This window comes from Platichthys flesus, chromosome 13, assembly GCF_949316205.1.
Source record: "Platichthys flesus chromosome 13, fPlaFle2.1, whole genome shotgun sequence".
NCBI lineage: Eukaryota > Metazoa > Chordata > Actinopteri > Pleuronectiformes > Pleuronectidae > Platichthys > Platichthys flesus.
In genome coordinates, this window is record NC_084957.1 from 14,318,328 (window position 1) to 14,374,381 (window position 56,054).

Below are 56,054 nucleotides of genomic sequence, written 5' to 3' on the forward strand. Positions count from 1 at the left end.
TGTGGTCGTGTCCGCTCACGAATGTTGCCCTGTTAAAAAAAAGGGGGGGGGGGGGAGGAAAAAAGGAAAGACTCTGCAATGGGCATCAAAGCCAGACATGAGCTGGCACACATCTGGTACCAGGATCAGGCCCTAGCTGTGTCTATGCAGCCACTGTGAGGAGGAGGGGGGTGATGAACAACTGCTATGCATTAGCACATAGGCGCACATCCATGCAAGGATGCCACATGAGTGAGACATATGGATACACTTTGTCAGATATCTTTCTTCCTTCTGTCCCTCATGGTTTTCACTCACTGAGATTGATTTGAGATTTAAGGGCTCGTCGGTATTTGTCAAACCACCGCGTGGATTGCTCCCATTTAAAATTATGAGGCCGATTCTTTTTCATCTCTGTGGCCTCCCTGGGTTTTTTTTGTTTTTGTTTACGGCATCACCACACTTGTATGTTGGTGTTCTTTGGGCCGCACACCGAGCCCCCGGCTGCATTCCCTCTGTGGTGACGGGGAGGGATCGTGTGTTTTGCCGGGAGTTATGTTTTTTTATTGTTTGTGATGTATTGAGCTACATGATCCCAAACTGTTTTGTTGCAACATTGTGCCTCGTGCTAACAAACTCTGTTTCACACTTTCCTCCATTCCATGTATCTGGAATTTGGTGTGTACTTTTCAAGGCTTGTAGTCTGGGTCAAAGGTCGTGATCAGGCTGTACGACATGAAATGAGAAGCCTATCAGGAGCACACGTTGGAGTCATTTCACAAAGTATAATTAACAGGTAAAACATTGTTTCTACAGGGGAATACAAAAAAGACCCAGGCACATAATTACAGAGGATTTCTTTAAGTTTGACATTATAGTCAATGCCGGGAATGATAAAATATAACCCTACAGTGCCATCATGTGGCCAACTTGAGAAATACTTTTTTAGATAAATTGCAATTATATATTTGCAACAGTGTCCAGATGTAAAGTTTAAGTTAGACAACACTAACCTAAACCGTGGATGGTTTTGTAAACAGGCCAACAGACCCAATTTCAGTCTGAAGTGACCTTTGTTCAAATGTTTTGTTGGAAAGACAGGTTTTGATCATTTATACTTTTATTTTCCCTGCTACTGCTGCAGAATACCTGTTTTGATATAAGTGAATAATCAAAGGATGTATACATTTAACTAGCAATGGCACTAAACAATACTTTGTCAGTGTTTATTTGCTGTGGCACCAGTTTGGACAGGAAGGAGATATTTATATCTGTAGAGTAAACAAAGTGATTCAGGTCCGATGCTACATTCGATTTAAATATCATTGTAATTGTAATGAAGTGGGCTGTTGGTATGGAGGACCATACATGACATAAGTAAAAATAAATAAATAAATAAATGTATAAATAAATACAGAAATAAATAAATAAATGAATAAATAAAAATGGAAATAAATAAATAAATACAGAAATAAATAAATAAATATGTTAATACCAAAAGAAATGTCAGCCCTACTACTTCTGCCTTTCAATGCTGGTGTCCAGTAGCTGTTTGCAGCGTTGAGCCAGTTCACACTTAAAATGAACTAGTTCAAGTTCAGAGGGTTAGTTAAGGTTATTTTTTATTGGGATGATTTAGCTGTCAGTAGTCCTGACTGTGAGCGACACGTCTCGTGTTGTACTGAGCACAATGAGCGAGCCGAGAGGAGGAGGAGGAAACAGAAACTCCAGCTCGGTACAAACCACCTGCCGCCTCTGCTCTGAACATGAAGCCGCTGATCTATGAGTAGATGTGACCAGAGAAGCTCTGTGTTTTCACTGTTTCCACTGTTCCACAGAGTCACTAACTGGCTGTTACACGGTGAAGAGCTCAAGTCTCAGTCACTGCCCGTGTCTCTGAGCGAGTGTGTGACGGAGCGCAGGGGCTGTGTGTGTGTAGCTCAGTTGACCAATCCTGCTCGAGACTGAGGTTAGGCCCGCCTTTCTCATTAGCATAAGGACACTGAAATGTGGAAATAAATAAATGTGGAAATAAATAAAAGTTGCAATAAAAGTGGAAATAAATAAATAAATGTGGAAATAAGTTTAAGACATTGATTTATTTAATTCTGCATTTATTTCCATATTTATTTATTTATTTCCACATTTATTCCAACTTTTATTTTTCGATTTCAGTGTCCTTATGCTAATGAGAAAGGCGGGCCTAACCTCAGTCTCGAGCAGGATTGGTCAACTGAGCTACACACACACAGCCCCTGCGCTCCGCCACACACTCGCTCAGAGACACTTGATCTCTTCACCGTGAAACAGCCAGTTAGTGACTCTGTGGAACAGTGGAAACAGTGAAAACACAGAGCTTCTCTGGTCACATCTGCTCAGAGATCAGCGGCTTCATGTTCAGAGCAGAGGCGGCAGGTGGTTTGTACCGAGCTGGAGTTTCTGTTTCCTCCTCCTCCTCTCGGCTCGCTCCTTGTGCTCATTACAACACGAGACGTGACGCTCACAGTCAGGACTACTGACAGCTAAATCATCCCAATAAAAAATAACCTTAACTGACCCTCTGAACTTGAACTAGTTCATTTTAAGTGTGAACTGGCTCAACGTCCCAAACAGCTACTGGACACCAGCATTGAAAGGCAGAAGTAGTAGGGCTGGATCATTACACTCCTGTGACCAATCCTGCATGAGACTGCGGTTAGGCCCGCCTTTCTCATTAGCATAAGGACACTGCAAATGCAAAGGAAATGTATCAGGGAAAAAATAAATGTTAAAATATATTTAAGACATTTCTTTTGACATTTCTTTTGGTATTAACATATTTATTTATTTATTTCTGTATTTATTTATTTATTTCCATTTTTATTTATTCATTTATTTATTTATTTCTGTATTTATTTATACATTTATTTATTTATTTATTTTTCTTATGTCATGTATGGTCCTCCATATGTTTTTCTTGCATTGGCCCCTGGCATCTTTGTACCACGCTCCATCCTGCCACTAGATGGCAACAGTAACTGGTTTCCCCTCAAGTCAAGAAATGTATTTGCTGCAGTTGATGTTTTAATCACAGTTTGTGAAAATCTGCCAGATCACAGGGAGGTCAAGGCCGAAGAGAGTAATAACTGTCCAGATGGTGACACCTGAGTTGTGGCTCTTTCTTGGCAGAGCTGAGTCATTGTAAAGCATGTAAACTGCAGCCTAATGTCATCGATCTGATGAGTGGGACGACAGGAAGTAAACACAGCAGCAGAATTTACTGTACTACCTTATTCTGCTGGCACACACTCAGCACTGCTGCCCGGTAGAGATGCAGATTATTCTTTTTTTTTTATGGTGGTAACCAGAGAAAGTTTTGTAGAGGCCTCTTTGAAAAGTTGCTGTGTCTTTGCTGAATGTGATCCTGTGTTTCAGTATCGTAAAACAGATCAAATGCAAGAATTAATTAAAGGAGAAACATTTAAAAAAATCTGAGAGTGCTTTTTACAGACAATACAGACAACAGCAATGGAATAAGAAGTAAAAAGTAAATGAATTGAAGCTTATTAACCCTGTTAATTGTCAAAGTCTGTTTAAATTTTGTTTAAAATATAAAATAAATTAAATTAGCCACTTTCTTCATTTTGTCCTTCTTTTCATTTCCCTTTAAATGTCATTTCAGATGCTCTCTACAATTGTAGTTTGTACATTTTGTTAGTGGCCCTTTTCTTATGTCTTGGTTTGTAAAATTTATATAAATACCTCTGCTCTACATCGAAAGTAATTTGTCACGGGTTTAACAGCCGAATGGGGTTTTCCTTGAAGTTAATATTCAGTGAACTGTGACAGTATCGAGCAGTGAGGCACTGAGATATATTATTACCATAGAGTGAATAACAGATAAAACTTGTACACTTCATTTCAAATTATGTACTGAGATAAGAGTCCCTTCTTATGGAGTAAATGCTTTGAGAGTACCGTGAACCTCTGAGGAGGTAGATCCAGGTGTTCTCTGTCACGTCTATGTTAATTCCCTTTAAAGTAGAAACTGCAAACTGAAGTTGCTTTTAAGTTTGAACACAACAACTCTTGCATGTAAACGAGAACATCACACAGGAACTCCCCAGTGTATCTCTCAGGTGTGCAACAAACCCATTCACTCTGCTTTTTCATTTAGGCCTCACTGAATCAATTAGGTTTTGTTGAGGGTCTGTTTACTGACTCGTCTCCCTCCTCAGAGCTGCTCATACAAATGGGGATTTTGTGCGAAGCCATGAAAAGAAAGCTGAGACGAGTGGCGGACTAGAATGAAAACTTTATAAAAAGTTTAATGAAGGGCTGTTGTCGTCAATAAACAGAAAACAAGGAGAAAATCATATTTCCCAATTTTTTTTCCTATAATTGCTAACTTGCCAAAGGTCATAATCAGTTAATTAGTCCGTTACTTGATTCCTTCATACACAATTTATTGAGATACTTGAAATTAAATCATAACTTTGTGCATTTTATTTCCTGTGATTAAAACTTCCCAACTTATCCAAGCTGAAAGAAATGATTTGGAGGTTTAAATGTATCCGTCAAAAGAAGTTACCACAAACTTTATTATTCTGGGAACTGCAATTAAATGGAATGAAGTGAACCGAATATACAATGCAAATAACTCTCATATGAAACAATATATATATGTATATTTATATACAACTGAATGCGAGTTTCAAAGGATAACGTTGAGCTGTCCACAAATAGATAAAGTTAATGTAAGGTTTTTTTCATGGCACAGTGTTCATATTTAAAAAAGATGCCTATAAGTTTTAACCTAGCAATGGATGTTTTTTAACTGATAAACACAATCTAGGGCTAAAATGGTTTATATCATTTTGATACTTATTTGTGGTCGGAGCTTTTCAACAGATACTATTTACTAATCTTTCTCTGTTTTATATAATTTTATATCATTAACTTTTTTGGGGGGTTTGGACAATTAATTTTTGGATTATTTTCTCAGAATTTTATTTAATTTCAAACACTAAATGTTTTCATTGAGTTATTAAAAAGAATAATCACCACAGGGGAATATACAGCCCTGGATTACAGCCCAGATACAATCAGTCATGTATTAATTTCTCGTCTCAAACAAATGCGTCACTCGTGAAAATATTATTTGTGATAAATGTTGTTGCCAGGATTATCTCCAGTCCTATATCTTCTTGGAGGTTTTTCAAAACGAACCTCGAGGAAAGCATCAGAGCGACACACTTCCTCCTCGCAGCTATTACCATCACAACAATGCTGATTGATTACATATCTGATTCCAAATCAGCAGAAATAAAATATGACAGCAGATGGTGAGCCGACAGGGTGGGGACTTGGGGGAGGGCAGTGGGAGAGGAACTGGAGATCAAATTAAAATGAAAGTCCTTCAGCGTTTTGATTGACAGGGTTTGATTTTCACGGCGTCCCATGAGGACAGAACGTGGACCTGACAGGAGGTAAAGAGATGGAACGTAACCGGGAGTAAACAAACACTGCAGGTCAACTAGAACTTTCCCCCCATAGTAATGTAGATATCGAATATACCTTAAACATAAACTTTGGAAGAGGATGCTGCTAATTCATTTGATTTACAGGGAATAGGAGTTAAATATTTTGCACTTCATGAATGAACATGTTCGGGAAAAAGGGGAGGAGGAGGCTCTGAATGATGCCGGCCTTTAAACAGATGGTGTCCAGACTGAGACAGATGAGGAGTTAAACCCATAAGAAACAGTGTAGAAAGAGAATGAGGAGAGAGAATAAGTGAGGTGAAGCAAAATGTAAAGAATCTGAATGTCCTATTGCGTTATAGGCATTAGTGATTCTGCTGAGTTCTGTTCATTGTGGATCAAATTAAAATATTCTAATCAAATGGTCTTTATTGTAAGGCCTGGCCAGGTGTTTCAAAACAAAACCCAGATAACTCTCAAATCAGAGTAAAGGTTCTGACAGATGTGAATGGATCGGGCGTATCACCAGGCTGCAGTCAAAGATGGAACCTCTCCAAAATAGAGGTCCATCTCGAAATAATCAGAATCAGAATCAGAATCAGAATCCGAAGTATTTTATTGCCAAGTAAGTTTACGCCTACAAGGAATTTGCTCTGGTTATTGGTGCTTACAATGAACATAGAAACATAAAACACAATAAATACAACATACATAGGAAAAGCAATAAAAAATAGAAAACCAGTATATATTTACTCACTGTATACTTCTTATTTACTCACTTTTTTCCAATATTTATACAAGGTAGCATTTATTTTGACATAAACATTTCTGAGTAAAAATATATGAAAGATAAAAGATATAAAAAGTGAAGTAAAAAGTAAAATGCAAAATGCAAAACAGTATACAGAATCAAAATTAAATATAGAGGAATAAATAGGAAAGAGGAATAGTTGTCCATTATCCCTACGAAGGGTCCCAGTGGGGCTGGTGAGAGGCAGAATATACCCAGGACATGTCACCATCATTATAGCAGGGTCGATATATGTAGAAAAACAGGCATTCACTCTCACGTTCACTCCTACTTTCAATTTAAAGTCTCCTATTAACCAAACCCCATGTCTTTCTCGATAATAAATGTGTGGATTGGAAGGAAAAGTACAGTAGTAGCAGTAGCATGTAAATGATAATATTGTGGCATCTCAAGGGGTCATGCCGTAGAGGGTGGTTCCACATTGCCGTACAGGATCGGCTGCCACATCACAAAATGGCCACCGATGAACACACTACATCTCCCAGAATGCCTCACCAGCCACCCAGGTGTAGGTGCTTGAGCCACGTTGTTGAAGCAGGACAGGAGAGCTGCAGAGAAGAGAGGAGAGGGGCAGAGGGACTTTGAACGGACAGCTTCGTGCAGGGAAGTACCAAAGCAACATCTTCAGATATATGATATATAAACAGCCAGGTTGTCGTGTCGATGATTTGCTTCTTACATGTGAACTATTAGATGCTGTGATCTGTGATCTGTGTTAAGCGGATCACAAAAAACACTAATCAAAGAGTCTTCTTTCATGGTCTGCTCCGTTCTTGTTTTCAATTGAGATTAGTCTTAATCGTCAACTGAGACTGAGACCGTTTTCTCAGCAGTCCTCCCCTCAGTACTTTTGTTAATAGGGATGTGACTCTTTTTCATAATTGCTTTACCCAAATATCAAATCCACACCACATTTGATGGTGATATAGACAGTAAATATGAGGTGTAATCCAATCTGAATTGAATTACTTTAGATGACGTTTGAGGGGATTTACATTCCTGACATGTTCAAATCAAAAAACAGCTACAATACGTCCAGACACATCAGAGAAATGTAAAGCATGTATTCCCTGCACTCAAATCAATCACATCATCACTTCAACAATAATACTGAGAAGTCATTTGCATCCCATGATGCCTCTTTCCTCTCGTGACGAGCATCGTGGCAGCTCATTTCCCATTCGACATGCAAGAACGGGTCACATGAACGATTGGAGAGATGGATAACGAAGTCGGCCATATGTCGAGGACCATCGCGGTAATCACACATGATCCCATAGCCGAGAGTTCGGGGCCGTTTCTGTCAAAGTCTGAGGCAATGTTTACTCACCACCAGCGCAGAGGTGGAGGCCCCTCTGGTGATTTACACAGTGATGGTGTTAGCGATGATCAGTGCTGACATTTCCCTGAATGAGATGAGGAGGTTGAGAGTACCAGAGTCAGAGTGGTACACCTTCCACAACTGAACATAACCGAGAGATAACCGCACAAACTTATGCAGAATTTAAAGCTTTGTGTTATTATATATTTGAACTGCCTTTCATGAGAAGGGATAGAACAATGTTTATTAAAGTTAGTGACCTTTGTTTTCTTGCTGGCATCTCAATTTATTTCTCACACAGACTCCTGCTTCCTGACCAATCTGCAAAGGTTACAAGTGGCAGAGTGGGTATATTGGTGACATTTTACAGCTTATGAACAAACTATGAATATTGCACTGTGGTTTACATAGACCCGGCAATATACAGGCCCATTTTCATTTGAATCTCTGTCTTATTACCAGCCCCAGCTCCAATTGCACAAACATTAAACACAAGCAACAACACAAAACAGAAATAAATGAATACAACAAGATTCATAAAACCATCACATAGTAAAGATTTAAAATCTCCAAGGGGAACACAAGACTGTAGTTTGAGGGAAGCTTGTAAATCCTATTTAGAATGTGCAGAGTAACTGAATCCAGTTCTGCCACTATTGGTTGAGTTAAGTAGTTCCTGGATCTTGTTCTGTATCTACTGTTTTTTTAGTGACCTATAGTGTCCCATGAAACGAAGGCTGAGCTGCTTCTGCTTTCTTTCTGTTGTCTACGTTTTAATGGAAAGACGACAGCAGATGTTGTAATCTGCTGCTCCACGCGGAGGCTTTTAATTTCCTGAGGTGATGAGACGTTGTACTGTGTTTTCTTCCTGTTTAGACGCAGGTGCTCAATTAACCTTACACAGCGAGATCTTGGAGAAATGTGGCGTCGTCGTCGGTTTCATGAGGCTGCAAATAAGTTTGTGGGATGAAGAATAAAACGAACGTAATCATGGAGGGCTCCTGGGAGTAGAACGTGAAGGAAGAGAGATAAACACCCTCTCGTTATCCCGCTGTGCGCGTAGACGCTTCGCTGCAGGTTTATGAAGAAACAGGCAATGCGTGTGTTGCGCTGTGTTGCACACATCCAGAGCTGAGGTTTGATGGAGGAAACGGACCAAACCACACGGCGCGCTGTCTTCAAATGAACTGGGAAATGCGCCGGACATGGAGCCGGACTGAACCTGAACCCACGTCCCGTTTCTAACTCGAATCAAAACAAAGAGCTGACGGCTGATGAGGAGACAACTGTACCTGTTTATCATGAGGAATCAGCTGGATCTGATCTCTGAATGTGAAAGGTAAGTTAGATCTCGCAGGCAAGTATTAATTCGACTCAGTATTGGCACTGCTGCGTAATTTAAAGGTTACTTGTTCAGTTTTTTGAGCTGATGGTAAATTAAGATTGTTTTAAACTTAGAAAATATAATTTTTTCTGTGTTTTAAATGCGATACAATTTCCAACGATATAGACCTGAGCGTCCTTGTCGTTTCTGAGTCCACCTGCTAAACTGATCTTTGCGCACCAAGATCGATAGTTTGAGTTGGTAATGTGAATTGCAATCATTTTCACGGATTTATTCATTTCATAGAGAAGATCGTTTTTTTACTTTGGTGCCCGTTTATTTTTCTTATTTCAATTTTAAATGAAGTAGATCATGCATTTTTAAATATTAATTGTTTAAATAATGATTTCTTAATATTTGCCTTCTTTTTTTTCGGGGGGGGGGGGGGGGGGGGGGGCTGTGACATTATTGTTTCAGCACCTCAGACAGCGCCGTAGGCAGCCATTCTGCCACACGGGGGCAGCACCAGTCCCTTATGTTTCAGTATATTTGGTAAAAATAAATTTTCTTCTCGAATTGCCAAGCATAGAATTTGAATCAAAGACAAAAATGTGACGGATAAGATAAGGAAATCCTCAATTAGTCCAACAATGGGGAAATTTACAGTACAGCAGCAACAGTCAAAATAGGCATCAGCAAGTAATAAGTAATATGCAACACTTAATTGTCAGGGATATATAAAAAACATAGAAAATATGAATTGAAAGAAACCTATATATATATACGAGAAAAAATCAAAATGTGTGCAGAAAAACCACGCCATTCATTCGATAACCTATTCGCTGGATACGTCCACTTTACATCTGATAAAATTAAGTTTAAATATTTCCTGATTATCTGCAGATCGTTGTATCTCGAGTTGAAAGGCTGATAAAGATGCTGTGTATCTGCAGGACATTTGTACAGTGTGGACAGTGATGCTCCGTCCGGACCGTGCGCACCCCGGGCTGCCCTATGGACACGCGGACGCGCAGCAGCACCTTGTCCTGGAGGACGTTCACCGTGGCTCCGCGCACGTGCCCGGGCTCAGCAGGGAGGAGAAGAGGCGGAGGAGGCGCGCAACCGCCAAATATCGATCCGCGCACGCCTCCAGGGAGCGCGTCCGCGTGGTGGCCTTCAACGTGGCCTTCGCGGAGCTGAGGAAGCTGCTGCCCACGTTCCCCCCTAACAAGAGGCTGAGCAAGATCGAGACCCTGAGACTGGCGCTCTGCTACATCTCTTATCTCAACCACGTGCTGGGTGTGTGATCGACTGGAGGCGGGACCGAGGAAGGATGTGACCGGCCCTGCAGCTGAGTGTGTCTGGAAGCAACCGGATACTGATGCAAGATGCTGTGAGGGGTTGTACAGTTATATATGTCAACACCACAGGCACCGTGCAGCCCTGTGCACCATGGGATTGGTGTGGGTTAATCCCATTGACTTTTCTCCATGGTTAAAGGGAGAGCTCAACCAAAAATGAACATTGAATCATGATCTACTCACCACTATATGCTGATATAGGAGTGGGGGAAGTGTTTGAGTTCACAAAACACTTCTGGACACTTCATTTTTCTGTTTATAGGTATAAAGAATCAATCAACAGTTACTTCAATTATATTGGATTTGGCTGCAATGCTGTTTACCCATGAAACTCCATAAGTGTTTTTGGACTCCAACACTTCACTCATCCCTCCATCGACATAGTGGTGAGTAGATAATAAGTGAATTTTAATTTTTCTTTTTTGGGTGAACAATGCCTTTAACGTCTTCAGGACTGTCAAGAATGAAAATCAACTCTGAGAGCTGCTGTGATATTCCAGCTCCATGCCTTCTCTAATATATTCTGGCCTCTCTGTTGTGGTTTTGATTCCTGTTCTCAACCGGCTGTAGACATATCTATTTCAAGTATCTTAATTAAAAGACAACAATATATTCAACTTGTCTGTGTTTCCACTATATTGATAAATGTACGTTTGAAATGTTGAAAATAAACTGTGAAAGCTGAAGATGTTTCTGAACCACGTGTCTTTCCTGTTAAATCCAAGTTTTATCACAATACATCTGAAGCCAGAAGCTTTAACATAGGCAATGTTTGAATTTATTTTATTTTATAAAATGATAGGTTTTATGTGACTGACCTTAATTTATCATTTAATTTACTCAAATTTGATCACATGACATTAATTATGCATAACTGTAAAAATAAAAAAACCGAAATGAATCATGCTCAGTGCTCTCAGTGTTTTGACACACAGTCCTGTCTTTTATATCGTGTGAGATCAGCCGGTGAATGTGAACCACTGCGTGTTTTCTTAGCTTTTTCTCTCCATTAGTCAGAAGCTGTCTATGCTCCTTCTCTACTCCTCTCTCATCCTTTTATTTCGAGTCTCTTCAGCGTAATGTGGCCCAGGGGGCACTGGGTATTGTTCGTATCCACTCCAGCAGTAAGACTGACAGTCCTTTGTCCGCACACTGTGCACTGCACAGCACACACTGGACTACATACTGTATGATGGGGACTAGAAACCTAACATCATATTTTTTTAGACAAATGGGGCAGATGATTATTTAAGTATCTTGTATTTCTTTATTCAAGACTATGCACAGGACAGTCTCTGGAGATTAAACTTTTTTCTTCACGTGTAGGTTAAGTTTACCTTCAGGTGTGAACAGGTTAGGAGCTGTGGTTTGAGGTCATTCTGAAAACTATGTCCATCTTGTACATTCATTCTTCAATTTAACACTGCCTTCTGATGTTTCATAAACAAAAATGTAACAGCTAAAACGTAAAAAAAAAAAATTGTGACCTGTTAGCACCATTGTGCAAACGTTTACTTCCACTTTCTCATACCATTATAATACTGGTAAATGATATGGTCATATCGTGTGGGTTTATATGATTAAACCCAATTAATTCAGGAGTATTGACATTTCAAGCACAGCATCAGCTGAAATTAGGAATGTCTTCAAACTTTATTTGAACACGCCTGATAGGAACACATGATCACCACCTCCCAAAGCTTATGGGGCCTTTTGGGGCCCCTGGGGATGTCGGGGTCAGGCAGCTGCTAGCTTTGGCTCATTAGTAACGAACTGCTCAAGGCCTAATGTGATTTTATTTCACGATACTGGAATATTGCTCGATTTAATAAGCAGATTCCCCAAATTGTAAACACACCAGTGGTTTGTGACTCAAGTGGTATTTCAGTTAAATAAATTTCGTTTCAAAATTTTGAAAAAAAAAGATCTGCCCCGTTCACCCGTTGAAACGTAGCGTAAGTCTTCATGTTCATAGGCAAAAATAATCAAATATTTGAACTTTATATGTTTGGATATAAGATAACTTATGTCCCTTCTCAGTATCACTGGTTTCCTGATCAAACTCTCTATGAAGGACATATTGGACCAGGATTGGTTTTCAAACCTGTGGTGTCACACAATCAATAAATCAATTTGTCCCGATTGAGAAACTGTCTTGTCATTCCCTTCCAAATCACGACCCCTTGTGGCCCGCCGTGGTAAAACTCCTCATTTCCGTGCACTTGGAGTCCATCGCACCTCCATGCTGCTGCCTTCCTCCTCTCTCTGCTCCCGCAGCTTATCACAATGGCCAGGCTCGTGTGAGGGAGCTGCCTCTCGGAGCAGAACAACACAGACGCGCCGCGGCACCACCACCACCACCATCATCACCATCAGCAGAAGCATTTTTACGCACAGCGCGACGGAGACGCACTCGCACCGAGACGCATGGGAGGGAATATGACACACATTTGATAAAGAGGTAGGTTTAAACGATTTGATGCTGTAATCATTATCCTCATGAAAAGCCTGAGATACAACCTCACAGGAGATTTACTGATGAAGTTCAATGCTGTCGTGGAAAAAAAGGGGGTTTCATTCTGACCAGACGCAGATGCAGCCTTTAGCCTTGGTCCTCCTAACCCATATATGTGTGGAGATTAACCTTATTGTTCTGCTTTTGTGTTACGTGCTCTTATGTGTAAATAAATGGACGTAAGCAGCCTCAATGGAAGCAACGTTCCAGGTGATAGTCGCTTATGTAGCTCGCTGCGGTTAATGGGGTTCAGGATGAAACTGAAATGAGATCCATTGTAACCGAAACTGCAGCCGTGAAATAGAGAAGTCACATCACATCCTCTAGCTGGAAACAGACTCGGGAGGAGTCCTGTTGGGATAAAGGGCGTTTCGGTATCCAGGCTGCAGCTGCAGGCTGATGCTGCCAAGCGTCACCACATCTGTGTGGCGGGCGCACATCTGGATGGTGAGGTGTTGGCGACACCGGAGCCGCCTCGCGCGTCTCCTCTCTGACACTGTCGCCTCCCCCGAGTGTCCCTCCGAGGCATGATGCTGCAGTGAGACCGTGCAGCACCTCCAGCCATGTATAATTGAGCAGCGCTGATGGGTCCTGTGTGTGCAGATGAGAGGCTGATGAGATGAGAGGACACAGTGCAGGAACCTGGGAACCCCTGAAATGCATGAGTCACCACCCTGGAAGCTATTCCTGCCATGGATGATCAAAAGAAGCTGTTGTTGGCCGTGCCTTTTGTCACTGTTCTCTTTATGCTTCCTAGCTGGCAGGGCAGAGTTTGAGGAGTTAAAGGTGAAATGGAGCCGTACCTTTTCATCTCCCTTCAGACTCCAGGGGAGCATTAACAGGATCCTGCATGAGAAGCCTGGGATGCTCCACAGTAGTGGTAGTAGTAGTGTAGAGTATAGTGAGTGTATTTACGGACAATAAAGCACAGCTCTTAAAGCAAGAATGTACTGAAGCGTTTCCTCCTCTAGCCTCCATCACCTCACTGCCTCTCCCTCTGCTGTACTTTTACTTACTTCCACATGAGCAGATCAGAGGGGACTTAGTTTGCATTCCAGAGAACTGTGTCAGGTCTTAACTTTCTCCTCTTGACTTTGTGGGTGTGTGTGTGTGTGTGTGTGTGTGTGGGAGTGAGGGAGTGCCAGAGACTGTATCCAGTCACTCAAAGGTCACAGGTTTGCTCCCTGCACATACCGAACAACATTCTTGTGCCGGGAGTCAAATGTCAGATTGTCACCGCAAACAATGAGAGGAAAACACACGAGAAGCTAGTTCCTACATAAATCCATGATACTGTTACTAACAGGGGAAAACATTGGGTTTGTTTCAGAGAGGCCGCCCACTGGATTGTGTTGTGTTTGTGTAGCTACACCCAAGCAGTTGTTACATTTTTAAATACTGAATTTAACTGCAAAAGAGCTGTTGGCAAAGGCCGAGTCACCAACACTTGTAATGGATTATCTATGTCGTGTTCTACACCGGGGGCCGAGGCTACTGCCGGTTATTTCCCAACCAGACAAGGGTCATGTGATGGGAGCCTGACAAATAAGCCAAGGCTGCGTCGTGACCTACAAGACAACCTGCAAGCAATTGTTTCCAAGGCATTGTTTCCAAACATCTGCATTTCAGCCTCTCCAAACTAAAACACAGCCCCGGATCTTTCAAAATAAAACGGGGCCACCAGCGTTTCCAAACATCTCCTTTTTAGCGGCTCTGAAAAACCAGAGTAGTGTGGACGTCAGGCGTATTCACAGCATTTGACGCAATAATGCAAACAAAATCATATTATGGATGTAGCCTGGGATAGAGATGTATCCAGATGTATTCATCCCTTCCTGCTTCTGATATCAGGACTTTGGACATCGGCCATCACCAGTGCATTAAAATAATATCAACTTCTATAACATATTCTAAGAGTATGATGCTAACTCTTTATGAAAGAGATGGTTGCCAATAATGTTGTTTGTCCTAGCTCAAGTTAAACCCTTTGAAAAGAAATACATACAGAGAATGGAGCTTTTTAATTTGCTTTATTATGTCGTTTGACAGTCATAACTGTGATAACATTTTAGCTAGCTCTGGCTAACGCTACCCTACAGGAAATCACTTCTTCACTGCTCTAAAAACAGCACATGCCAGTGACAGTGCAGCACAATCACTGTTTTGGAGCAGCAAAGAAGAAGAAATGATTTCCGGGAAAAAGGAAATTGCAGTTTCATCCGGGTGAGAGACAAGCTATCAGATCAGTACATAGATTTGCATACTCGCAGATGCACGACCCAGTAATTTTCAATGGAATCCAAAAATGTGTACGTGCATTTGTTGTTTAATTTGTTGCTTTCAAAGAATGTGTTTTATGTCAGAATCAAACAAAAACTATATTGTTTTTGTGTAATTCCGACGTAAATACGTAAATATATATATATAAAATAATTACTCAATAAGTATATTAGCAGATGAACATAACATTAATTGGCAACATTTCTAGAAACTGGTTAAACGTTTTATTGCAATTTTTGGACATTGATTGATTCTCGATTGGGTTCCGTAGACTATGATGGCCAATTTGTTCTGTCAGCCTGAAAATAGTCATTAGCTGCTGTCACAATATATTATTTAGTTTTACTTATTGTACATTAGATGGTCAATTTGTAGCCAGACTTCTTTGGAATTGTGAAACCACTCTAACACGGCAGACGGACAGCTGCTGCATCTGGCAGATCTTGGCACGACGGCGCCAGCGCAGGGCGCTCATGAAGGAGGGAGGGGATGGCATGATGAGTGATGGGTGTAAGGGAGGGTACAGATGCCATGGCAACCACACGACCAGTATGATCTGTGCCATGCCGTTAGGGTGCGAACACCACATCGCACTCTGATGGAATATCTTGTTCTCTGCCCGGTTTGGCAGCCAAATGTTTCTGCAGCCAGTGGCATTGCACTAACCTCCCACATTCTCAGTTTTCTTATCAATGTATGAGCAGGACCAGCAGGGATAAAAGAGCCTGACCCATCAGATGCTGCAGCTTCTCCCACAGAGACTCAAATATTTGAAGCATTCGTGCATTCTATTCATGCTCTTTGAAGTAAAATTGAAAAAAAGTGAATCCATAAAACATGAATCCAATCTCTGAATCGGACCGTGTGTACTTACAGTAGCTCCCACTGCGCAGCAACCTCCCTCCGCTAAACACATTAATGAGTGTTTGTTTTACATTAGTGTCACTTTCTGCCCTCGTGCGTCTCTCCTCTGTGCAGCCAACCGGAAAGGCCCACAGAGATGTGGCTACGCTTCACCAGAGAAGATTTCCTCTGCGCCACAGACTCCCTCACAGAGGACCACTGAATGTACTGGACAGGCCGACCCACTGTGAACAGGGGCAGCCTCACATCTCTGACGCGCGTTATTATTCCCGCATGCTTTATTCATAGATATCCCCTTCGTTTGTAACTGATAGTTGTTCTTACCCCGTGGCAGCGATTTTCCACATGGCCTGGTTCACTATACCTCTTCATGCTCGTCCTGTGGATGAGTGGTTTCTCGGGGGGCAGCGGGGGGGGGGGGGCATCTTGTCCCACATAGTGCTGCCACGCGTTCAGAGATCAGCACTTGTGGGGTTAACAGCTTTTATTCAAATCATCGGGGTTATTCATTTAACCACACGGGTGCTGGGTGTGATGGGAAGCCATTGTTTGCTCTTTGTTGCCCTCTCCCCCTCTCGCACACACACACACACACATAAGTGTATTACACAAATTTACTCTCAGCAGGGGTGATTGATTATCGCTGTGAGATGGGGCCTCCTGCCTCCTCTGTTGCCACGGCAACATCGGACGCTGCAGATGTGGGTTAGAGAGGAGAGACGTGGGTGTCCTCTGTCCAAACTCTGGTTTTTGTTTGAAATTTTTATGCGATGACACCAGCTTTGATGCTGTGCGTGCAACGCTCTTGCATGTTCAAGTGCATTATTTATTGACGTCCTGCGTATCCACAGCTCGGGCCTTTTTCAACATGATGTCTGTCTGCTTTTAGTAGCAGCTGCATCAGTGGAGAATGATGTCATACTTACTCTGAGAGGAAGTGTGCTCTCTGTTACACAGCAGCATTTTACACCTGGACGCTACAAGTCACATAACACACAAATTGTAGCATTTGTGTGACATAATTAATGCTGTAGGCAGGGGTAGAGTTGTTATACAATTTATATGCATTATACGACAGGGCTTTTTGGAAAATCTGTGGTTTATCATTGGCACCAGCCACATTTTGAATGACGGGAAATAAAAGGAAAAGAAAAACATTCATACCATCTTAATGGAAATCGGCTCCATTGCAGAATCGTCTTTTCACCATGATTTCCCTGTGTGAATCCAAATCCTAATATCCTGAATGAGCTATTTCAGTGTTAATACGTGCACCATTAGCTGCCGAGATAACAAATAGCGCCTGAACCACAAGGGGAGAATAGCCCACAGTGTGCGAAATGAGACATGGGCCGAGGGGAGGGGCGGGGTGACTGGCAGGTGGACGGGGAGTAGATGGAGGTCTAAATGAATGGTCATGCACGATGGAGCACTGGACGTCCTCATTCATCACACAGCATACATTAAGGCCCAGGAAGTGAGTCTGACCTCATAATAACAGGCCGGAGAGGAAGGAGGTCGTTCACATTGTCTAGATATGATAAACCTCAGAATTCATTTGAAAAACACAGTTTGTTGAATTTATTTATGCTATGAACCGGTGAATAGCTACACTGAGGACTCTGAAATCAATATCTATTCCTTTTGTTTCATAAAATCAATTTTACTTCATTGTATTTTGTTTATTTGTGAATTGATAGGTTTTAGCACTGGCCTCCGTTTGCTTTGTACCTTCCTTCTTTAAGAATTGTATTTCTTCTACTCATTATTTTCAGTTTATTTAGCCAAAGCGTCTCCTGCGAAGCATTGCTACTTTTACAAGAGAAAACGGTGCCAAAACAGCCGCATTAAAAAAACAGACATGAATTATTTGAAGGTTGACAGAGTTTTACTCACATTCTGGAATGAAAGCAATGTTTCCAAATAAAGTGAGTGTTGTGTAGGATGAATAGTTTTGCCAAGTGCAAAACTGACAGGGAGGAAATTGAGGATTATCCACTCCTAATCCTTTTCATACAGTTTTTTTGGACCCAACTGGAGCTGTTGGAGAGATCACACCGAACATGTAGACAAGCATAAACCGGCCTGGTGTAAAGTTAATGATTGATCATCTTACCTGGCATCCATACAGAGCAACATTTAGTTCTAATGAAAATGGCTGATGATTGTAATATTTTGATAACTGGTTATTCTGCCTCGCCACAGAATGATGAGAATCTCCTCACCTGGTACTGGCTGGTGCTCGCCAGTGTGTCTAATGCATTATTTGTTAGACGTGCAGGAGCAGGCTTTGTAGCACACCTCTCTCACTCTCTCTCTCTCTCTCTCTCTCTCTCATACCCTCTATCTCCCTATCTCTCAGGTCAATGCGGCTCCTAAAGCGCCTCTCTGGGGTAGCTGTCAGTCGTCGCGGATTCCAGAGGCTCGTCTCTATAGCAACCCATTCCTCCTCCTGAGCGTTGCTGCCAACTCACCCTTTCTGCTGCCACACGGCGAGTCTCTCCTCACCTCGCCCCCCCCCCCCCCCCCCTGCCGGCCAATCACCCACCGCCTCTGAGACGGCGCTGGAATGGACACCGAGTCGACCCACTCGGGCTACTCCTACTCCAGCCGCTCCGGGAGATCAAACCGACATGGGTATGTGTTCTGTCTGTCTGCCTTTCACCATCCGGGTGAAAGACACTCTCTACCTATCTATCCCTCCCCCTTTTCTGTTGCTGAACCTCTCAGTATTTTCACTGGAATGCCTGTGGTGCAGTATTTTTTTGTGTTTGCCTTCATTTTGGTGCAAGCCACATGTTGGCTCAGGCCAACACAAATGAGATGGGAGACTAAAGAGAGAGAGGAAGCGGGAGAAAGGGAGAGATTGAGACAGACAGAGCTCATGGATTAGGGTCGTCACAGATGAGTGGCTCTAACCTATTTCAGTGATCTACTTTGCAAATAAGAGAATCATTTGATTCCAGTGCTGTTCATCCCTCGCTCCTGTGACTCTAGGCTGAAATAGCCTTTGCTCTCCCTTATCTCCAGCTTTTCTAGTAGGACTGCAACTAATAATCTACATTTGCAATCCGGCCACTATTTTGTTTTTGTTTTTATGTGTTTTGGTCATGCAACTGGGGGAAATGAAAATCTGTTCAGTTCTGAGCAGGGGGCGGATTCTTACACAAAACACATATTTGAAATCCATGTCATCTTTAGCTTGAGTAGAAGGAAGATTTTCTAACGTTTGACACACAAAACAAGTAATCCAGAAATGATTATTATTTATAGACCGTAAAGATACTCAGTAGAGTGCATACCCCCAAGTCCCCTTGCAAAGACATATTTGAATTTACGAGGTCAGGATTTTTATTTGGATCTAATTAAGATCCCTTAATTATTCTCAGAGAAATAGAGAATTGTTGAAAAATGCCCTGTTACGTAAAGAATCCACATTTGCTCCAGAATTTAATCAGTTGTTGCTTGTGTTCCACCATTCCACGAAATAGTAGAGTAGTTTTTGGTGTACATTTTCGAGCGAAGGCAACAACGACAAAAAAATGACATTCATCATTTCTGATCTTATGCTTATGGGTTTATAGGCCTATTATTGTTGTACCGAACCTTGTGTTCAGTGTGGGTCTATGTGCTTGTTTTGCAGGGATCGAAGCCGTGAGCGTCACAAGGCCAGCAGCAGTAAAGACAGCAGCCGCTCGGAGAGATCCGTCGTCATCAACCCCCCCGACACACCGTCCCAGGAGTCTCCTGTTCACAACGGAGAGCCGCTGCCTGGAGAGCCCACGCCTGATGCAGATCAAGGAGACGACGCCCAGGTATTGATGCAGCAGTTGGTGAAAGTGAGGCAGACTAGAGGCTGTGTGTGGCATACTTAGTCTCTGCAGTAATCACATTCCTTTAGAGTAAATCAGAAGGCCCCGTAATCCAGCTATGAAGTCAGCGCTGTGACCTTATGAACTCATCCTCACACAGCTGGCTACCCACTGCCACACGGCCTGACACATATTAACAACGGTGACAAGGGATCATATAGGTCAGAGGATTAGTATCCCTCTTGTATGCCTGGGTTTATACTGACGATGCGGGGTTATAGTGCATGCGTGTGTGTGTGTGTGTGTCTGTGTGTCTGTGTGTGTGTGTGTGTGTGTGTGTGTGTGTGTGTGTGTGTGTGTGTGTGTGTGTGTGTGTGTGTGTGTGTGTGTGTGTGTGTGTGTGTGTGTGTGTGTGTGTGTGTGTGTGTGTGTGTGTGTTTGATACTGCGTATAAATGTCAAGCCTGATAGCGTTGAAGCAAAGCAAATTTGTAGCAGTCATCCCATAAGGCTGACTCTGCTGAGCTCTGCAAGCAAAGTAGACGCAGGGAAATGAAACCCTGCGATAATGCAGCTCAAAGATAGAGTGGATATTTAACTTAAGTCAACTCAGCAGGGATTGAAGATGGAGTCGGATATTGTTTACCTCTCGTTTGATGACAAGAGGTAGACGACAAAATCGATAGCACTGTCCTCACTCCTATGCTTTAAGCTAACTGTTCTCAGCTTCACATTCAACAGACCGATGTTAAAACTTCTCGTGTTACGTCTTACCGAGAAAAGCAACTGTGCTGTTTGGTCAAAATGTCAGCTCTCTCTTTTCAGTGCAGGGGATCGGGTAAGTTGCAATGAAAGTTAAAGGAGGAGGCAACAGAGAAACCTAGAGGAAGAAAATATGAGTGATAGATATTTTTCTTTTGAGAGGACTCTGCCTGAGGCTGCGTTCACCGGGCCTCTCTGACCTACTTCAAATCTATAGTAAAAAAGAGAGCCGTTTATCTTTGTGTGTGTACTGTTATTTTGTCTGCAAGGGAAAGAGAGAGGAAGTGCGTGCATGTGGAGTTACTGAGTACGAGCTACCTGCAAAAGGTGCGCATCCCCAAACTAATAATATGATTAGACTCTGGACATGTCTTCAGCGACACCTTCGGGGGGGGTCTGACCTAATTTGCCGTTCTCTTGCTCGGCATCCCCCGCTGTCTGGGCCGCCACATTCCACGCTGTCATGTGACTGTCAGTTCGCTGTTTCGCGTCCATTGTCGGCGGTGTAAGATGATCCGCAGGTATGTTGCCCTGCAGAAGAATGTTTTCCAAATCATGAGCAGCACTATCACCGACGTCTCCTCCATGCAGCCAAGTGTGAGGGTTGGATGGCAGAGCTAAGGAAATACTCACAGGCTCCATTGCAGAGAGACTGTCTCCCTGAGTGAGATTAGCCGTAGCATCCAGCCAAGCGCCACTTTGAGGAAAGCTGATATGAATAATCCTCCATGTTTACAGTCATGACTATGACATAAGGATACCCTCTTGGGCCACAGCTTCTGCTCGTGTCTGTGTCACAGAGCAGGTGCCAAATCTGTTAGTGAGACTGTGCATGCTGCTTTATGACGCTGTGACTTTGTGCCAGACGAGGCAGCAGCTACCATGTCCACACAGTGTTTGCTTCAGCAGCACCAAAGCACCAGCTGAAAAACCACACAGCCCATCGTCTCCCATTGGCCTTTTCTTCCGCTCCTTCCTTCTGCTACCACACCAACAGCCTGTAATCTGATATACAAACGCCTGTCGAACATTCCAAACAGTCCTCTTGAAGATATATTATGTAACAATTCTTCATTAAAATGTCTTAAATCCACTAGAGCCACGTTATATATTATGGATATTTGACATTATCCAAAATGTTTCCAGCAATGTTCAAACGCAGAGTTTCATTTTGATCGCTTTTAAATTGCGTCATATCTTCTTTGCTCATCTCTGCCAAAACTTCCTGGACAAATGACATATGACCAGTTAGCCAGTCGGCGTTCTTTTCCTTCTATTCTTTGTGTGGGTTACTCGCATTCATGCCATTTGATATGTGACATAGATAACACTTTCATACATTAACTCATCAGTGACCATTATTTGCATCGCACATCAGCCCGATTTTCATTGGCGCCGGTGGTGGAGACAGCAACTCCCATGATCCCATGCTGCTTCAATACATCATCAGACTAGGTCTTTTGTTACTGTTTTGATTGAGAGACCCCTCGTGGCAGAAGTTACATTTCATTTAAATTCAATCAATTATTCCCTTATATCTATGAAAAGGCCCAATCCAAAATCTATTGGGATCTTTCTTTGCATATGTCCCATTCTTTAATCAAGATGCAAGGAAATCTATTTAGCTTTTTTCATTTTTGCGCGGCCCTGCTGTGAAACAAACAACCTTCTTGGCTGAGGAAATAATGACCACAACAAAAGAAAAGGAAGATATTAAAGAAAACCTTTTGAACAGTTTTGTAACACATTCTTTTAGCTCAAACAAACAAACACACACACACACACACACTCTATGACACTAATACACTCATTAACACCAGTGCAAACCAACATGTTAAATGTCATCCTAACCTCCAACCAGGCCGTCGGGGCTTATAGCCATGGTGTTGTGCTTCTGGCTGACTGTGAGCTCTGCAGATGTGTGGGTCTGTGGAAGCGGTGCTAATCAGTATGTTGTTGCATTGTTGTGCCTTGTGACGGTGGAACAGGCCCCAGCATAATCCACATTCACCCTCTGCCAGATGAATAGACCGAGCTGCCAAGCAAGTAGGCAGCAATCATGTCGCTCCCTCTCCCCCTCTCCCCCTCGCTTCCCTGTTTCGTTCTCTCTCGGTTCTTTGCACTTTCTCCTCATTTTTCTGTGGAGATCAGGTCTGATTAGTGTAGCGTTAATCCTGGGGTTTAATCAACTGAGATTTAATGGCTGGTTTTTAACAGAGTATTAGCTCAGTCAGTGATGACTGACTGTGAAACCTTGTTTGTATAAACCCAGTTGCAGAGAGATAGTGTGGGCGGCTGAAATGCTCTGATTGAGCATCCAAATGGAGGCTGATGTGGAGTATGAAGGATTCGGCTGCATGTGTTAAAGTGAACCGACAGAATTATAGTTTGCATTAATTGAAGTCTCAGATTTAGAAGTCAAACTGGACCACCAAACTAGTGGTTTGAGGTGTTTTATTAAAGATCTGTTACTTTATTATCCATTCATCCATCCCTTATCTATGCCGCTTATCATTTGAGGGTCACAGGGGTTGGACCCAATCCCAGCTGATATTGAGGCAGAGATAGAGAGACAAAGGAACTCATTCACATTTAGAGCGTAGAGTTCTAACCTGCATGTTGTTGGACTGTGGGAGGAAGTCGGAGTACCTTAAGAAAGCCAACAAAGCTGCATCATTGTTCAGTTTCAATTATGAGCTGCTTGATCAGATCAGCGTTTATGATTTGTGAAATTCTGTTGGAGTGCAACTTAATTGAGTTTGTCTGTGTTAAAAGAACAGCTCAGCATTATGGGAAATTCCTCTTCGAGTCACTGGTGAGATTTAAATGAGAAGATGCCAAAGTCATGTCTGTGTGACAAATAGTTGGGGCCAGCAGCTTGTTGTCTTGCAGGACAGGGTGAAACTGCTTGGTGCCTCTAAGACTCACTGTTTAACACATTGTGTCTCTTTTCTTCAAAAACCAAAGTGTAAAATGTCTATTTGTGTTTTTATGTGTGGTTTTGTGTGGGAGTTTCTCTCGGCTGCGAGGCTGCAGACTCTCGGAGCCGGTTGTCTGGCAACAAAATTGACCAGAGTTGTTTGTATCCTCCTGTTGAACAGACAGATACAGGGTGAGACAATCTACTCTGCAACTAGAGCTCAAAACATCCAATTGATCCTTAAAAACACTTGATGAACGCAGTAGAGGGAACACACGACAGGTTTAATCGCCACAGACTCAGCAGAGAAACCAGACAGTGTGTGTCACTCCTCACCAGATGTTCGATGTTTGCCATGAGGCAGAGTTTTAATGTTGGCAGACTGAAAGAAGAGGACGATGAGGAGGTTCTCTTTCCGTTTATAAAGTTTTATTGTGGTGGTTCTCCCCTTGTCTGCGTGGGGTTTTCTCCAAAAACATGCATATTGGTATGGCGGCCAAGTGAGCTCAACGCAATGCAAATTAAGAAAACACATGCAAAAAGAAAAAACACAAAACAACAATTTGACATCGCATGCACTGCAAAAAGTCATGTTTCCAGGGGGACCAAAAAAGTGTGGAACCTGAGTGTATTTCAATGCTTTGTGAAGTTATTTCTGTATTTGCTTGTGTCCACCATCTTCCATCACCCTAACGTAGGATGAGCTGTATAGATAACGAATGGATGGATGGATTTTTATTATATTTTACTCTGTGATTCTGAGCTCTGTGCCTTATTGGCCCCTTTGCACTTAGGCATGATGTCTACCATTCTTGCTGCGACATACATAAATGTTATGAATTAGCAGGATTATCTGGTTTTTGATTAATCTGATCTCAGAACAAAAGGAGAAGAGGCCTTGTATCAAAGTTTACCTGCTCATTTGCCTCCAGTTTCCCCTATGGCCCACAAAAGGATAAGCGATATATCTATAATGGATGAAAGAAATCTGGATAGCTGCTTTCTAAAATTCTATTCCACCTCTATTAAAGTGTGGATCAGCACGGATCATGAGATAGTTCCCAGATCCTGCTTTAAAGGTTGTGACCGAGTTAAAGAGAGTTGGCTTGGGAAAGAAAAGGAGTCGAAGAGGAGACGTGTGAGCTGAATAAAAATTAGACTAAATGAAGCTGACGGTACATGTACATGGTCGACCTCTGGCTTCATGCATTACTCTGGCAGCCACATACCCCCCACTTGCCCCCTCACCACCACTGTCCCCCTCTCTCACTTTCTCCTCCTCTCGTGCTCGTTCATCATCCGGCTCCTGTTAGCATCTGCTCCTGCAGCACTGCTCAGTTAATTGGCTGTGGAGGGCAGAATTCATTGTTATGTTGCTGATTGGAAATATGCAAATGGTAAAATTGCCCGAAATTGCACACTTTACAGAGGGAGGAGAGAAGTTATGTTACTGTTCCCGGCAGGTTCATTTGAGGCTCCACAGACTTTCTTGACGTGTGAGGGTGCATGTGTGTGCACGTGTGCGTGATGCCATAGAGGCCCGTTTGTTCAGCCTGTCATTTTTCCATCCTTCATCCCTCTCTCTGCAGCTGCTCCTCCTGTCAGTGGTCGCGGTTGTAGCTGTGCACAATACAGTAACAATGGATGGCTAATTATATGAATTAATGACAGGCACACAAACTCAACGTCTCCTGAGAACCGACATGTCATTAATTTAGTCTGTGTCTGTGTTAGAAAAGATTTATGCTTGAAATGACCCAGAATAAAAATATGACTCTAATTTGCAATGATGGGCCTGGAAAGCTTCAGCTGCTTTTGTTGATGTGATTCAGTGTGCGTGTGTGTGTGTGTGTGTGTGTGTGTGTGTGTGTGTGTGCGTGTGTGTGTGAGTGTGTGTGTATTTGTACCTATGTCAGCTTGTGCAGCTTCCTGCCAAAGTGAGCATTACTGCACATCCCTTCCTGTCAAGCTATATTACTTCAATGGGACTTTGAAAGCTTCGTTTAATGAGACGAACCTCCAAGAAAACCAAACATCTCTATAAAGCCCGATGAATGTCCTGTGTGCACTTTTGTTCTCATGCAAAGAAGGAGGAAAATAGGAAAACTGAGGCATTATTGTCTGTCAGACTCTATTTATGAGTTGATTTTCCGTTTCCTTGAGAATTTCACGGGCTACCTCCACCGGAGAGGTTGTGTTTTTTTGCCCCCGTCTGTCTGTTTGTTGGTTTGTTTGTCATCACAATTATGTAAAAACTACACAATAGATTTCCAGAAAACTAAAAGGATCGGACAAAGGCCAGGAAAGAACCCAGTAAATCGTGGTGCAGTTTTGGACAAACGGGACGATATAATATCACTTTCTTTAATATAGCGTTTTTTTGAATAATACATGGATACTGATATCTGCAAAATTTGGTTCAGCCTGATTTGAATTTAAGAAGACTGATGTGCCTTGGACGTCTTCCATTGAAGTTATGTTTTCACCCCTGTGTTTGGTTTGTTTGTTGATTTGTTTGTTTATAAGCAAGATTACAATTACCGCAAAACTTGATGAAAGGATTCAATATGTGTCAGGGAGGAAGCAATTCAATTTTGGTGCAGATCCGGGAAGGACTAACAGAGAATGACAAAAGAAACCAGGCACATTTGGGGAACTGATATCTGTGAGTTGGTGCAATTTGGTGCAGCCTGATTGAATTAAAGGCGACTGTTGGGCCTTGGGGAAGTTATGTTATCAATTGAGTGCTACTGTAGTTCTGAAGGAGTTTTATTAGCACAGGTTTTGGGAATAAGCAGCAACCATGACAAACACAAAATTACACATTTCCTTCATCTTTCCCTCTATTTCTCTTTTCAGGATGATAACTGGGGAGAAACCACCACCGCCGTGACAGGCACCTCAGAGCTGAGCGTGTCCCAGGAGGAAGTGGTCGGCCTTGGGAAGGGGATACAGGACCGGACCCAGGGCTTCCGCCGCTACCTTCCCCTCGCAGTGGGCCTGTGTGTGGGGCTGCTGGTGGTGACCACACCCCTTCTCTTCCTTCTACTCCCGGCCGTAATGTGGCCTGATAGATTGGAGGCCTGCGGCGCGGCCTGCGAGGGACTCTTCCTCTCCATCTCCTTCAAGCTCCTCATCCTCATGGTGGCCATATGGGCCTTGTTTCTCCGCCAGGGCCGTGCCAGCCTGCCCCGGGTGTGCGTGTACCGTGCCTTCCTCACCACACTGACACTTCTGCTCACCATGTCTTACTGGCTCTTCTACGGGGTCCGGATTCTCGAGGCACAGGTGGGTTAGAGAGTGAGATATTAGCATGTACTCACTGTCAGCTTTTATATACATACATATGTTTTTTATATCGCTGCCACTCCAGTTTTGAAATGATAGAAATATAGAAATAATATCTGTTAAGAGCTTAAGAGATTCATTTTTAACATAGATTATACTGATTTATCAAAGTGATTATCTGAGAATAATAATATCTTTCTGGGACAACTTCATGATATATATTTGTTTTGCCAAAGAAATGATAATTACTCACTTATGCTAAAAGAAAAGAGAATTTTGGCGGGTACATAAATATATACTGTAACAATAGAAGAATCATTCTTTTTTATTATTCTATTTCGATGTTTAGCTATATATTGGTAAATAGCTCTCACGTTTTGTTTCTTTCTTTCTTCCTGCAATGCTATCTTTTGTTTGTTTTATCAATTATAATTGTGTTTTGTTTGATTCCGATTTCATGACATATTTCACAAAATCTGCTGTATGTCGTTTGCTGCCCATCACCCACTCACACACGGCTGATCTTTTTCATCATGTGCTGTGGTCGGAGCAGGACGAGGACTACCACGGCATCGTCCAGTTCGCCGTGTCCCTTGTGGACTCCCAGCTGTTCGTCCACTACCTGGCCGTGGTGCTGCTGGAGCTCCGTCAGCTGCAGCCCTGCTACAGCGTGTGCGTCATCCGCTCCACGGACGGAGAGTCACGTCACTACAACATAGGACAGCTCAGGTTTGCGAGCACGTTCGCTGTTATTACCTCGTTTATAAGTGTGCAGTACTTCTAATAAAAAAGAAAAAAATCCACAATTTGACACAGGAATATGACCTTTCTGTAGAATTCACATTAAGATACAGACACACTTGGTCACAATCATCAGTCTCCACCATGTTGACGTAGATATGTAATTGGAGGCCACAGGGACTACTGGCACAGGCAGTAATTGAGTTACACATCAGTCTCCTTGTCTAGTTCGCTCAAGGTGGGTTATTATGTGAGTCTGGGGGGGAGGGAAGAGAAATAGTCGTATAGCTGTCCTACTTTACTTCTGCTTCGGACAAGTGTCTGTCTGACTATGAGACAACAAGGGGTAATTAGATTAAGGTTCGCGTGATGCGGCTAAAAACACAATTTTACCCTCTTTTTCTGGGCGCAGTTGGAATTGGCAGGATGATAAACAGGGAGTGGAGGCCTGTTTACAGGAGCAGGATACAGGAACAGATCTAAAATAAACACGTTAAGAGCTTCCAATAATTTCGAGGGGCGCTGCACTCACATACATCATGGACATGACATGATATGTCTTTCCAGACCACTGTCGCCGCCTCTAACATAACACACCCAAATCTCCCACTAAAACTGAAGGAGAACGGGTGGAATCTAAAAGACAGTAGTGGTGTTTCAATTCAGGGGCCTCATCCTTCTGAGGCTGCATTTGAAGATCAATTGCGCTCAAATAGGCTGTTGGATTTCTAGGGCTACTTCAACCACAGCCGATAAATGCATCCTTAATCTTTAAGACTCCAGCGAGTGGCTCCTTCTCAGGCCAACTTATCCCACAATACATTGCAGGTGGATTGGAACAACACAGGTTTACTTGTTAAAAAAAAAAAAGAAGCGTTAAAAATGTCGATGGTGGCAGCAGGAAGGACGGAAAAGTTGATAACGCAAATCATGAAAATCCTCCGTAGACTCTTGATAAAACTAACTTTGTAGTGAGTTGAATGTCATATTCAGTTTCATAAATAACTTAACCATTATGTAAATCATATTCCAACCGTCTCTGAGTTTTCACTTGTCTCTGTCTCGTATTCCACAGTGTTCAAAAGGCAGCTCTGTCCATTCTGGAGTATTACTACAGAGATTTTCCACTCCATAACCCAGCGCTTCTGTCTGCCTCGAAGCACCGGGCCGCCAAACACCTGGCCGGGTTAAAGGTCTACAACGTGGACGGTTAGTCGCCTCATCTGTCTTAATAATTCAATCACATACAGTATATATGTGTATATAAGTATATATACATATATATTTACATAAGTATCATTAGATAAAATAATTATACTTCAGCCTAAGGATTAGTCTCTTGCGGATTAGTTTAGCAAAACTAATGATGGACTTAGTTTGACCGACACAGTTCGTCCTCGGCCTAACTCAGATCCAAGGGCTGTGTTTCCATGGTAACAGTCAGTGTCACCTGCTAAGCAGTGTTTCCATGGCAACAATCAGCAACGCCTGCTGACTAGTGGCACCGAATGAAAAACTGGTGTGTAGTCGTATCGTGTGTAGTCAACAGAGCCGTGAGAGTGGAAAAAAGTTTTCCGTGATCACAGTGATATGTTTCAGTGACTGTGAACCTGACTGATGAGGAAACAGAGGAACTGACTCCTGCTACATTAAAACATTTATGCTGTTTTTATTTTTTTATTTTTATGTTTTTGTTACACTCACTGAATTTTTCAATTTGACTATTTTTATTGAAGTAAAAGGAGCTGAGTGTTTTGAAGCAGCTGCTCTTTGCCTTATAACCCAGAACTCATGGCAAATTAGTCCCAATTGTGATAATCAAGAACAATCTGAGCTTTGAAGAATCAGCGCATCAGCTGCACATCATCATACGGACTGAGAAACTGTCTGTTCTGAGGAAACAATGAGATTGGTTGATTGGTGATTTTGGATCCAGAAGGAGTGGAGTGCCAGCAAAAACAAGTTCTGGTTGTGCTTATTTCCTAAAGAGAATTTATTCTCTTAATATAAAAAAACTTTGTCATAAAATTTCAAACTTATTCTTTTTTACTTATTAAATTACATTATTCTCCTAATATAGTGACATTATTCCCTAAAATGTGTGATTTATTTTCTTCAATGTGACCCTAAAACTCCATCATAAGAACTCAACAGCTTTGTGCAGCTAACTTGATTTAAGAAATCTACATCTTTGAATTTGTTAATATTATTCGTTACAGTAGTTTTTTTCACAGCCATTTTTCAGAGTCTGTCTTTCTGAAGCCAGCTTCTTGTTTACTATGTCTTCTTTACCATGCTCCTCCTTTTCTTTTTCATCTCGATCTCTTCGGTGAGCAGCTTTTAAAAACAAACTGAGAACGTACCTTTTGGACAGTAAGTACAGATAAATGTCCTCAATGGCTCCACACAGCACTTTATCACAGGAAGCTGCTAATTTCATGGTTCGGTTGGCTCCATATTTACGACGCTCTAAAGCCTCCGTCCCTGACACAATGTATACACTGCATCTACAGAAAGCACTCACATACTCCCACCGTGGCTTTGCCTCCCTGCACCCACAGACATGCATCCTGCAACGCCACATATTGCATCCTTTCCCGCAGTTAAAAGGCTCTCTCCACTCACCACCCATCAATCCCCCACCTTGCACAGCACTGTGGATTTCGAGCAGGGGTGCAGTATGGGATATGGTGTCCTCACAGCACCACCTACCCCACCCCCTTCCCGATCAAAGAGCAGCGGAGAAGCCTCTGGAGGGTTGTGGAATTTCGAGCCTTAAATAATTCATCAGAGTAACGCTCATTTCTCACATACTCCCACATCTCTCCTTCAGCCCCACTCGCTCCTGCTTTTCTTATTTCCCCTTCCGTCTGTATTTCATTTTTCACTCACTTCGGCCCCACCCACCCCTCTCTCTCTCGCTTTCATTCACGGATGTTCTACTAATTGCACGGATAAGTAGGCCAGGAAGTTAAAGAATCTTCAGTTCACGCTTGTTTTCAGTGGAAAGTATTTGATTTGATTTTTTTCTGATGTCATTCTTTCCACAGTTTATACGAGGACAGTTTTCCTCGATGTTTCACTACGAGACTCGACGTCTCCTCTCACCTGCACACGCACACATATGCAGATTATATTATTAATGATTTATATCCTCAACTGACCTGCAGCGTTTACTCTCTATAGCCTCCTCCTCCGAACACTGCTGCTTCTTCATGAATATGGACCAGATCTTACTCCCCCCACTATGAAACCCCAGGAACTGTAATAAACTGCTGTACAAGCTCCATTAGCTTTATGGGTTTGTCACACAAATCAGTAAATTCACTGATCAGACAAGAACTACGGCCTTTGTAGTGTAAAGCAATGAATATCTCATCCACCCCACCCCCAACACGCCCAAATGAAAAGCCTCCTGCTTGATACTGTCTGTGGAGAAACGCGGAGCCTTCCAGTTGAAATTGCCTCTTTTCCTCTGTGCTATAACTAACGTTCACCGAGACGCTTGATCTGGCAGGTAGGCCCAGATAAACTGTGAAAATTGAACACAGAGACCCTTCGATCTTACTCAAAAGTCCATGAAATAGGACCTCAGTCTCCTCCAATGCGACCCTTTCTTTTCTCCGATTCAAACGGAGATACAGCCCATTCATCACAGCCTGGCTGGGTCAGGGACCACTTCCTCCCAACCCGGGACGAATTTTACCAATTTGTCTCCATCTTCTCGTTTTGGTGCAGCCCCAGGAAACCCAGCCGGGGCTCAGGCTGCTAATGGGAATCAGTCACGGGCCATGGTTACAGCTGCCGCCAAACGCAAAGACAGCGCCCACAATGAGCTGTACTACGAGGAGGCCGACTATGAGAGAAGAGTCCGCAAACGTAAAGCCAGGTGAGTCATGAGGACAGAAATGACATCATGTCTCAGGGTGATGTACAGATCCAGAGACTCTTTCAGACATGCAGCTCAGGACAAACTAAATGTGATCGCAATTTTGCAGTCGAGGCAATGGGCGCTCTAGCATTTCTGTAACTCAGCATGACACAAGTCTGATTGACTTAGAAGCTAAAGCACTACAAGGAGAACTCTATATAGTGAGAGACTTTTGGCTACATCCACATTCCCCCGTTGTCATTTGATGATGCATCAACTCTGAGGCGGATCAGCCTCGGCTACCAGCGTAGAGCACAACATTGATAATCTATTACAAGCCTCGCCTGACCCTGTCGTCTTTGCTACCAGCTGGTGTGCAACTCATTTCTAGTTATTATTCCAGCAAAACGGCAGGGATTCAAACTGGTTCAGAGCCAAAATGTTAGTCTTGACACAGATTGTTTTGATTTAAAACATGATTTTGAATCGACAACATATAGATGTAGCCATATATGTAAACTGCAAATTTGAAAGCTTGATTTTTCCTGTAATAGCCTCTCATTGAATTTCATATAACGCTTTCAAAAATGTCTGCCCAAAAAATATCTATAAGATAAGTTATCTCTTATGTATAATGAAAATGAAATTGGATGTTCACTATTCACGTCTATAGAACTGAAGAAAAAACATCTTAATTGTACTTTACCTATATTAAAATGTATCCTGTGTGCTCATATTATTTTAAATACAAATGTAAAGCAGTTTCATTCCATGTTTGGGCACTATGGGATATAAACAATATGGGCAGCGGTGTTCACTGTGTAATATATATGATCAAACTAATGAGAATTTATTCTGGGATTTAGATGAGAGCAGCAGGGGCAACTTTCACATCAGGGCTGTATAAAGCTCTGAGGAATATTTATAGACAGCTACAGAAGCCATTACTTTGACAGATGATGGGTAAAGCCAGCATTATTCTGAGTCCCATATCATCTGGTGTACATGCGTTGCTTATTGAACAGTATGGATTAAGAACAGTAACCTTGAGAGCTGACACTAAGCTGCTTTGTCAGGCTGGTGGTGGCCGTGGAAGAGGCCTTCACTCATGTGCGTCGCATGAAGAAAGAGGATGAGCGCGCAGCCGCCTCGGACATCATGGACGTGCGAGAGGCGGCTCTGGCCATATTTCCCTCCATGGCCCGTGCCCTGCAGAAGTACCTCCGCACCACCAGGAGGCAGCACTGCCACAGCATGGAGAGCATCCAGAAGCACCTCGCTTTCTGCCTCGTGAATAACATGAGCCCTAAGGTCAGCTTTGATTTTACAGTTTATTGTCTTGGTCTAATTAGTGTTTTTGAAGGGCTGATAGATCGACTGTATATAAAGATGAACAACTCATTTTCACTTCCCCTGTTGTACGAAAATGAATGTATGATATGAATGCTCCCATTTTGTGATTTTGGTGTAAATTGGGTCCGTAGCCTGCTCAGTGGAGATAATAGAGCGTGTTGACGTCCTGCCGAAAAAGGCACTCGACCAATCTCGAGTCAGTCTCAGCTGTCAATCAGGATGTTTCACCCCATTTTAATAGCGAAAGACATATGATTAAAACCAAAAATACTGTAATATTTGACACTAGAGCATACATCGTTGGGATTAGAATCTCCCAAACTGAATGAAACCAGAATTTTATTTTATTTTAAGTTTTTGTTTCATTCATATCCCATCCACTAAAATGGAGGAGGCAGGGTTTCCGACCTAAACTGCAGCGGCCACCAGGGAACAATAGAGAAAACATTGGCTTCACTTTTTTCACTTCATATAGAGTCTATGGTTCAGATCACATCATGCATGTTTACTTGTCGATTGAGCTGTTGTCTCTTCAGCAAAGAGCCCAGATCTCTCCGAGGAACTGTATCTTAACCACTTTACAAGTGAAGTCATTTATTTATTAAAATCAATATCTTGGACCCTGAAAGCAGAAGGAGTAAATCTAGTGAACATGTGTTATCCTCTCTACTTATTTCCTCAAAATGTGCATTTTTATTTATTTATTCTTGTTATATTCTGACTTTTTTTTCAATCATGACCTTATTCTTGTAATATTTAGACTTTCTTCTCGAAGTATGAAAATACTCGACTTGTTGAATGTTGTCGACTCATTGGCTGTCTCTGTGTGTGTCAGGCCTTCCTTGAGGCCTACCTGGCCCCTGGTCCGACTCTGCAGTACGCCCCTGAGCGCTGGATGGCCGATCAGTGGACTTTGATCAGCGAGGCGTCCGTCACCAGCGGCCTCAAGGAGGGGGCTGAGTTCCTGCTAAAGTGTCTCGACTTCAGCTTGGCCATCACCATCAAGAGCATCCCTTACATCCGAATCACTGAGGAGTACATCGACCCCAAGTCCCACAAGTTTATACTGCTGCTCCAATCAGAAACCTCTGTTTAACAGAGCCCCTGCCTGCCGATTGCTGGACTTGTTACCATGTTCTGACAGAATTTTTTGAAAAAAATAGCATTTTGTACTACCTTTTTTTTGTACTTTGTTTGTGTTATTTTTCTCACATAGAATATCTCAGTGTCCTTGTCGTTGTCCCGGGAGACATAGAAGACAATAAAAGACAGAAAACATGAGGGAGTACGATTGGATTTCTCTATCTTGACTTTTGCAGAACACAGTTCAGGTATTCCTCTATGCACTTCAGATGACCCTCCACTTTACTTGCATGTGCCAGTGTGTGCCTGCGTGGGAGAGTTTCAGGAGGAGTGTGTGATTTAGGATGCTAAGGTCTGTGTGTGTGTATGTGTGTTGAGTATATTATACACCCGGGTTATGTCTTCTTAGCCTGTCTCCCCTTTTCTTTTTAGCGTTACGTAGTGACCAGGATATTTGATACAAAAACTGAACCCTTTTCACCAAAACTGCTCTTTTTCTGTCTTAGCAATGAATATTTGTCTGTCCTGTATCACACACTTATGTACAGTATTTATATGTGAATATACCGTATCTTCAATTTTATATGAAATCGTGTTCTGTTTGAAGGATTTCTTTTTTCTTTATTTTTTACTGTATTAGAGATTTTTTTTTTTTACCTTGTCTGTCTGCACCGTATTTGTGGAGATAAACTGGACTGTAAATAGCTGAAGACACATTTTGTAAATGTCGGACAAAGAAAAAAAAAGCCAAACGCAGTCGAACGGAAAACGCGACGGTCTAGCCAATAGATTGTGAAGAAACACATGTGACTTGTCATTATGTTTTGTACATTTAAGTGTGTGCAGTGTACACTGATCAGAGGGACGTCATGTCGGGACAGGTCATTTAGATTTTATATCTGCACTTGTGATGTTTCATTCCGAAACAGTTCCCCCTGATTTGGATCGAGGAGGACGTTTCATTTCCTCTGTGCGTAACAGCAAAGTGACACACGCTGATCCCTGAGGTTCTGACAATTAAACATACAAATAGTTCTTAAACACAGATCTCAGGAGGCGTTTCAAAAGATTGGACTTTTTCCCTGAAATAAAATCCCTATCCAATATTAATGGACTCTTAACTCACGCTGGCAAGTGTTTAAACATGTGTTAAGATTTTATAAATAAGTAATTAGTGTCAGTATTTCTGCTGTCAGTATTCTGTGTGTAGACACTGCTGCCACCTATCTGCAACGGCTGGAACATGAAACTGTTCTGTGCGTCAATGAAACAGTTGATTTTCTCTGAATATTGGGTCTGTATTTTTTAGATCTTCTGTATGTGGGAGGCATGTTGTGTTGAAAATTAATATTTACACAATTGTTGCTGTGGTCACTGACCGTGTGGTTTTGTTTTAGGGCTGTGTTGTAAATACTTATAGACTACACGTGCCTCAGTTTTACATATCTAGGAGCTGAACAGCATGTGTGTGTCTGTGTGTGTGTGAGAGAGAGAGAGAAAGAAAGAGAGAAAGAAAGGAAAAATGATGAAGAAAGAAAAAGTTTTCCCACTTGTCATGCAGCTGATACGTCCCTGTCTTCTTTTATACAACAATTGTAAAATCATAGCAGTTGTGTCAAAGTCACATTTGTTAAAAAAGTAAAAAATAAATGAATATTTGTATTGACCTTTTAAAGGTATTTGATCGTTGTTGAATTATTATGTGATGTGATAGAGCAGTATAAAGAATGGATAGTTTTTATACGTCTGTTTTTTCAGTGGCTCTCAGAGTTTCACTGTTTAAAACTACTGCAGCTTATTTGCAGTAGGTTTGCCATGATAAATAATATTTTCTGCCAGTCTTAATACAAATGGACCTTTAGTTATATTGATTTGTTATTGGACCGATTATGTAGAAATTGGAAATTTATTGACCTCTGCAATGAGGTTATGTTTTCACCCTATCCATTGCTTTGTATGCTTGTTTGTAAACAAGATTACTGGAAAATACTGGATGTATTACAGCAACACTTGGTGGAAGGATGTGTTCTGTGAGTCAGGGGAGATCACATCATATTTGGTTGCAGGTCCGGATCAAGGGGCAGATATAGGAATTTTAAACTTTTTTAACATTGTTATATTTCCCAAGGCCTGTGAAAATCAGGAACTGACATCTATGAGTGTGTGGAAATGGTGCAGCTTCAAAGTAAAGGTGACTCTTGGCCGTGGTGGCTTTATGTGCTCTTCGTTGGTGATGATAAATACATGGTTAGTGTAATTCTGCGAGGAGTTAACTATACTTAGGTCTATATTGATTTTCTTCTATTTCTTTATATGTTTTATTCTTGTTGGAATTTTTTGTTGGTTTTTTTATCATCTATAAAGATTGGAGGTAAGTTTTCTCACATTTTTATTATTATTAGTAGTAGTAGTTGTAGAAGTAGTAGAAGAACATCTTATAATATCTGTGAATAGTGATTGAATATTGTTTTGGGGTTAAGAACAAGGATATGAGTTCATATGTGAAAGAAAACCCTGAAAACAACAAATATTTGCAGTCCCACAATTTGGATCAGGCAGATTTCAGCCACCATGTTTGGTATCATTTGCACTTTATTTGTATGTAAATATTAACAATATTCCGATAAGGTGCAGTCCTTGTTTTGGGGACTTGTTTGGGGGACTTTATCACAGATACAGAGAATATTTAGGCTAAAATAAAGTAGCCTGATAAAGTAGGTTTCTCTTGAGGCGCATTCTGTTGCATTAAAATCCCTGATCGTAAAATACTGTATATTCCAGGTAACACAATGTAGACATATGTGAAGCCTGCCACCAACAAAAAGGAAAAAGCAACAAAGCAAAGTGAACCTGCAGAGGAAGAGGAATTAGCATTCAAATGAGTTTCCCTGCATCAGTCCAACAGTGTGACGATAGTGTATTAGCTCCCTGTGCAGCTGCAGCCTGCTCCATTACTCCAGGTGAGAAATGGACTTGATGAAGACAGACACAGGACGTATAGTGAGCGATGAGGGAAGAGATTAGAGGTTTACTCCAGTGAAAATGGAAGGTGTCAGCATATGGCTTTTCAAAGCTGTGAGGCCCCCCGGGCAGAAAATGTAGCTTTACACCAAACACCACATCTTAAGTGGATTTACCTGAGAGGAGCACGGAGAGTTGTTCACACACATTTACTTCTCAATTCAGTTTATTGACACTGAGCCCAATGAAGCCACAACTTAATAGACTGAACGGATAATAACATTTTTGGAAGTGCCGAAGAACTCAGACCCTAAACGTCCATTGACTTACACAACAATGTGAGAAATCCAGCATCCTTGCAAGATTTGATACTGCCAAAGTAAAAGTGCCTCATTCGAGAAGTAAAAGTAAGAGGATGGTATGAGCTAAATGTATTCAAAGTAAAACTACTCGCTCTGACAGACATGACGAAGAGATGTGGGATGATTTGTGCTTTGGCTACAAATGTAATTGTCATGCCGATAAAGCTTATTGAATTGAATTTGAATAATGAGATGAAAAAGAAGAAAATAAGTTCAGCTTATGCTATTTGATAACTGCCTTAAATCGTCTACATATAATATATTCAAAATAATATTACAGCAGTTGTCTCTAAATGTTGGTCCTGTGATACGCTGGTGACCGATGTCAGCTGAGATTGTGTTTCAGCTTCTCCCCCGACCCTTAAAGTATAAACAGTATAAATAATGGACATGGATGAAAGTACATATTTTACCCTGGCTCCAATTGAAGTCAAAAGTACAAGATGACAGTGCCCGTATCACAGATATATTGGCTTCGTTTTGTACAACAGGAAGAAGTGGAGACGTCGTCCATCTTACACTCAAAAAGCCAAACATGTTGGGATCCACTGATCTAATTTTAACAATACAAAATGTAATGATTGTTTTTGTCTCTTAATCTGAAGAGTACATAGAGGTATAGAGTATAGGTATAAGAAAATACTAATACGCAGGACAAAATTGTAGAGTAAAAGTACAGTAATTGAGTAAATACACTGTACTAAGTTACTTTCCTCCATTTGCTGCTGCTTTTGATATTTAAAGTTTGATCTCTCTTACGTTCCACAGTTGAAGTTATTAAGTTGTGTTTTTAGTTGAGGACTGAAGAAATGACTGACGACATACTTGTTGACATCCACAGTTCTTTATTATGAACAGTCATTTATAAATGTATAAATTAATGTCACATAATGTGAAGTAAATGTCTGGCTCAGACATTTTAATATATAAAATGTTTTATTATTAATCCCAAAACCTTTTCCAGGCTTATTTATACTTTTCAATATTAAATAACTTTTATTATTATTTAAGTCCATGTTTAACTCAGTCCAAAGAGTAAAGAATGAGGAGTCAAGATTTATAACTGTTATAAATTACTCATCATCATCATCATCATCATCATCATCGTCGTCATCATCGTCGTCATCATCGTCATCATCATCATCATCATCATCATCATCATCATCATCATCATCGTCATCATCATCGTCATCATCATCATCCTCAGCATAATCATCGTCATCGTCGTCGTCGTCTTCGTCATCATCATCATCATCATCATCATCATCCTCAGTGTTGACTTTGCCAGAGAGCACGTCTTCGATCCAGTCCTCCAGCTCCTGAGCGGTGGGTAGATCGTCCTCGTCTTCCATCTCCAACCACACGCTGTCGGCCTGCTCACACACACACACACACACACACACACACATACACCTGTGTTAGGATAAACTAAAACACAACACTCGCATCATGACACACATGTTGTGAGGTTTTCATGCACTTACATCTGTGACGTTGACTACTCCAATCTGGGGTCTGAACAGGTCCACCTTGAAGGTTTTCTCCCAGTAGGGGATCATCTGAAGTGAGTCAACAAAATATGAAGTTAAATGATGTGTGTGTTATGATGTCTCGCTGCCTGTTTAAGTTTTGACCCCGGGGGTGTCACATCTCACCAGGGGAAAGTCGTCAGGGTCAATCCAGACGATGCTGAGGTCAGGGAGGTGAGTGTTATCCCTGGCAACCTCCTTCAGGATCTCCAGAAACTCATAGCTATCTAAAAGAAAGTAAAACTAAACATTATCAAGTGATTTATAACTAATTCAAAACTTTGATTCCCACAAAGCTCATTGATAAACATCTGTCATCATTTTTCTGTTAATGATAATAACCTTTGGGTGTTCTTAGATTATAAAGTGCAATAAATGAACAAATAAATAATAAATTAATAAATAGATGAATAAATAAATACATGTATGAAGTAATAAATAAATACATGTTGAAATAAATGCATGTTGACATACAGAAATAAAAAATGTCCTCGTAAACTTTATCTATGTATTTGTTAAAATAATATAACTTAATATCAGAGCAGTCAATGGTGTTTATATATTCAATGGTCAACTTACATTCTAATTTTAATGTTTAATATTGTTTCATTATTTCATCCGAATTGCATATATCATTCACCTTTACTTACTTACTATGTTACTGTTATATTTGAAGAAAGTTTGATTAAAACTTTTAATGAACATCAAGACAAAACATCTCCCAATATACTCCCATGTTTACACTAAATAGGTTCTACAGTCATATGCCCATCATCCAAAAACAAACTGCAGGGTAATATATAACAGACTCTTACCAGGATCCTCCTCCTCTGCAAAGGCCACAATGTGGATGCCTTCAATATCGTCCTCCTGAGAAAACCAATGGAAACTGTACTGTAGCTGTCGAGTGGCCGGGATATCTCAATAATAATCAGCAGTCATCACTCACCCAGGTTTCATACATGTCCTGTGCACGCAGCTTTCTCAGGGTTGGTCTGTCGGCACAGAAACCACTGGATGTTACACTTGGTTTATATACCGCAGACCTCAATCTTTACACAAATGCTGTTGTGACCCTGTTTGTTGGGAGTATTTGCTTTGGTTACCGTCTGTGTTTGGTTATGAATTCCACCAGCTTCTCCTCGGAGAGAGGTTTTCCTGGGATGGTGACGGGCTCCTCCATGAAGGGTTCGTAGAAATCCACCTCGTTCATCTTCAGTGTCAGCTCCTTGGCCACCTGAGAAGAAACCACACGTCACTTAAGAATAATGACAAGTGTGTTCAAGTGTGTGTGTGTGTTTGTTGTATCACTTACTGATTTCTCAAATGTGGCGAAGAACCTAATGTAGGGCTGGAACTGCTCTGCAGCTTCTTTAAATGCTTCGTAGTCTAGGAAGAAACGGAAACATGGAGGATGTTAATAGTTGAGTTGACGTGAGTTGAGTTTAGATTGCACAACATAAATACAAAATATATCAATGACATGTTAAAATATGTGTGGGGTGTGGTAGAAACCACCAATGGCTTCTTTGAAAACCAAATCCAAATAAAACAAATACCAAAATACAAAATGTAGAATATCTTCGATGCAAATTATATATTAGAATAAAAGATCAAATTGGACAAATATTAATTTAACAGAGAAAATACAGAGAGAGAAGAATATATGCTATACATGCAGATGAATAACAAATTCTAAAATAGGTCATTTTCATTAAAATTCAATGACTCATAACTCCATTATATTTAATAGAAAATTGACTGTGAGATGTTTTAAACAGATAAAGATGAAGATGCTCGGCCTGTCTTGTTTGATTAGGGAATTGTGAATTTTTGACAACAATGATGTAAATCTGAGTTTGTATATGACAACTAAAACAAATTATTGGAAATATATATACATATATATGCAGATTAAGAGGGAGCAATGCACTTGCTGAAACAGTTTTGCTAATCTTACAGACTATTGCTGCAACTGCAATATTTTGCACAGACATGTTGGAAAAGTATGTTCCCCATTCTATTTTCTTGTTTATACAGCTGTTTGTGCTTTCTTTGGCCGTTGTGTACATGACACTTGCACCTCAGGGGGCGGAAATAGCTCAACTTTGACCTCCTCTTAATGCTCCCACAGTTGGTGGGATGGGGAGTAGCGGCGGCTCATCGCCACAAGTACTTCTCTGGAATTAGTGCTTCCAAACCATGCGAGGAGGGACAAGGCGGCGGCAGCTGTTGGTTCGATAGTGGTAAAAATGGATCTGTAAATCCATGAGAATGAGGGGGTTCACTTTTGCGATTATGAAGGGCACATGGTCACACAATGCCCGTCACAGATCGAACCAGGTAGTGAGCTGAGTTCTGTTCAGACTGCAGAAATCACAGACTCACGGTCAGAGTCTTCGCTCTTGAAGTAACCAATGAGGCGGATATCTTCCTCCATCCTGTCGAAGGCCCGCAGCTCCAGAGCATTTCCTATCACCTCCACCGGCTCCTCCAGGAGCTGCACACAGAGGAGAGAGAAGTTCTGGTGTGAAGCATGTTACTGTGGCACGACTGTTGTTGATCAGCACCAGCAGCTGGGAATCTGCCCTTAAACCAGTCTATACTCACATCTAGCAAAAATTCCACCAGGGTGTTTGCAGAGAGGAGGCCGTCAAACTCGATCACCCGATCGGCCTTGAAAATATATACACTGCCCTGCTCCTCCAAACCTGTGATTGGAGGATATGACATATAATTACGTACATTTAAGACTGATGCTGAAGATATTTGTCCCTTGAATAAATAACTGTGATCAGGGGCAATCCTCTCTGAAGACTTGCAAATCCTAACCGAATGAAGGAGGTTAAATAAAGTTTGTGCCGTCATCGAATTCTCACCCAGCTTCTTTGCCACCTTTGCGTCTTTGTGGGAGTCGACCATTCCAAACCCGATGTCCTTCTCTTCTGTAACCTGAGCTGCGAGCTGCAGCCGAAAGAGGAACGATCATTAGAGACTAAGATGTAAGAACAGGACTTGGAACAGAAGATGTAAATAAAAAGACAAAAAGAAACTTGTTCAGTTTGGGTTCAAAGTTCAGCAAAAGTTCATTTAAATAAGGATTTGACTCTGGAACCTTGGCTGCAGTGTTGGGTCTTAACAGGGGGTAAAATAATACCATAGTTGGCAAACTGACAGAGGTGACAAAGCTGCACCGGAGCAGTTAAGACTCAGTTACATAATAACCCAGAATGCCTTGTTCTAAATATAACCAGCGAGTATAATTACTCTGGCAGTTGCTCTATGAACCGCGAGTTGATAAAGATTGAAACTCCGGCGTCAAAAATTATTCTGACACTAATAGAACAAGGTAGTTTGTCTTATGATTAACGTGCAGCCTTCAGTGGACAGAGGAAAGTACAGTTACAGTCAAAGTTACAGTGGCAATACATTTACAGTTACACTTAACGTCTCCATGTCAGGTTTTTACAACTAGTTGTGCTATGTGGTAATATATTAGTGGATTCTCGTTATGTTTGTGTCATGTATTGGGACGATCTTGCATATGTGTAAACATGCATGCAGCGCAATTCATACCCTATCATTGCTCATTTCATGCTATTCTGCTGATCTACAATGGGTGGCAGTATCACACCAACAAATCTAACTGTAGCACTGAAGAAGATATCTGTTATCGAGTAAGCATGAATGTAAACAATGTCTGAATCATTGACTGAAAATATAATGATGGACAATATGACTACTCCGGAAAAGTGGTTCCAAAGCATCTTGATCAGTCCCTGGTGGCTGGCTGCTGAAGCGGTCAGAATCCCTGCCCCCTCCATGTTAGTAGATGGGACGTGGACCATACTAAAAAGTCAAATGGATTTTCTCAAAGATTCTTTCTGTCATTTCCGTTGTCACACAGATGCATGTTGAACTGTTCATTTTCTACATGTTAGATTTTAATTACTTATTTGATGCATAAAAACTAGATGAAATGTCATGATTGACAGCTGAGACTGGTGATTGGCGGAGGGTGTGTATGGGCGGAACCTCGATACCATGACTTAATACTGCAATCAGTATAGAGACTATGCTTCCAAAGGACATCAAAAATGCAGAGGGCAGCACCAGCACATCTGGAATATTTTTGATATATTTTTGCTCAACGGGTTGAGTGGAGACACATCGTCTATCTTTATGTAAAATCTATGGTCTGAATTTCATCTAAAAGAAATTCACATTAAAGTATTTTCAACAAATAAACAAAGTCAAAGTACATATACCTCAAACAGGAAAAAACACCAGCAAAGCGTCATCACAAATACGTTTTATACTTGATCTGCTGATGTCACAGTAAGAGTCACTCGTGTGTAACAGACTTGGGGCCTGACTCTATAGTAACATGACCCAACTGTGCTGTGTAAAATAAGTGAAGCTAATATCAGGACTGAACGGCCGGGCTCACATTACCTTCACCGGACCAAAGATCAACTCACCCTCGGCCACGTGCAACATGAGACGGGGCACACTTGTTTCCTACTTTATGGGATTCATTTAATCAATTACACATCCCAACCAGCTGCTTAGCTGAGTCTGATTACAAAACACCCTCGAGCGCCCTTATTTTTGGTTCGGACAAGTTCACAAAAAGCCACGGTGGAGAGGGGGGAAGGCAGCCGTGCCCTTGATGTACGTAAATAGCTCAAAAGCATAAAACACACAAGCTCTTGGCCTATTTCTGACAATAGGAGAGAGCCACGGGAAAAATTGGTCTCATGCATTTCTACCAGACTGAAGCGCACATTGAAGTAGGCTGAGATAACCTTAAGTGACAGTGCTGCATCTCACTGGAGCATTCAGTGCACACACTTACACACTGACCTTGGGGAAACCACCGCCACCATAAGTTTCTCCTGACCCTGACGTATTCACCACCTGTTCCCTGTTTTGTTTCCCTCTCTTCAACACTTTACCTCCAGCACCAGCTCGGTCATCTGGTGTTGCTTCTGCAGCTCCTTGCTGTCGGGTATGGGTTCGTGGTAGAGCAGGCAAAGCATGCTGTACTTCTTCAAAGCTTTCTTGTAGTTCTTGTCGTTGATGTCCAGGACGCGGTCTTTCCCGTCATACTGCGGGAATTCCAGGCCCTTTTCGGCCGGTGCCAGAGGAACAAGGCTCAGGCAGGGGAGCAGGAACAACCACAGGTGGAGCATTGTCCAAAGTTCCCACACACTCCCGAAAGTCAGACGTAAGGTTTATAGTTTCACAAGGCAAAACTGGACGACCGGAGAGGTCACCCCAAGGGTTGAAAATGCTGCAGAGCGTTTTAGATGTTATAAGAAGTCCGTGAGTTGCATCCCAAGCTGTCCGCAGAAATGCAGCTTCTAAAGCATCTTCAGGAGCCGGCAACTCCTTCTCCTACTACGATCGCTCCTTCACGCTTCCTCCCTGCAGAGACAAAGGCAAAGGAGAAGCTCTGCCGGGCCTCTTAGGTATTGGGGAAGGGGGGATACCATACATAGCAGCACTCCTCCTAGGACAGGCCCATTTTTAGGAGACCAGTTGTTTGAATTCTAAAAATAAAAAGGCTGGAGAGTAAGAGAGATAGGAGAGGGCAACAGTCAGGGGGTTTAATGGTGAGTTACAGGACTTTCTCTGTCTGAGTGAGATGGAGACGTAGAGGAGTGAGCCCCGAACATCCGGGGGTGAAGGTATATCGAGGAGTTTAATGTTTGAGGACCAAGTGGACGTGAGGTTTGGTGCCGGAGTAGAAAATGGGGCTGTAACTATTTTAAGCGGCAGCTCAGGAGACAATCTCCCAACAGGTGTGTAAAGGACAACTTCCATAATCTGTGTGTGGTGGACCACTTCTATTGGTTGTCCTGCGCACGTGATCTAACACATACATAACATTTATAACTTTGATATGGATGTGATTTGTTTTGCTCGTTGAAAACCTTTGTCTGAATTGAATGTATAAGACTGTCAACAGGTTTCCTCATATTCATCTTTCCTCTGCAACTGACTCAAATGTATTCAAAAGAAACTTTATAATTTATATCCACACGGTTTCGACGCTACTGAAAAATCAGCAGCTGCATCTTCATTCTTATCTTCCTCTTCAGTTTTCTCAAGCACGATGGCTCTTTTGATAGAGTCTCTGCTGCTCTCTGCAGGTAGAACTATATATGAGCTGCTTGGTCACAGTCACAATATCCAGGAGCCTGAATGTGACGCAGCTCAATGAAATCCAGCCATTATTAATTTATCTATGAATACCTGTTTGTTCTCTACTGCGACATGTCAAAATCTGGTCTGGAAAAAAGGAGATAATTAATAAACTTTGAAACGAAAATCGACCGATAAATTACACAGCTCAATCTAATAGTGATATTTTTCAATTAAGATCGTACGAAAACAGTGAGTTTTTTTCGTGTTTTTCTAAATTTAGTTTGACCCTCAAAACCCCCATAGTTAGAACCACCACAACTGATCATTCTAACTTTCTTTATGTTTTCCTATCCAGTGCCAGCAGGTGGACACTGCTGAATTTTCTCTCTGTCCAAGGCCAAGCTTGAATATCAACAGTACCATAATCTTTACATCTTGCATTTAACTGTGACCTCTTTCACCTATATGTTATTAATAATGTTAAAAAACTTTTTCCAAAGACATTTGGATCATGATGTGTCTTGTTGATGTGTTCCTCTGACCAGGGCTCTTGCAACAGTTTAGGTAAAGTAGGGAATTACCTGGTGCACCCGAGCTGAGAGGGGGCCTCTGAGAATGGCTGATTATGTTAGTCGACAGAAACGAAACGGTTTTGTGAGAACCCCCAAATGATCGGCTATAAACAGGAGACCGCAACATCACTATTTTGAGAACCCCCTTACTTAAAGGTTCATTGTGTGGTATTTAGTATCTATTGATAAACTTGCATGTTGCAGCTGAATACCGCTCACCTCACCTTCCCTTTCCAAACATGAAGGTGAACCTGTGGTAACCTTCAGTTGTCATAAAAACTCAACAGGTGTTTAGTTTGTCCAATCTGGGCTACTGTAAAAACCATGGTGGCCACTGTAGAGAGGACCCGCTCCTGATGTAAATATAAAGGGCTCATCTAAGGTAAAGAAAACAAAAATTTGTACAATAAACTACTACTTTATTGCACTATTCTTTATATGTGTTTGCAGTATCCTTATAATTTGGATAGTAAAAGACTCTGGTTTGGTATCATGTGTTTCTTTGTGTGGGAGTGGGTTTTGTTGTTTGATCTAGGGCCCCACAGGTCCACTTTGCCTGCGGGGCCATACAATAAAAACGTAACACTCTGACGTGTCTGACATGGTTGCTGGGAAACCACAGACATAAAAGGTTGGGAGCCATTTTCTTTACGTATTATTGAAAGGAATGAATTACACATAGAGCTAGACCACAAGTTAGATTTACCAAATCAATTAGACTTTATTGTTCTTATTACAAATTTGACCAGCATATGATAAATAATTGATGATACTGATGGTTTTTGCAGTGAGTTGAGCATCTGCGTGCATAATCAAACTCCAACGTTACTGATCACCCCACCCTGCTGTATCTGAGCTGTCCAGTCCTCCTCGATGTACTGGTGGTACGGGTCATTCGAGTGCTCCCTCCTCTTGGACTTGACCGTGCTCACCAGGATGGCCACAAGAATGAAGGCTAACATGCCGATCATCACGGCCAGATACCAGACGACACCCCTGAAGTTCTCCTCGGCCAGTGTCTTGTCTAAAGCGTTGGCGGCGGCCGTCATGTTATGCCTCCAGTTGTCAAGAAAGTGACCCAGAGCGCCAGTTAAGGACTCCTCCAGGTGAAGGGTCAGGTTGGACCAGTCAGAGTCCCTCATCTAGATGGAGGGTAAAGGACTAAAGATATTAAACTCGTGCAAATTCAGTTCCACAGCGACACACTAATAAGAGAATAAGCATAATTTTTATTTGAATTATTTTCATTAAATACCAACGGTAAAAAAAATTCATGAAATCACTATGAGTAAACAAATTCATTTCACTGGGTCTTTAAGTCCCTGGAAACTTGGTTTACAACATAAAAAAGTAATATCTAAATAAGTAGCAGTAATGCAGAAAAGCAACCTTTAGAGTTTCTTATTTCTTATTTATTAAGAGTTCAACACTGTAAATATATACTATATATATATTAAAAAAAATTGTTTCCTCAGAAGTTGTGGGTGGGGTTACATCAAATTTGATAAACAGCAACATGAGCAAAAAAAACAAACAAAAGTAATTCAATCGTTTATATAAAAGATGCTAAATTGTAACGAATGCAGTGAATTACAGCAAAATACCACTCAATTTAAAAAACAGTTAGAAAAGCTCAGAAAAATTTGCACATGCAGAAAATCTCTCACGTGGAAAAAACACATGTTTTCCATACATATTGCACCACATCATTCACAGAAAGAAACTGGTTGAGACAACAGGTTGTTAGGGCTGTTAATTGTCTTGTCATTAAACAACAACCCTTCAAAAGTGGGTCATATACGTCTGAATACAGATGCTGTATTCAGAACAGTGATATGTGTGATATGCACATTGTTAAAATAACAGGCACAACATATAGTAGTCCAAAAAAGCCATTATCACTCTCCAGATTGATTTCATTACCATTATCATCAGCGTCATCCACCTATGTGATTTTACTTGTGTTCTGTCCACCCACTCACCCTCATTCAAGCACAATTCTACAGCCGACCACGTGAGAACAAAGGAAAACTGCTCATGTCGCAAGAACACATTGAGAAAATCGAGATACACACTATATTGTTTTTCATCTGTTCCATACTGCACCAACCTGCTGCCAGGATGTCAGAGGCCGCATGTTGAAATCTGTCAGGAGGTCGGGGGAATGCCGCAGTGAGAAAATACAAAAACACAGCAAGACTCAAAGTCAGTGTGGCTCACTGCTTCACAGGCCCACACTGCTCATGTGCTGTTTACTTTTCTTTATCTTTTCTGCTGGGTTTTGACTTTCTGCGTGCGGAAGGGTGGGAAGGATACTGCGGCATGACCTTCAAAAGGCTGATATCACTTCCAGTTGGCAAAAATAAATGGTGAGGCCTGATAGTCATTATAACACACACACGCACAGACACACTAACACACATGCACATGCACAAGCACACCCACACGCACAAACAATGAATACATTAACACTCAAATGGCAGAGACAAAAATGTTTAATGGATGAGGCTTATATGTTTATTCGCCTGTAATTCCTCATCTTCCCACTCGGAGGAAGCACAACCCAAGACAACATTGACTGCTTTATAATAATGTAGCTCTTCCTATAGGTGGCAGTATAATGCCACACATTGCTGGATCATATTGACACGCGCTTAAAAAAAATGTGTTCATATGTTGTATAATTATTTATTTATCAACAATGTATTGATTCAACATTGTTTGTCTTAAAGTTCTGTATGAAAAAACAATTAAAAAATTGAGATTTCTGCAGTTTGGCGAAGTGATGAGTAGAGACGGGTTCTTAATTTAAAGGAATTTGGTGTCACTGTCCACACCCTGGAGTCAGTACACGTCTATTGTCTTGTTCAGGACGGTTCAGCTAGGTATCTGTTCGCTGACAAGAAGGTTTGAAACTGGATCTCGTGTTTGAAGGAGGGAAAATTCTGGCCCTCGGAGCTAAACTGCTGGAGTGGATTACTACGGTGGCTCTGAGGGTCAAAACTCATCAAGGTTTCAGAAAACAGAGCAACACTTCACAAAACACAGGCACATTTGTTGTTGAGATATTTGACATTATGTGTGTTTTCTCAAATGTTGTGCCTCACCAAGTTTTGCTGGCTTTTGTGCAATGTTCTTCTGTTGTGAAATGATATTTTGCGTGAAATGTTGTTGTGTTTTGTGAAATGTTTTGTTTTATGATCCTCGGGGGCCACCGTGGCATTACTTTCACTACCTCTGATCATTTCAAGATCATTTATGTTTTGCTCTCCAGGGCCGGGGCGGGGGGGCGCCGGGCTGACTTTTTTCTCTGTTAAAGTGAAACAAGAGAAAAATGGATCAGATAAGTACAAAGAAAGCAGACACAAAGGGCGAGATACACACAAACAGACACACACAGAAAAGCGGATTAGAAAAATGAGCTGCAAAGATGTAAAATTCCACAGCCTGGGAAAAAAAGGGTCGGGCGGTATAGAGGTGGAAAAGAGGTGGAAATAACAGCTACATTATTGTCTGCTAATTAAAGAATATGCAAAAAGTACAGTTACGTTTGTCATCCACAATCTACAAATTAGTGTATATCATCTACAACTGGGATTTCCATATGCAAATACAGTAAAGGTAAATTGAACAGTGTATACTGGTCTTTTCCGATGACCCTGGATGTATATTCCCCTCCGTTACTCTCACTCTCTGGTCAGTATCTGCACATCCTGGTAATATGGCAACTCAGTAATCTGATGTTTCACAATCTTTTTTCAGGAATCAGGAATTTGGCCAGTGGCTCAGACTGATGAAAGAAGGTTTCAACACAAAGTGTGTTGAAAGAACCGACAGCGAGGGAGCATGACATCTGACACTTTGCACAATAAACCGATACAGCTTTTCTTTAGATTTCCTTTATTATTTTTGACTTAGAATTACATCACGTTAGAGCAGAGCCATTATTCAGCAGCATATTTCTAAAACTTCTTAATGAGGCACTTCTTTAAGGGTTTATACGTTTTAAAATAACTGGTAATTAAGAAATTGCTAGATTTAATCAATTGGCAAGTGTTTTGACAACTAAATAAGTCAGTCTGCTCCTGTTGATATAATTAATAATGGCTTTTAATTCACTAAATATATGTTCTTACTAAACAAATATAGGACCAAACTCAAAGACCATACATTTACAACCCGGAATCCAAAGGTTGCTCTTATTTCTGCCCTTATTATCCTTTTTTTTCTCCTTTTTTCCGTGCACTAACTTCCCAAAATGGCAAATGTTCACATTAAATGCACGTTACACTTTCATCTGATCATGGCACCTGTTAATCTCTTTATCTTTCACCCCTGGTTGGATGTCGAACTGGAAACATCTCTATTCAATTGGCAGATAATATCATTTTTGTATTAAACAGAGTTGGCCAAATGAAAATTGAGAACAGTGACACATTCATAAATAGAGGAGGAGTGGATTGTACAAAGGCTCATTTAAGTCCAATTGATGTAATTGACCACTAACAGTAAATGGTATAAACAGTAAAGGCTCTGTTGTTTCAATGTGTCAGAGCAGCTGATGATGCTGCTGAGAAAACTCATCGGCCTCAATAACGTGAACTCGAAATCTTAGTCATATTAACACCACGTAACACCAGATAAGGAGGAGGTGTGGTGGTGATGGTGGAAGAAGCTACAGCAGTAAATATTTTTAGCCAACAGACTAGTAAGTTCAAAAAGTACATCCTGTGCCTCTGCACGAAAACGATGGGATGTTACTGGCCACGTAGCTGTTAATGAGCCACTTATTGTTAAAGGGATATTTCACCCAAAATTAACATTCACACATTATCTACTCGCCACTACGCCGGTTGAGGGGGAGGGGGGGGGGGTGAAGTTTTGAAGTAACCGGGCGACCACTTCTTCAAACAGAAAATGCCTCCATACTGCTCCTGTGGTGTCACCCAAGTGCCCACAAGCCACTGCAGCTATTGCGAGACATTTAGGCTACAACATGTTGTAAATGACACCGTTTTAAGTCGAATATGAATGTCGGGGCTGGCAGACACTTGGAAGACACCACAGGACGAGCATGGAGGCATTTTCAGTTTGTCTTCTGTTGGTACGTTTGAAGAAGTGGTCGCCCAGTTACTTCAATTGTTTTGAAATTGGCTGAAACGCTGTTTACCCCTGAAACTCCAAAAGTGTTTTGCAGACTCAAACACCCTCCATCGGCACAGTGGTGAGTAAGTGATGAGTGAATTTTCATTTTTGGGGTGCACTACCCCTTTAAGCACATAGCAACCCGCTGGTGCTCTGCCTGAAGTAACAACGTGCCATTTGACGCAAATAGTTAAAGTGCTTACGACCGAGAGGCAGTGACTGCGGTGACCGCAGGCTGTGTGACTTCATCAACGGAAAACCCCAAGGCCAGACTGACATAATGCCAAAGAGAGGGACAGTGAACCGTAAACCCCCCGCTGGGCTTGAATGTTACATAAAATCTGAAATACAGAATCACACACTCACAAAGACACATGCCATGCCCACTTATTAATGCACACGTGCAGGAACACGTTCTGTGTTTGTGTGTGATATCTAGAGGCAAACTCCGGGTTGTGCCTTTCATGAAGAGTTGATATAAACCACTGTTCTGAGTCAGAGGAGTCAGTGCGCACCATTACACAAACAGTGACAACTTTGATGATTTGTCAGTTGGTTGGGGACAACAGTCACGCACCTGGCCGTATAAATCCAGGTTTTCATGTGAGAACGACAGTTACGTCTTCCTAAAAATAACTTTTTAACCATTCTTTACAAATCATTCATCTATACTTTTAATGCAAATGAAATGATGCCCTTGCTTGGGATTCCTCTATATCTCTCTCTTCTGTTTTAATTTGATGTGAGGCGACAACAACAACACAGCAGTACTTTTCCACACATGCAGTTGAGGCTCCTTGCCCCTGTTACACCACGCCCTCTTCCCAGAGCAGATGATGGTCGCTCCTGTTATCTCACTGAGCTGATTTGGAGGTAAATAACCAGAGCAACGCTTCAGATTCAGACCTAAACGATTATGAAGTCTGGTGTCGACATACGACTTTACAAACCACAACGAATCTGGTGCACACGTTCAAAACACAAACTGCAAAAGAGTTCATCAGCGTTTCTCAGAGCTTGCTGTGAAGTCAATATATTGTTGGGAGACTTCATTGATCACAGCTGAATCTAAACTCAACCAATGTTTCCGGTTCCTCTTGACTCAAGACAAAGCATTTTGTTCACACTGGTGGTAACTCATTTGATGCTTAGCGCACAATTATTTTCCCCATTGCTTTCTTCCTTCCATTCTTCCTCTGCAAATATATCATCCATTGCTAAAGGGACAAAACATGGAGCTACATCTAAGTAGATAGTTAACAGCTAAGAAGGTTATGTTTTCACCTCAGCTTGTCAGTTGTTTGTTTCTCTGAGATAAGTACTGGATGGATTATCGGTAAAAACTTGGTGGAATGATGCGTTATGGGTACGGATCTGGATCACTTTCTTTGAATTTGCAAAACATGGTGGAAGGAGAGCGATGTCCAGGTCCCTTAAGGGGAGAAAAATGACCCGCTCAACTTTCCACCTGAGCCGTCTGTCTCCCTCTCCCCTGTCTAAAACTTTTCCAACCCATTTTCAAACCGTTTTGTGGAAACTCTGTGCCAGAGTTCGTAGTCCCATTTTATTACCGGGACATGAGAGTGGAGCGATAAGGTTTGTTTTTTTTCCACTTCCATTATGGCCTAAAAGAATGACCGCTCTTGATAATTCTGCTCTCCCCCCCCCCCCCCCCCCTCAATCATTATAAGTAACTGTGTCCTTATCAGCAAACTCATTGTCAGCAGTTACAGCACCGCCGCGCGCAGTGTCAATTTGTCACCAGTCAAGAATGTTGTTGTCAACGGTGAGTCTGACCTAGAAAGACAGGAGAAGGCCTCAGTGGTCTATGCCTCATTGATTCACATTCACCACGTTACAGCCCTAGACACTATTCTTCCTGCTGTTATGACTAAAAGAGGTAAATATTTCCCTTTGCCATTGAAGCGCTATTTCATGGATTAATGCAAGCTTCCCAAGCATGCCGCAATAGTTTAGTCAGGGCTGTGCATGGGGAATGACAGGAATGCATTGACTATGTGTTTGCTGTATATTTGAAAGGTCACATCGCATTCCCTTCATGGCTGCGTCCGCCGCCACCCCAATAAGCATGAACATCGCTGATGTTTTTAAACTTTCAGAGTGGGTGAATAACCAAAGGACCTTTGGCTAGACTCAGAAAATACCCAAACATTATTGGACACAAACAGAAACAAACAGAAAAGTAGGTATGTACACTTAATAGGTATTATTGCTTAAACATGCTAGTAAGAGAAATAACAAGCTCATTCTAGATTAAAATCCACCATCATCCCTCCATTTCCTTTCAGTTGTAGTATGATCTTGAAAACGATCAAACAATAAGTACGATGATGTTTAGGAAAACAAACATTCAAACACTAAATTTTTTACTAATCCTCACTCAATAATATCATATTGCCTCTCTTATGATTTTCCTAGATGCATGGTGTTGAGGTTCGGGAAAGTTTTGTAAGAAAGTATCTGCACTTCCTTTACAGATAAGACATTGGCAGCCGTTTGTGTACAAATGCCCAACTACGCAGGTCACTTTCAAATCAGGCCTCAAGACCAAGCTCCTATATTTCTTAAACATACTATCATAAAATCCCCTGAGGTAGATGGAGGTTTTATCTCTGTAAGATACTTAAAACTGGATTCCATCACACTGGTATAAAGAATGATGGTGAATGACTTGTTTTAGTATCTAAAAATGTGACACACCTCATGACAGGGCTGCGCACACAAAAATGTGTTTCTTCATTTTAGCTGGTGTTAAAAGTACAGTTTGCAGAATGTTCAATAGTGCTGTAATGAGATTATTAGAAGACAATAGGAAATCAATAGCTCATAAGAATACACACTACACACCACCAATGATTTAAAGTTTACATTTCCCAACATTTATTACAGTGTAATATCACCATCATTTTACTGTTTCCATATCAATCATAGCAGAACAAGGGAGTAACAACAGTGGAATGTGGAAGAAAGGTTATACTGTAAGTATTTTGTAGGAATGGGATATCTAGTTGTTAAGTCGGGGGGGGAGATACTTTACTGACCAGACTAAATTATTCAACACAGCCTACTGAATATCACTCTCTGGTATAACATGTCATGCAGGTGTGCCATCACACACACCGGGATTCTTTATGGATACTTTGTCTACTTCAAGACGTTGAACACCTTTTTCTTTTTGCTGAACATACAGCTGCTGGTGGTGGAGTGGAATTTTTATGGGTTACAGTTCAAGTTTTCAGTGTAAAAGCAAATCGAAAAGTGGGTTCTGTGTTTGTTCAGCCCTGTAGAAGCAGATAAAGGGCCGGATGCAGGAGAAAAGACACCAACGTTAGTACTGTTGATGTTTGAATGAGGCAATCACACCTGTATATGTTTTACCTTCATGTCCTGACTCGATCCTCTAAGGCCCCTAATCCGGCCTTTTCAGCGCTAAGCCTCATTTATACCATCAATCTAACCTGAACAACTTTGTTTGTGCGAGGTGGGAAACAGACGACATGTCGGGAAGCACTGCCTCTGATGGTTCAGTCCAGGGCACGTATGAACCTCTCTGTGTTTTACATCCCCTTGCCAAAAGATCACAAATCCAAAACATGAAGAGTAAGAAGACTGCAAACACTGATCAACAGGATGAAAGACTAACTGTGTTCAGTTAACGTTATGATATTTCATTTGGAAAGTCCTGCTCAGTACGCCTTTAGGCATCATAGAGTTCACAATAGTTGTTTTTTTTATCTAATCTTTAAGGGATCATGTAACAAAATCGAATTTTTAAGGCACGTTGCTCATAACTAATAGAATATTGTAATGCATGCGGCCCGATTCGCCCCATCTAATAATATCATCATTGCCACACTGTGAAGCCATTTGTTTCAGACTATTGTTTCTGTCCTCGCTATCCAAAGCAGACAATGAACAAAGCATGGCCCAGATGCCAGTACTTTTCCACAAGGACAATATCATTAGTTTCTTCTGGGGAAAGAGGGAGGGTACGAGTCGACCAGGGGCCGGGGCGGGCGAGATTTGTAACAGTGCTGGAGTGATATACGATAAAGAAGATTCCAGCTAGTCTGAGTTACAGTGCTGTCAAACTCAAAGCATGTGGCGATGTAGTCGTAGCCTGCAGCTTTGATACCATTAGGATGATGAGAGAGAGACGCAAACACAGGTAGTGTTTCCACTAGATTAAAGCTATTACACAACAGATATCCATTTAGTACAGTTTAAATAAACAGTGGTGGCGTGAGATAATTCAAACCACATTATGAAATACTCCATTATTTTCCCTAAGGCATGGGCTGTAGATAAAGATTGGCAACTTGACGACTCTCTAAAATTGAAGCCAAAATTTCTGGATTGCCCTTGTGGCTGAATGCGGAATAGGTCATAAATCCTGCCTCCGCCATGTTGGCGGATCGGGCATGGACCAAACTAGAGACTCAAAATATACATCAGATAACTTTTTTCAGTGTGTTTGGTTACAACACAACTGAGATTGACTTGCGTTCTGTAAAGTCCATGCATCGGCAGAAGCTTGCTTCTATGGCTCCCTCCCCTGATCGCTACTGGGCAAACTCTGGCTCCAAATGTGCAAGATGGCTGTTTGTATCTTGGTTATTTTGGCTTCGTCTCGTGATAGGTGGAGGATTTGGAGACACGTTGTTTATCTTTTTATACAGGTGATCAGAAACACTCACAATCATCTTTGAAAGTGCAACACATTCTTTATGGATTGATTATAGATTCTTATCTAAAATCCCATTGTTTATCTAAGCTACTGATAACAACACTAAAACAAATGTAGCGAAGTTTACAGTCATATTGTCCTTGTATGATTGTAAAGGAACAACTGCTCATTTGTAATGTGGCTCAGATGGCAGACTGTCACTCAATAAGTCATTCCACCAGCTTAGTCCAGACAGACCAACAGTGACTCACCAGATTTGGATGAGATGTTGTATGGACACTCATGGTCACCAGAGGATGAATCCCACTGGCTTTGGTGATCTTGTTTCTTTTCCTGTTGTGCCACCAGACAGGTGACACTTTTGCCTTTTAGTGAAAATTGCACTAAAAAACATTCATGTGTCCTCGTGACTTTTGTGATTTACAGATTTTGCCTCTCATGACTCTCACCCTTGTGGTTTCGAGTGAAAGATGTCAACGACTGTTTGATGCATTGCCATGACATTTGGAACACGCATTCATGTTCCTCTCAGAATTAACCCCAATCGCTTTGGTAATCCCCTGACTTTCCCCTGGGCAGCACCACTTGGTCGAACTTTGACACAGAACTAAAAATGTCCGCATACTAAATTAAGATGCATTACCATTTGGTCCAAAGCATTGCGGAGCCTAAGTACCTGCGTTTTATTATAGCAACTGGTGATAACAGAAAAAATATGAATCATTACAATTTTTACTTTGTTAAAGTATAGTTGGTTTTCCAACAACTTGAAGATGTTGTCAGTTTTTGTAGAGAACTTAAATAAATGCTCTTTGTAATTTTCCACCATACCAATACCAGAGTAGCAAAAAAGAACCCATGTTTGATCTATTCGGTGA

The 56,054-nt window shown here is 41.6% G+C and overlaps 4 protein-coding genes across 4 annotated transcripts; 2 read left to right on the top strand and 2 right to left on the bottom strand.

Annotated features, from left to right (window-relative positions):
• The first annotated feature begins 8,773 nt into the window (after positions 1-8,773).
• On the top strand, positions 8,774-11,017 carry LOC133967565 (helix-loop-helix protein 1-like). Its single transcript, XM_062403100.1, has 2 exons — positions 8,774-8,912; positions 9,851-11,017. Exon 2 carries the CDS (start codon positions 9,875-9,877, stop codon positions 10,202-10,204), a length of 330 nt encoding a protein of 109 aa, XP_062259084.1. The 5' UTR covers positions 8,774-8,912; positions 9,851-9,874; the 3' UTR covers positions 10,205-11,017.
• A 7,465-nt stretch (positions 11,018-18,482) lies between these two features.
• Positions 18,483-35,421, top strand: LOC133966797 (vang-like protein 1). Its single transcript, XM_062401816.1, has 8 exons — positions 18,483-18,554; positions 19,561-19,732; positions 26,270-26,698; positions 27,252-27,427; positions 28,515-28,648; positions 31,178-31,328; positions 32,387-32,621; positions 33,499-35,421. Exons 1-8 carry the CDS (start codon positions 18,487-18,489, stop codon positions 33,757-33,759), a joined length of 1,626 nt encoding a protein of 541 aa, XP_062257800.1. The 5' UTR covers positions 18,483-18,486; the 3' UTR covers positions 33,760-35,421.
• A 2,502-nt stretch (positions 35,422-37,923) lies between these two features.
• On the bottom strand, positions 37,924-44,052 carry casq2 (calsequestrin 2). Its single transcript, XM_062402798.1, has 11 exons — positions 43,557-44,052; positions 41,478-41,562; positions 41,209-41,309; positions 40,987-41,098; positions 39,914-39,987; positions 39,705-39,835; positions 39,548-39,593; positions 39,414-39,468; positions 38,725-38,825; positions 38,554-38,628; positions 37,924-38,442 (listed from the first exon to the last, which is right to left on the bottom strand). Exons 1-11 carry the CDS (start codon positions 43,791-43,793, stop codon positions 38,143-38,145), a joined length of 1,317 nt encoding a protein of 438 aa, XP_062258782.1. The 5' UTR covers positions 43,794-44,052; the 3' UTR covers positions 37,924-38,142.
• Positions 44,053-46,038: 1,986 nt separating this feature from the next.
• On the bottom strand, positions 46,039-47,602 carry LOC133967380 (potassium voltage-gated channel subfamily E member 2-like). Its single transcript, XM_062402799.1, has 2 exons — positions 47,434-47,602; positions 46,039-46,465 (listed from the first exon to the last, which is right to left on the bottom strand). The coding sequence occupies exons 1-2, from the start codon at positions 47,458-47,460 to the stop codon at positions 46,136-46,138; spliced, it is 357 nt and encodes a 118-aa protein (XP_062258783.1). The 5' UTR covers positions 47,461-47,602; the 3' UTR covers positions 46,039-46,135.
• Between the last annotated feature and the right edge of the window lie 8,452 nt (positions 47,603-56,054).

Bases quoted from the DNA above. Each gene is read 5' to 3' on its own strand.
- LOC133967565 (XM_062403100.1), top strand. From the start codon at position 9,875: ATGCTCCGTCCGGACCGTGCGCACCCCGGGCTGCCCTATGGACACGCG.
- LOC133966797 (XM_062401816.1), top strand. From the start codon at position 18,487: ATGGACACCGAGTCGACCCACTCGGGCTACTCCTACTCCAGCCGCTCC. The intron at 26,699-27,251 runs GTGGGTTAGAGA...TGGTCGGAGCAG, and splicing joins TCCGGATTCTCGAGGCACAG to GACGAGGACTACCACGGCAT. The intron at 27,428-28,514 runs GTTTGCGAGCAC...CGTATTCCACAG, and splicing joins TACAACATAGGACAGCTCAG to TGTTCAAAAGGCAGCTCTGT.
- casq2 (XM_062402798.1), bottom strand. From the start codon at position 43,793: ATGCTCCACCTGTGGTTGTTCCTGCTCCCCTGCCTGAGCCTTGTTCCT. The intron at 41,563-43,556 runs GTAAAGTGTTGA...TTTCGGCTGCAG, and splicing joins TGACCGAGCTGGTGCTGGAG to CTCGCAGCTCAGGTTACAGA. The intron at 39,836-39,913 runs GTAAGTGATACA...GTTTCTTCTCAG, and splicing joins TCGCCACATTTGAGAAATCA to GTGGCCAAGGAGCTGACACT.
- LOC133967380 (XM_062402799.1), bottom strand. From the start codon at position 47,460: ATGCGGCCTCTGACATCCTGGCAGCAG. The intron at 46,466-47,433 runs GTTGGTGCAGTA...CCCTCCATCTAG, and splicing joins CTCTGACATCCTGGCAGCAG to ATGAGGGACTCTGACTGGTC.